Genomic DNA, 68,161 nt, shown 5'->3' with positions numbered 1-68,161 from the left:
ACTTCAATATGTCCAAATCTCAGCCACAAAATCCTCCATCATATAAGGAAATCAGTCCACATCACCCCTAGTCTACAGCAGTACACCAATGGCTCCCTGTCCCTGAACACATTCAGTTCAAAATCCTCCTCCTTACATACAAAGCTCTGCACGGTCTGTTACCTCCCTACCTAGCTCAACTCTTACACCATTACTGCCCCACCCATACACTTCAGTCCTCTAATGCAGGTCTCCTCTCCATCCCAAAGTTTAGACTGTTGCCTGCAGGAGGCAGATCCTTTAGTGTCATGGCCCCAAAACTATGGAACACTTTACCTCAATCTCTCCGTCTCTGCTCCACACTCTACTCCTTCAAATCCCAATTTAACACACACCTCTTTTCCCAACACTTTTCAAAACCTCTTTTCTTATCCGTAGTTTTTAATTAATGTGTTGTCAATTTGTGTCAATTTTATTTATTTACTTATTTATTTTATTTATTCATTTTTTTCCGCTCTCATTGTAAAGTGATCTTGTGTCTGTGAAAGGTGCCATATAAAGTGAACTTATTATTATTGTGATGTGCGGAGGCAAAGCAGGATGCAGGGATGAGCCGTGTCTAACACAACAAACGTTTTATTTAACACAAAGACGACAACGTGGTTAGCAAACTAACCTGGTTCAAACATCAACACACCTATACATAGACACAGGACTTATATACATACAAATTCATGACACACAATAAGGAGCAGGTGTGAAACACAGGGAGGGCGTGGCCATACAGACGAACACACACACACACACACACACACACACAGGGAGATGTTTGTAGGGAGGGGCCGTACCGTGACAATTATTATTATTATTATTATTATAATTTATGTCTAGAAGAATCTTACAAAAGGTAACCCACAACTGATGTTAAATAGCATTTAATATATTGATGCGCTAAGTGGACTACAGCTGATACTCTTAAGGTGCCACAAATAAAGTTGGTGTGTGTGTGTGTGTGTGTGTGTGTGTGTGTGTGTGTGTGTGTGTGTGTGTGTGTGTGTGTGTGTGTGTGTGTGTGTGTGTGCAGGCAAAGTGCACAGGTTCTTTTGGGTAGCAACTGTATAGAGATCTGTATATGTTCAATGCATAGTCAAAATTGCATTGATTAAAACTGTATCTGACAGAGGCCATCATGAAAAATATTTAAGTCTAGTATGTTAATGGGTTTGGAACACACATTCTCGGAGTGTAGGATCCAAATGCATATTTATTAACAGCCAGAATGCAAATAAGCAGACAAAATCCAAAAGGGCAAATCCAAAAACAAACATAGTGAAACATCAGAAACTAGGGTCAAAAATGACAGAGACAATAAAATACTCTGAAATGGGACGGCTCAGAAATTAAAGAGGACCAAGAAGACCTCATACAGATAGCACATGTGATGAGCTATTAGCTTCCTTGGAAGAGAGTTCCAGTCTGCTCCGTCACAGTAGTAACTGTTTGAAGTACCTGAACTGTTGTGGGGAGCTTAGAGACAACAGTGTAATGGACAGCTGTCATATTTTCCACCATCAACTGTAGCTGTTTCTGCTGGTCATGTTGTTACTGGCTCAGAGCAGAGACAGACTAAGTAAATCCCCTGAACATTAGTTGGTGTTGTTCCAGTAACCTGACTTGGTCAGCGATACCAGAGGAAAGGGCATCTTCATCTGCTGTCTGCATAGTGGCGAAGTCTTTCATGAACCAGGACAGAGACAGATGCTTGCAGGTGTGAGTAAATGAGTTAGAAATAAATGAGTATAAATACACAAGAAAGTAATGAGCAAAAGCTGAGAACAATCAGTAGTCAGTAGTGCAAATATGGTGCGAGTGTGATGATTGGAGGCACTGGGCTGACAGCAGAGCTGGCAACTGGCGAATGCTGGGAGATGAAGCTCAGGCTAGAATGCATGACACAGAAGGTAGTAGCTCTCCACTGATGAGGACTGACATCAACACACCCACTGAAGATATCATGATTATGTTTTGGTTTTAACACTTTAGTAAGTTGTCAATCACAGTTGAAAAGGTTAACTGGGACAAACACAGACATGTGGGCACCCTCGAACATCAGCAATCAGTCAATAAACTTGACTGACAAAAGAGAGGTGATGTGACAGCTTCATAGCATCCCTGTTTACCATAAATCTCAATGGCCATGGAGCCTCAGATCTACACCTTTACCTAAGATGGTAAGTAGTAAATAAAATGCCTGACTATACTGATTTCAACCTAGTCTTAATTATTGAGTGTCACGGAAAGCTCTCTTCCCACGAGTCACGTGGTTTGGTCCGCCGCGTAGGAGGGTCTTGTTTGTGTATCTTGTTTGTAACCACACCTGCACACACCTGCACCGGGTTAAGTCTCATTATGTCTATGTATTTAAACCCAGACTGGTGTGTGCAGTATTGCTGGTCATTGTCCATGTTTGCCTTTGTTCAAGTTTGTGTTGTTTAAGTGTTATTCACAAAGTTAATGTTATGTTCGTTTTCACCATGTTCGTGTTTATCGGTTATGTTATATGTGAGTACCGTTATCTTCCGTCTTTTCCAATAAATGTTTGTCTACATCCACGGAGCCTTTGCGTCCTACTCCTCGCTCTGTGGCACTCAGGCTGTTACACTGAAACTGTGTCTGAGTCTCGAACATTTTCAAGATGGTTATTCCATAGTGTCGGAGCTTTATAGGAAAAGGCTCTGCCCCCTGCAGTATATTTTCTTATTCTTGGTACTAGTAGAGCCTGCACCTTTTGATCTAAGCAGATGTGGTTGGTTGTAATGCACTAGGAGTTCATGAACTGTGGGGCAAGACAATTCAGTGCTTTTTAGGTCATTAGAAGTATATTATAATCAATGCAAATTTTAGCTGGGAGCCAGTGTAACAGATAAGATAGGAGTGATGTGATCAAATTTTCTAGTTCTTTGAATCACTCTTGCTGCTGTATTTTGAACTAGCTGGAACTTGTTTGGGCACTTAATGATACAAGCCAGCTAGTAATGCATTACAGTAGTCCAATCCTGAAGTGATAAATGCATGAACTAGCTTTTCTGTATCATGTGAGGAGAGTGTGTTTCTAATCTTTGCAATGCTCCTGAGAAAGGCGGTCCTAAAAATATTATTTATATGAGCTTTGAATGAGAGACTGGGATCAATAATCACTCCAAGATCTTTAACTGTAAAAGAAGATGCGATTTGGAGACCAGTGAGGTTAATTAAACTTACATCTACAGTTAAAGAGGTCACAGAAAAAGATGACAGTAACTTTAGGCCAAAAGATGATGATTAAAAATTTTTAATCTTGGGTTTAAGATGTGTGTTTACAGTGCCATCTCATGAACCTTCAAAATGTTCATTAGAATATCCATAATGCAATTGTGACCAATGTTAAATATCTCCATTTACCACAGTGGCATGATCTGCAATGTCCGACATCGATCCAATTCAACTAATCCACACTGAGGATGTACAAATATAGATAATATGCAGTTGTGTATGTATGTGTGCGGGTGTGAAGGGGCCCCTTCTCCATCCCTTTACAATGTGTGCTCAGCAGAGGGGCCCCTGAACAAAGGTGTTGAGCTGCTTGGCTGCAGCTGCTCAGTGCCCCTCTCTGCCAATTTCTAAGGGCCTGCTGGCTCAACAGAGCCCCCAGCATCTCTGTGCCAGTGGGAGGCTGGGAACTCCTAGGTGGCCCCACCCTGCTCCACCCACCATGTTCCCATCAGCATAGAGCAGAAGCAGGAGAAGCATGTTGGAGTTCCAGCAGCAGTGGGTGGGGTTTGTGTGTGTGTGTGTGTGTGTGTGGTACTGAGTGTATTGCCTGTAGTGTTAAAGATGATCTTTGGTTTCAAGTTTCAAGTTTCAAGTTTGGTTTATTTGTCACATACATAGTCATACACAATATAACTCGCAGTGAAATGGTTGAGAATGCTCTGTCCAAACTGAGGAAAAAGAAAACAGATGCATAGAGAAATATATATTCTATATATGTACAAAAATATATTAACAATGTATGTAAAATATATGTATATTATGATTATATACACAATGTACAATGTATATGGTTGTGTGTATATATATGTACACAATGTACAGAATGTACAGATCCATTTTGTAAAATGGCATATTTACAGTTTTTATGTTACATGGTGGTAATAGAATATCTATATATATACAGTTATGCTACATAGTGGTGGTAGTCCCCAAAGTTTATCAGTTTCCCTGATTCAGGGCCCGAATGGCCTGTGGGAAGAAGCTCCTCTTCAGTCTCTCTGTCTTGGTCTTCAGGGAGCAAAAGCGCCTCCCTGACCTCAACAGAGAGAAAAGCCTATTTTTGGGATGGGTGGGGTCCTTCACAATCCTCCTGGCCTTGGTCTGGCTCCGCCTGGATGCTCTTGATAGTGCAGGTGTAGAAGTTCCGCAGTACCTTGGAGGGCAGTCTGAAGTCTCTTAGGCGTCTGAGGTGGTAAAGATGCTGACGAGCCTTCTTTGCCAGGGAGTTGGTATGGTGGGACCAGGACAGGTCCTGCAAGATGTGAACACCAAGGTACCTGAAACTACTCTCTCCACCGTGGTTCCACTAATCCTCACAGGTTGGTAGTGCCGCTCCTGCTTCTTGCTGCAATCCACGATCAACTCCCTTGTCTTACTGATGTTTAGGAGGAGATTATGTTGCTGGCACCAGTTTTCCAGGTGTTTAATCTCCTCCAGGTAGGCCCTCTCGTCGTTGTCCGAGATCAGGCTCATGACAACGGTGTCGTCAGCAAACTTGACTGGAGCTGGAAGTGGCTATGCAGTCGTAGGTGTACAGTGAGTAGAGCAGGGGGCTTAGGACACAACCCTGAGGAGCTCCAGTGCTGAGGGTGAGGGTGGATGAGGCACAGTTGCCCACCCGTACCGATTGTGGTCTGTCTGTTAGGAAGTTGGAGATCCAGTCGCACAAGGATGTATGCAGTCCTAGATCCTCCAACTTAGTAGTGAGTAGGGAGGGGATGATAGTGTTAAATGCTGAACTGTAGTCGACAAACAGCATTTTAACATAATTTCCTGTCCCTTTGTCCAGGTGGGTCAGTGTGGTGTGGAGCAGATGTGCAATTGCATCATCAGTGGAGTGGTTGTGGCGGTATGCAAACTGCAGTGGGTCCTTGGAGGCTGGCAATGAAGATGTGATGAAGTCTCGGACTAGCTTTTCAAAGCACTTCATCACGACTGATGTGAGGGCAACAGGGCGGTAGTCATTGAGGTCGGAGGGTCGAGGTTTCTTCGGCACGGGGACGATGGTGGATCGCTTGAAGCTGGACGGGATGATACCAAGCGTCAGGGAGAGATTGAAGATGTCGGTGAATACCAGTGCTAGCTGATCTGCGCAGGCTTTGAGGACCCTCCCGCAGATACTGTCTGGTCCCACCGCCTTCCTGGTATTCACCCTTTTAAACACTCTCCTCACGTCATTCTCTGTGATGATGAGAGGGCGCTGTTCTATGGTGGGCTCTGCGCATGCACCGTTGGCTGCGCCGAAAGTACCATTAGCACTAGCGCTGTTAGCATTGGTGCTGCTAGCATTAGCGCTGTTAGCATTAGCGCGGCTAGCATTAGCGCTGCTAGATGTAGCCTCGAAGCGAGCGAAGAATGTATTCAGCTGGTTTGCCAGAGACTCATCCGCACTCATCACTCCGGAGGATGGGCTCCTGTAGTCCGTGATCATCCGTATTCCCTGCCACAGGGATCTAGAGCCACTCTGCTGGAACTGTATCTCTAGTTTCTTCCCGTAGCGCCGCTTCGCCTCCCCCACCGCCCTGCGCACTCCGTATGCTGCAGACTTGTACTCGTCCATGTTCCCGCTGATGATCCCCGCATTGTAGGCAGCAGTGGGAGAGTTCAGAGCCTTGCGGATGGTTCTGTCCAACCAGGGCTTCTGGTTGGGAAACTTCTTGATGGTGATTCTTGGAATCGTGTCATCCACCAGTTTCCCAATAAACCCTACTACTGCCTCCGTAAACTCGCTGACATCATCAGTGCTGCGCCGGAACATGTCCCAGTCTGCGTCATCCAGAGCGTCCTGCAGAGCAGCCACTGATTTGTCTGTCCATCGCGCGACCTCCCTCTGAACTGGAGCTTCCCGTTTCAGCCTTTGTTCATATTTTGGTAGGAGGAAGATGGTGGCGTGGTCCGACTTACCAAACGGTGGATGAGCTAGTGCCTTGTAGCTGTCCTTGTATGGGGTGTAGCAGTGGTCGAGTGTCCTATTTCCCCTGGTGGGGAAGCTTACATGCTGGTAAAGGTTGGGCACTGCACGCTTGAGGTTAGCGCTGTTGAAATCCCCAACCACGATAAGTGCAGCATCCCGGTGCTGTGCCTGAAACTGTGTGAGAGCCTCATGAAGTTCACACAGTGCAGTGTCCATGTTGGCCTGAGGTGGGATGTACACGGTGTTGATGATGACCGAAGTGAACTCCCCGGGAAGGTAGAAAGGACGAAGCTTGAGGGCGAGCAGCTCCAGGTTGGGTGAGCAGGAGCGGGCGAGAGTAACAACATTGGCATTGTTGCACCAGCTGTTGTTTACCATCGCACACACTCCACCGCCTCTCGACTTCCCCGAATCTGCCATCCTGTCCATACGGTGAACCGAGAAGAACTCGGCCAGCTGGATGGCGTGATTTGGTACCTCTGGGTTCAGCTACGACTCGGTGAAGCAGAGGAGATTGCAGTCCCGAATGTCCCTCTGGAACTTTATCCTGGCCTGGAGGTCATCGAGCTTGTTGTCCAGAGACTGGACATTGGCTAGCAGGATGCTGGGTAAGGGAGCTCGGTGTGCACGAGCCCTCAGCCTGTTCCTGACGCCGGCTCGCTTCCCTCGAGGCCTTTTCCTCGCGTCGCGTCCTTTGTTTTCCCTCAGGATCTCCGTCGGCCAGCTTGGTTCTGGGGTTAGAGACTGCTTGAGGTGAGTGCTATGTAGATTAAGAGAAATAAGGGCATCTCTGCTGTACAAGATATGCGTCGTGGTGTGGAGAGAAGGGCTGTGAAGAAATCAGGGGTAGCAGGAAGAGCGAAAAGAGCGAAAAAGATAGCAAAAAGAGCAAAAAAGGGGCCAGGTGTGGACGGAGCAGTCGTGACGTCAGCCGACCTCACCAGCGCCATCTTGCTATTCCAGAGATTTTTGTCTTCTGTGTTTTTGTCTTCTGTCTTCTGTGTGTGGAACACAGAAGGCAGACACACAGGCAGACATAACAACACTTTAAATGAATACAGCATTACTCATGACACAACTTTCATTGTCCATATAATTATCATTTCTCAGATGTAACAAACGTCAGCTAAATGCTAAATGCTCAGACGACTTGTTCATAGCACGAAGTCCGAGGGATCGACAGTGATGATCAGTTGTTTGGGTAGCAGGTTGTAAAATACCCCATTAAGGTTGTGTCGTCTGTCGGTTCTCTCAATGAGCAGTCAACACCACCTATGACCAGGAAGTGACCATCTCCCCACGCATACGGCAATGGCCAGTTCAACAAAGCCTATAAAAAGAACAAGAGAGATAGAAAGAAAAGTGGAACCAAGAGAAAAAGGAACACACACACACACACACACACACACACACATAAACATACACACAAACATACACACACAAACACACACACACAAAAACATACACACAAACATACACACACAAACACACACACACACACACAAAAACATACACACAAACATACACACACACACACACAAAAACACATACATACACACATACACACACACACACAAACACATACATACACACACACACACACACACACACACACAAACATACACACATACATACACACACACACACACACACACAAATACATACATATGCACACACACAAACACACACACACACACACACACACATACACACACACACACACTAATTCATAGCCTGTTCTAAAAGGAGCCTGTTCTATACATCTTTTACATGACTAACATGTATCCATTAAGGCATTTCATCTGTCACAGGACATGGTGGTCCACACAACGCCTCACCTGGTTTCCTAGGGAGCAAATGTTTTATTAGCACCTCATCTGCAGGTGTGTTGGTTGACCTGTGGGAGGTGGAAGAGAGGCAGCTACATTAGCTTGTCTGCTGTTGATTTGTTGATCTGAGTGGCTGTGTACTCTGTCACAATTGTGTCCATGTTGACATGAATCTTTGGGCCTGGTTTTCCTCTGACCCACGGTGTTGAGAACGGGCACACCATCAAATTTTCAAAAGGAGACAATTTTGTTGTTGCATTCAGTCATTTGCATATCATGCTGCACTACTACTTCTCTGTTGCATTGCTTTAGTTAATCTGTTAATAATATTATCAATCAATCATCAATAGTGTCTGCTGTAAATATTATCCAACCTCCCCTTTTGTGCAACATGAAAATGTTATACAAGAAATGATAAAAGATTTAGGTAATGCAATGCAGCTGTCAGGTCAGGTAAGAATGCCATCAGTACCTCAAGTGCACTTATTTGCAACATCAAGTCAACACCTGCTTGTTCACTACTTTCTTGTATTATGGCGACATCGGTCCAGCACGGGTCAGTGGCTACAGTATGTGATAGGAAGGTGTCAGTACAGTCCGATGGACCGCTCTATGGCCTCACTGTCCCCTCTTTTGGCTCAAGTTTGTCTACTTCATCAGCCAATAAATTCCTAGTGGCCTCCTGACTGGGCCCTGGGGACTCGTGTCTCTTAGTTTTTACTATAACCAATTTTGTTGCCAGATTACACACATACAAAAGATCAGAAATAAGTTTGTAATGGGAATTGTGCTCCTCATCAGCTGTGTGAAAGTCTCTTTGCGACCAAATTCAACCAATGTCATGTGCAACACCAAATGCGTAGCAACTATCTGTACAGATTCTTAGTGGGTGATCTGTGTACGGAGAACATGCTGTAATTAAACTGAGGAGTTTAGCTGCTATGTATGTGACAAATAAACCAAACATGAACTTGAACTTGCTTGTGCTGAATTTTAGGGAAGTGCCTGGGCTTCTAAAAATAATATCAAACAGCATAACCACAAAGAAAAACCATTGCCTGGTTTAGAACAGGAACCATCAACCATTAACACTTTGTCCCATAATTCTAAAGGTCAAGATCCAATCTGCTTGCAGATTGTTCCACAACTTCTCTTGAACAGTCATATGTTTCAGCTAAGAACTCAGGCAAGGATAGCATTTGATGTAAGTATTATGCTGTTGACTGAGGCTTTAATAGTTAAATTGCTTGAGCATGTCAAAATATTTTTGTAGCCTCTTCGTCTTTGTGCCGTCATGTGCTGTATTGATAATATATTGAGAATCACTAACACCTGGTGTGAAGTTTCAAGTTTCAAGTTTCAAGTTTGGTTTATTTGTCACATACATAGTCATACACAATATAACTCGCAGTGAAATGGTTGAGCGTGCTCTGTCCAAACTGAGGAAAAAGAAAACGGGTGCAAAGAGAAATATATATTCTATATATGTACAAAAATATATTAACAATGTATGTACAATATATGTATATTATGATTATATACACAATGTACAATGTATATGGTTGTGTGTATATATATATGTACACAATGTATAGAATGTACAGATCCATTTTGGAAAATGGCATATTTACAGTTTTGATGTTACATGGTTGTAATAGAATATCTATATATATATAGTTATGCTACATGGTGGTGGTAGTCCCCACAGTTTATCAGTTTCCTGATTCAGGGCCCGAATGGCCTGTGGGAAGAAGCTCCTCTTCAGTCTCTCTGTCTTGGTCTTCAGGGAGCGAAAGCGCTTCCCTGACCTCAACAGAGAGAAGAGCCTATTGTTGGGATGGATGGGGTCCTTCACAATCCTCCTGGCCTTGGTCTGGCACCACTTGTAATAGATGGTCTGCAGGTCAGGAAGTTCTGTACGAGTGATGTGCTCTGATGAACGCACCACCCTTTGGAGTGCTTGTCTGTCCTGCTTGGTGCTATTCCCAAACCAGACTGTGATATTCCCCGTGTGGATGCTCTCGATAGTGCAGGTGTAGAAGTTCCGCAGTACCTTGGAGGGCAGTCTGAAGTCTCTTAGGCGTCTGAGGTGGTAAAGATGCTGACGAGCCTTCTTTGCCAGGGAGTTGGTATGGCGGGACCAGGACAGGTCCTGCAAGATGTGAACACCAAGGTACCTGAAACTACTCTCTCCACCGTGGTTCCACTAATCCTCACAGGTTGGTAGTGCCGCTCCTGCTTCTTGCTGCAATCCACGATCAGCTCCCTTGTCTTACTGATGTTTAGGAGGAGATTATTTTCCTGGCACCAGTTTTCCAGGTGTTTAATCTCCTCCAGGTAGGCCCTCTCGTCGTTGTCCGAGATCAGGCTCATGACAACGGTGTTGTCAGCAAACTTGACTGGAGCTGGAAGTGGCTGTGCAGTCATAGGTGTACAGTGAGTAGAGCAGGGGGCTTAGGACACAACCCTGAGGAGCTCCAGTGCTGAGGGTAAGGGTGGATGAGGCACAGTTGCCCACCCGTACCGATTGTGGTCTGTCTGTTAGGAAGTTGGAGATCCAGTCGCACAGGGATGTATGCAGTCCTAGATCCTCCAACTTAGTAGTGAGTAGGGAGGGGATGATAGTGTTAAATGCTGAACTGTAGTCGACAAACAGCATTTTAACATAATTTCCTGTCCCTTTGTCCAGGTGGGTCAGTGTGGTGTGGAGCAGATGTGCAATTGCATCATCAGTGGAGTGGTTGTGGCGGTATACAAACTGCAGTGGGTCCTTGGAGGCTGGCAGTGAAGATGTGATGAAGTCTCGGACTAGCTTTTCAAAGCACTTTATCACAACTGATGTGAGGGCAACAGGGCAGTAGTCATTGAGGTCGGAGGGTCGAGGTTTCTTTGGCACAGGGACGATGGTGGATCGCTTGAAGCTGGATAGGACGGTACCGAGTGTCACGGAGAGATTGAAGATGTCGGTGAATACCGGGGCTAGCTGATCTGCGCAGGCTTTGAGGATACCTGCAGATACCATCTGGTCCCACCGCCTTCCTGGTATTCACCCTTTTAGACACTCTCCTCACGTCATTCTCTGTGATGAGGAGAGGGCGCTGTTCTATAGTGGGCTCTGCGCATGCACCGTTGGCTGCACCGATAGTACCATTACCATTAGCACTAGCACTAGCACTAGCATTAGCATTAGCACTAGCGCTGTTAGCATTGGTGCTGCTAGATGTATCCTCGAAGCGAGCGAAGAATGTATTCAGCTGGTTTGCCAGAGACTCATCTGCAATCATCAGTCCGGAGGGTGGGCTCCTGTAGTCCGTGATCATCTGTATTCCCTGCCACAGGGATCTAGAGCCACTCTGCTGGAACTGTGTCTCTAGTTTCTTCTCCTAGCGCCGCTTCGCCTCCCTCACCGCCCTGCGCACTCCGTATGCTGTAGACTTGTACTCGTCCATGTTCCCGCTGATGATCCCCGCATTGTAGGCAGCAGTGCAAGGGTTCAGAGCCTCGCGGATGGTTCTGTCCACTCAGGGCTTCTGGTTGGGAAACTTCTTGATGGTGATTCTTGGAATCATGTCGTCCACCAGTTTCCCAATAAACCCCACTACTGCCTCCGTAAACTCGCTGACATCATCAGTGCTGCGCCGGAACATGTCCCAGTCTGCGTCATCCAGAGCGTCCTGCAGAGCGGCCACCGATTGGTCTGTCCAGCGCGCAACCTCCCTCTGAACCAGAGCTTCCCGTTTCAGCATTTGTTTATATTTTGGTAGGAGGAAGATGGCAGCGTGGTCCGACTTACCAAACGGTGGATGAGCTAGTGCCTTGTAGCTGTCCTTCTAAGTATAGAAAGTTAAGGATGTGATAAAACAACTGTTTCTGCATCCGTGATCGTAATAGCTGCTGCTGCCACCGCTCATAGTCAGGCAATTAAGCCTCGCACTACTGCATCTAAGGTTTTGGAAAGGTATGCCACAGGCCTGAGCTGCCCATTGTGTTGCTTGGCACACATATTGATGGCAGTCCCTGAATGTTCATGAGTGTATAGATGACAAGGTTGTGTATAGTCAGGCAATATAGTCAGGCAGAAAAGGCAATATCTGGATCACTCAAACAGATTACAGGCATCTGATTGTTTTTGGAAACAAAACTGGCACTCACTTACTCCCACAGAATTAATAATTGCACCTGAAATGGGACCTTCTTTGATTGCTGCTAGTTGATGAAAAAGTTGCTGTAGCATCAACCAAAAACTAAATTAGGACCATGTATGCATAACTTTTGGAGTCAGTTTTCCTGTAACTAATGTCATCGTTTCTGAAAACATACTCAGTGAGTTTTGGGGTGCATTCTGCAGACAGCCCTAGTCACTGTTTAATTTCCAGACAGTGCGCTCCCCAGTATGTGTGTTAGGTTCCTTATTTTTTGCCCTATTTAGTTTGTGCGTTTGACTGTTGTTTAGAGTCGTCGGACATCTTTTTTTCTACAATCCCTAACCCATCTTCTACTTTACCTTTATATTGTTTGACTTCTAAGTTCTGCGTGTTCAACTGTGGTTAGGGTTAGGAGCTTGTCAAGTGCAGGATAGAGGAGTTCCTGGCATTGTACCTATGAGAGCACAACCTGGTGCTAATTAAAATGCATACTCCACAATAAATGTAGTATAACACTGTAGCGGTTTTAACACTTTTAATAAATTGTCAGTTACAGTTGATAAGGTTAATTGGGGCACCATCCTGAATAATAGGAAACACCATCCTAATTAACAGGAAACATTAATTTTATTTGATTTATAAATGATCAATAATTTAGTCTCCACTCATGGAAGTCGTGAGTTCAATGCATGATTATTTCTTGTCTACCAAACATTATAATGTCACTCTTGACTCATAGACATAATAACTAAGGGATATTAATTGAATAAGCAGAGATAAGAAAAACATTCACTACAATCACTAAGATTCTACCAATGACCAAGAGGAGTATTGAGTTTACTAGTAGCACTGTAATAACAATCATAACAATGCAACCAAGCCAGAATTAACACAAATGATTCATGGTGGATAAAAGTAGCAAACTTGGCTACTAAAGAAAAAAGAAACAAAAAGGAAAAGAAATTGAACATTTACACATTTTACTATGTGTAATAACCAAAGAGTCCTCAGTATTGCAACCTACAAAGCATTTACACATTTTGCTATGTGTAATAACCACACAGTCCTCAGTACTGCACTCTACAAAACATTTACACATTTTACTATGTGTAATAACCACACAGTCCTCAGTACTGCACCCTACAAAACATTTAGTGAGTGTATATTGACAGAATTACTTATATTCATCTAGGCAGCAAGTGCTTAATTGCATCTAGAAGAGGGTATAACACAAATCGCACTGATCATATAAAACATGTATGACAATTATAAGTATTAATGCACTTAACACTAGGCAGATATTTGCTGTGTTTTTGTGGAAATAGAGGCAGTTGTTGTATCTGCTGAGGTATTTGTGTGTTAAATGTGATATACTGAGTTGATCATGACTCATGATGCTGACACTGAAACACTGAAACACAAGATATACCAATGCCACGGTACTGACCAAACTTACACAGTAATCAGATCAGAACTGACCAAACTTGGACAATGTAATGCCACATGTAACATCACATACCGTGATTCAGCTCTCCGCTGCACTGTGGCCTTATGATCCATTACCTTAGAGATTAACAGCCAGTCATGATACAGCATGAGAATATAAACAACCATAGAAGCATCACTAATATTTATCAGTGCTATACATGCAAACATTACACATACTTTATGCTTTTAACTTAATTGTTTTTCTCTAGCTAAGTGTGTCCGAAGAAATAATCTCCTCACTGATCCAACGCTTGCTTCTGTCGCTCGCATTTCTGACTTAAAGAAATGGTTTGTAAACACCCCAGATTTGTTGCATGCTTATAAATGCCTGTATATTTCTAATAATGTTTTATCTTTCCTTTCTTGATGAATCTTTGTCATTTTACCTCCAAACAGATTCAAGCCGGGTCGGTGTGTATGAAGGACAGAGACAGATGATGGAGCAATGTGTTATAGGTTATGTTTGAGCAAACACAAGCGGCAGCAAAAATGTCTTTAGTGGATTTCTTTCCAAAAAGATTGTAAATTACAGTAAATGCAAAAATAGTTTATTGGGGAAAGTGTAGATATTGACTGAGCAGTAGTTCTAAACTTTGCTGATAGTTTCAAATATAATTTGATATTATGTAAGATGCTAAAGATTAAATGTAAATTTATTTAGAAATTTAAAACCAATCTCAACCTAAAGGTGGTAATAAAGGCAACTGTGATTAAGATGCAGATAGAACTAGCCTGTTTTAAATCTCTTGTGGCAGCTTGATTTGTGCTGTATCATGTGTATTAAAATGTGCTAAGGTAAATAAACCAAATCTTTGCAGGTCGAAGACATTCTCTTAACCACACAGAATTTAACTTTTAAAAATCACTCAACCCCCCTCCCAAAACAAAACCAAAAAACAAACCAAAAACAAAAATGATCACTCAGGACACCCCCCTCCCCCTTAGTGATACATTAGATCATTCTCCAACCACTTAACTTATGTCTTAAAAAACTCCTACCTCCAGTATAATGGTTACTCTAACCCTAACCCTAACCCTCAAAGTATAATGGTTAATCTAACCCTAAACCTAATCCTCCAAATGGTTCTAATAGTCTCAGGCAGGCTCATTACTTCCCTTGAATCAGACAGGGTGGGACTACCTCCATTGTCTTTCCTGTGTGCTTCCTGTAATCAGAGGGCAGTACTCAACTGTTCAACAGATACAGACATGTAAAACATGTCCAAGTGGATTCACATCCCTTCATTCATTCTTTATACATACCACTGTAACGGGGTTCTGCTCCTTAGCCTGGATGATTGTCTCCTTGTTGCTGCAGGGCTGCACTCTGTGTCCTCCTTACCATAGCCATCTACATCCTTTACAACATTTTATTTGTTTTCACTAAAAATGGAAACAATTCTTTTAAACATATTATTGCAGAACTTTACTGACTGAACATCATTACTGATCATCATCAAAAATCTTTTTTTTAATGACAAGAGTATTGTTTGCTGTATTGCATAGTTTTGAACCTAAGTCAAACCCTAACCCTAAGCTAACCCTAAGTCTGCTATAATTTCTTCTTGGCCCTGGCTTTGAATCTTTTGTTTTGAATCTTTTACCAGTACAATAAGGACGAAACCTCAAACACTTCACAAGGCTTTGGCAGCCAAAGACAGTCTATAAACAGATGATGTTAACCAATAACGTTTTGAAGCGTATAGAATATAGTCCCCATACAAGGTCAAATATGTTTTAAATCAATACAAGAGCAACATGTAAATGTTCAGTTCTGTAATTAAATCCTGAGAAATTGTTACTGAATTCATTGCCTTAAGCCATCAGCAGCTTTCCAGCAATTTCTTCTTCTTGGATATAAAGTAATGTCAGTTTATGGCAGGTGTATCACAGTTAAAGACTACAGAATGAACACAGAACACAGAATAAATGAGTAGCTTTGCTAGTCGTTAATATCAGATTTTGCAGAACCATCACTGGTGCCCATGACTCACAGATGTGTTTGAACTACTGAGTCTATATAATCACATGGATTGGCTTGGATTTGATATTATACATAATCACCTGCCATTAATGCCAGTCGGGAACAACAAAGTTCTTTCTATCTAAACTCAAGTTAACTACTTCGTAGCATCACCTGTTAATAATTTTTTAGTAATTAAATGAGCGACTAAACAAGCTGACACCTTTAATGATGGAACATCTACTGGAAGGGGCATAGCCTTTTACCATAAAGCTCCCACACTATGGAATAACCTTCCTGTGAATGTTCAATATTTAGACACAGTGTCAATATTTAAGGCTAGGCTGAAATTTTTTTTTACGGTCAGGCATTTTTTTAACTACTTCCCATCTTAGGTAAAGGTGTATATCTGGGGGTCCATGGGCATTGAGAGTTATAGTAAACTGGGAGGTTCTTGAAATTGTCTATTTATAGCATTTAGTTACCACTTTTAGCCAAAGTGACTTATGATGAGTGCAACATGAGCAATTGAGAGTTAAGGGCCTTGCTAAGGGACCCAACACTGGAACCTTGGCAGCAGTGGGGCTTAAACTGGCAAACTAGTCAAGTGACTCTATTACTAGTCAAATACTTTAACCACTAAGCTACCACTGCCCATGTTGAGGATGTTATGATGCTGTCACTTCACCTCTCTTTTGTCACTCAAGTTTGTTGACAGAGTGGTGGAGTGCTGATGTTCCAGGGTGCCCTTATGCCTGTGGTTCCTTCTGGCTCTTTCCTTTTAGCTGTGCTACCATAGCTAGATCTGCTGGAGTCCATTACTGCACACTATAGTTCCCTAATTTACACACCCTCATACCTGGACACGCCTAATAATGTATTCTCTCTTTCTGCTGAGGTACACCTAAACCTATATATACAGAGAACATATAGAAGTCCTAGATGTGGTCGAGGCACACAGATCAATGTTGTTCCCTCATTTTCATAAAATAATCAGAAGCTCATTCAGTGTCACATGATATGATCCTAACGAACCTTCCCACAGAAGCCTTGGAACCCACATCTAACAGCGATTATCATCATGGAGGAGGATAACAAATATGTAGACCCTGAGAGCATCTATACAAACATAGATGACTACAAGAACCAGCCAAGAGTGCATGAGAGATCCTGCCAGGACACTAAATTACAGAAACGAGGTAAATATTCAGATCAACCACCGAATCAAAGGCAGAACAAAGTGAGGAATATTTAGGATCTATATCCCTCTGTAACCAAAGAGACAATTAACTATATTTTTTAGTTGCCTAATTTCTAATTTAGTTCCCTAATAATGTGCATCTTCAAAAAATTGACAAGATTTAATAAAACATAAGAAATGAATGGTTGAAATGTTTGGTTGTGCTGCAGCAGAAAAAAAAGAATTGTTTTTAGATAAAAGTAAATAAAAGTATTAAAACATTTAAATCATCAAAGAACTATTACAACACTTAAATCATTAAAAGTGTGTTTTAGATTTTGTCTGATGTAGATTGAAATACATCTGCAATGCAGACAACTGGAACATGATGTTTTTAAAAACAAAGCAACATTTCAGGCTTCTAATAGACAGAAGTTGTGGGTTAAGAAGGAAAGAGGAAGTATTACCTGAAGTTTCTGCCACATAAAATAACCTATATATAAAATCATTTTTAAAAGAGATGCACCCTCAGCAAATAGTTTTCTTCAGAACTCTCTCACCACCATCAAAGTATAGGAAAGTTACTTCAAATGATGCAAACTCTACAATAGACAATATTTATCATAGCATAATCACATATGTGTTATTTCATTGGTGTGATACCGTCCCTGTTTTGTTTTAAAGGAGAAAATATGAAAAATAAACAAAGAGTAGGTGTGTCCAGACTTTTGAATAGTACTGTACCATTGCAGTAGAATCTGAAAAGCAGTAGAGGAGGTCTAACCATTTTGCTGTTGTAATTCTCCCAGGCTATGAGGCTGCATCTGAGGGGAGGCAGGCATGCTCTGGAAACCCAGCTGCAGTGTGTTTGGGGCTGCTGTGTGTTCTCCTACTGGCTGTTATCATCGGCCTGGGAATAAAACACGATTCAGGCAGAGACCAGTTACAGAGAGGCTATGACAACATGACTAAGGAGAGAGACCGACTACTGGACATTAACAATAATTTGACTTTAGAGAGAGACCAATTACAGAGCAGTTATGATAACCTCACTATGGAAAGAGATGCAATTCAGCAAAAACTGGGTGAGGATGAATAGAATTAGTAGTACCACAATGGAAAATATACACTTACTGATGAAAATGCATTATTTGCTAAAAGACAGTTGTAAATGAAACAGCACTGAAATAGATCACAGTCACACCACTCTTCACTGTCTTTCTTTTTGAAGAGAGGTGTTTTAAAGGTTGGAAGAAATTTGGAAGCAGCTATTACTACTTTTCTAATGGGAGAAAGAACTGGGCTGAGAGCAGGCAGTACTGTAGAGAGATGGGAGCAGATCTGGTGATCATAAATAGCAGAGAGGAGCAGGTAAGGGGAGTGGAGAGAAGACCCTCAGATCTGCTAGAAATCTCCTAATTCAACTACATTCTATAGACTGAGTAATCTAGATTATATGTATACACTATCAGCACAAATCTCCTTATTCTAATGATATTTTCCTTCCCTCCAGGAGTTCATTAAAGAGGCAAACATATATACCTGGATTGGTCTCAGTGATGCACAAACAGAGGGGAACTGGAAGTGGGTGGATGGGTCACGACTAACCACTGTGTGAGTAAAACAACCTTCCCTATTTTCATGACGGTTCACACATTTGTGAGTGTAGACTACACCCATACACTTTATTTTCTAACAACCTGTGGTCATTTTTCAATGGCATGCAAGGTGGATTAACTCACTGAAAACAATCTCAAGGATGCTGTTATGCACTGGTGCCATTTTGTGGTTAAAACAAATTAAAATGCTGTAATATGTGAGCTGTAATCTGTGTTGGAATCTGTGTGCTGTATTCTGTGTGTTGTGTGTTAATTCCAGATACTGGAGGAAAGGAGAACCCAATGATGCTCATAAAGATGAAGACTGTGCTGTTTATCTCAATGAAGTTGTCTCTCTAAATACGTGGAATGACATCCCCTGCTCATACGAGGCAGGCTGGATCTGTGAACTATAGTTCCTTCCATGTGGCTTTAGACATTTACACCATTTGATTTCTAAAACCAGTATAATTTTGGAAGGGTGTTAGTCTATATTTTAATTCATTTTCAAAACACACAATTTTAGATGCACCCTCACTAAATAGTTTTCTTTCAGAACTTTAGTTCCTCACCTTATAAGTGCTCTGCATTTGTGAAGATGTATAATGAAAAAGCATCATAAGTGACTGTCTCATGAAGATGGTTAAGAGAAAACCAAGAGCATTTAAAAGTGTCATCAAGGTATAGAAAAACAAACAGGAAGCATAGACCAGACTTTGGTATAGACCTTCAGTCTACCAGCCAAGTGCTCAACACTGAACCTCAAACACAGTGGAATGTTTCCTCTTACAAATACCATTCATGTTCTTTATTTTACTACATCCCTCAAAAATCTATCCAGTGTAGCTTTCTCTGTGTTTCTCTGTGTTTCTGTTGGTGTGAAACAAATTAAAGCATCTTTTCTTCAAGAGCAAACTTCCCTGTATAGAAGGAGACCCTCTTATGCATAAAACTACTGAGTAAAGACCACACACCTGTTCCAGGAAAAAGACCTGTGTGCACTGAACACAGCTCTTAATGGTGCATTGTAAAGGTGTATGTAGGAACAATGTTGCATTATAAAGTTGTTACCACAATGTTACTAAACGTGTTCAAGTATGTAAATATATATATATGTAGAGAAAGAGATACTTTTTCATATATAAACTGGCTCCACCTCCTACTAATTCAGAAACACGTTGTTTGAACAGATGATGAAGGACCTCTGTCAGAAATGTCCTGTTTCTCTGGAAACTGTGTGTACTTTACTACAATTTTGAATATATCTACATTTCTTACTGCAGTTACTCATTATATATATGTATATGAATCTCCTGTCACATCACATCCAAAAGGTGCTCTATTGGATTGAGATCTGGTGACTGTGGAGGACATTTGAGTTCAGTGAATACTTTGTCATTTTCAAGTTTGAGATGATTTGTGGTTCATGATAAGTGCTTTATCCTGCTGGAAGTATCCACCAGTAGATGTGTTCACTGTGGTCATAAAGGGATGGTGTAACGAATGCCCGAGTGCCGCAGGGCGTGGAGCAGGATGCACAGACTCTCTCGACTTTGTGAAACATTTAGGACAAAGAACATTTAGGACAATGGTGGCACTCACAAATAACTGTAACAGCGAATATATACACACTAAACGTTAACGATTAAGATTGTAATGTATACACACGCTATACAAACACTAACAAGGGCTACACAAACATGGACATTAACATTATACTCAGATGCTAACAAACAACGACCAACAGTGAGGTACGCACTGACGGAGGTTTAAATAAACTGACAAACACTAACGATTAACCCAGTACAGGTGGGTGTGGCTACAGGGGTGTGGCTACAAATAGGAATAAACCCCCCCACCCCCCTCACCCCCGCCCCCTGCACGCGGCAGGCCATACCATGTGACTTGGACAGCACAGAAGGAGTGAGAGGCGAGGTTTCAGGCTTTTATTGTCCATGACAATAAGCAGAGCAAAACAAAGGAAAAGAAAATACATGGAGAAGTCGGAGTTTCAGTGGCGCTTGGTAATCTCTCTGTAGTCTGATAATGCACAGCACTGACTTCAGGTACCTATGAGCTTAAATAAAAGAGGAAAATAAGGAACAGATGTGTGAGGTCAATAATCAGGTGATTGTGAGAGGAGCAGGTGTGTTGTGCAGTCCTGAGCAGGAGTGGGCGTGTCCCTTCTGCTGGACGACCAGCCTACCATGACAACAGGTGATAAACCGTGATAAACATGTTCAAAGTCACTTAAATCATCTTTCTTCCCCATTCTGATGCTCAGTTTCAACTTCAGCATGTCATGTCTACATGCCCAAAGGCATTGATTTGCTGTCATCTGATTGGCTAATTAGATATTTGCATTAATGAGCAGGGTTCCAACCCTTCAGATTCAAAATCTCACCACCGTCCTTCACAGTCCTGAGGGTTACAAATCTTCATTGTTTGGCTCCTTATTAGCCCAGTAGCTGAGATTTAGAGAACTCGATTCAAGCTCTGATTCGTGTTCTGTTACCCTTCAGTTCAGTAAGAAGTAAGAGGTTTATAAATACAAAACAACAACAACAAAACAGTGACTCTTATTGCCAGATGTCCTCTGTCTGCGTCAGTCAGACCAATCCAAGCTCGACTGTTGCCCACCATTGTAAGCATAAATTCCTGCAAATGTGTTTGCTAAGTATGAAAAGGCAGTGGAAGGATAACTGATCTCCCTCCCTCACCTGTTCCTCTCTGCTCTTTATGATCGCCAGGTCTGCTCCTCTCTCTCTGTAGTGCTGTCTGCTCTCTTTCCAGGACTTCTCTTCAGTAGAGACGTAGTAAACACTGGACCTAAAGTATCTCCAGCCTTGTTTAATGGCCTCTTAACGGTATTTCCGGAGAAATATAATCAATGAGTTGGTAAACTATTTCTCAGAACATTACTTTAAGAAAGAAACACATTGGTGCTGTTCACAAATGATATACAGCACTGAGCAAAAATCTTTAGAATCTTGTTTATTATCTTAAAATCATGTTTATTTTGCATATAAACACTGTAGTACACAGGCAAACATTACTATATCATTAATGCAAAAAATATCTTTGTAATAAAATTATTATTAGGATAAAATGTGGCAAGAAAGATTTTTCATTTGCTTTTAATACTTCAAGCCTGTTGCACCTCCAGCGGAGCCCAAGCGACATGTAAAATCTTTCAGCATGATAATGACAATCTCAATGACCCTCCTGCTGTCTATATATGTACACATACAGGAAGAGCAGCACAGAGCCTCACTCTCAATATAACTGCTGAATTACAGAACAAAGCAAAAAATCGCTCGGTGACATTGTAACATGTTTTAAGTAAATCAACACTTATTACCCATATAAGAAGCTTCAGATACCATTTTCATGGGTGTTTAAGACTTTTACACAGAACTGTAACAGCCTGGAAATGTTCACTTAACAGGTTGAAAAAACATTCTTTGGAGTCCCACTCTTTGTTTTTGTAGCTTGTCTCTCTCTTCAGTCAGACTGTTGACCCTGCTCTGTAGTTGGTCTCTCTCTGCAGTTAAGTTGTTGTAACCAGTCTGTAACTGGTCTCTCTCTGCAGTGAACTTGATCCACAGCACTGTGATTGCAGCCAGTAGGAGAACACACAGCAGCCCTAGACACAATGCAGTCAGTCTTGAGCATCTATTCCCTGCATTGTTGATTCCTGTATTCATACATATTTAAGAATTAATTTTTCAGAAAAAAAAAAAATCTCCACACCCCCAATCTCTTTCTAACTGTGAGTCTTTCAGTTACACACATGCACACATGCACACACCCACCTTCCCTTTCTTATATGACACTGGTAATAAACAACAAGAGCACTAATATAACTAATATATTCCCTATACCCTACCTCCAACACCAACATATTCCCTATACCTTACCTCCTACACTAATATATTCCCTATACCCTACCTCCAACACCAACATATTCCCTATACCCTACCTCCTACACTAACATATTCCCTATACCCTACCTCCTACACTAACATATTCCCAATATCCTACCTCCTACACTAACATATTCCCTATACCCTAGATCCTACACTAATATATTGTCTCTATATATTTTGCCTCACAGTCGTGTATATCATACAGGCCCTTACTATTCTTGGTCTCCCTAAAGGAGAAATAAATGGTGATTGAACAGGCGCTTATACTGCAGCAGCTCAGAGACAGACGTGAGGAAGCAGGAGGACAATGTAGTTACGCTGTCAGAATGACTTACACACACACACACACACACACACACTCAAGCACACACACACACACACACACACACACACACACACTCTGTAGGTAGTCGCCTGCTAGCTCTGTGACAAGGGGGGGAGGTGATGCCTTTAGCCATTCCGAGGCTGTCTGGAGAATGGATCTCAGATGGAAGATCTGACGCTGTTAATACTGGGGGAGACAAAATACAAAAAGTCACTCAAGGTGTTCCCCAGGTATCTGTCCTTGGCCCTCTCTTGTTCTTTATCTATATGCTGGCCCTTGGTCAGATTATCCACAGGCATGGTCTTCATTTCCACTGTTATGCAGATGACACTCAGATCTATATTAACACCGAGGCCAACACTACCCTACCACTTCCTGTTTTACTCTCCTGTATGCAAGATCTCAAGCAGTGGATGAGCATAAACTTCTAAAAACTCAATTCTGATAAAACAGAATTTTTTACTTATTGACCTGAAGTCCAAAATATCAAAATTCTCCAATCTTAAATTAAATCTGGATGGTATCTCGATCAGTTCCTCATCCACAGTTATGAAAACTGGAATACTCTTTGACTCCTCTATCTTTTAAACCCCACGTCACGTCTTGGCTCAAAAATGCCCCTTTTTCACCTCTGTAATATTGCTAGGCTTGACAGAGCCCCTCCCCAATGGCGCGGCTCCCGGTGCGCCGGCCTATCGAGCCACGGCCCCGAGACCAAGGACAAATGGCGAGGCCAAAGAACCATATGACCCAACACGGACCAGCACGAGCAAGACAGAGGGGGGAAGGACAGGCACTAAAAACAACAACAGACACACAGACACAGACACACAGTCACAGAGATGGACACACTAACAGACACACATACACAAAGACGGACACACTAACAGACACAGACACCAAAGGGACAAAACATCTGGTACAAACAATGTGACGGGGACAGACACAGTGACATTAGTAACAATAGTAACATTATTTAACAAGTTAACAAGTCCAGGTAAGATGGCGAGAGCCCCGGGTTGTTCCCCAGTTGTCGGCTGGGCTGCAGGCCAACCCGCCTGTGGGGAATTGCCCCTCGCTGATTTGGGGGGTGGAAACCTTTGCTGTCCTACCACAGGGGGCGACCCAGCCACCTTGCCCGTCTCTGGAGTGGACACTGGTATCGCCTCTTTCCTGCCTCCACGAGGCTTCAGTACGGGTTCAAGAGTTCCAGGGCTGTGTTCCCCAGGGAAGGATGTTCTCTCCTCGAACAGGGTTCCCTCTAGGTGTTTTACGCTGGCTGGCTTGCTTGCGACTAGGCAATACCGGAGCCTTGGGCCACCTCATAGGTGCCGGAGACAGACCAAGCATCAATGTCTGCGGGAGAATCCCCATAGAGGACCTGTTCATGAGTGTATAGAAATAAAGGTTGTGTATAGTCAGGCAATATAGTCAGGCAGAAAAGGCAATATCTGGATCACTCAAACAGATTACAGGCAGCTGATTGCCAAACTCTTCTCCAATGAGCCCTCAGCCCTTTGTCACACCGGAAAACCTGATGTGATTCAGGATGGGGGACAGAGAGGCAGAGGCAAAACCTGGAACACAGAAGGCAGACACACAGGAGCACATAACAACACTTTAAATGAATACAGCATTGCTCATGACACAACTTTCATTGTCCATATAATTATCATTTCTCAGATGTAACAAACGTCAGCTAAATAATAAATGCTCAGACGACTTGTTCATAGCACAAAGTCTGAGGGATCGACAGTGACGATCAGTTGTTTGGGTAGCAGGTTTTAAAATACCCCATTAAGGTTGTGTCGTCAGTCGGTTCTCTCAATGAGCAGTCAACACCACCTATGACCAGGAAGTGACCATCTCCCCATGCATACGGCAATGGCTGGTTCAACAAAGCCTATAAAAAGAACAAGAGAGATAGAAAGAAAAGCGGAACCAAGAGAAAAAGGAACACACATACAAACATACACACATACACACACACACACACACAAACATACACACATACACACACACACACACACACACACACACACACACACGCACACACAGATATACACACACACACTAATTCACAGCCTTAGGTAATGCAATGCAGCCATCAGGTCAGGTAAGAATGCCATCAGTACCTCAAGTGCACTTATTTGCAATATCAAGTCAACATCTGCTTGTTCACAACTTTCTTGTATTATGGCAACGTCGGTCCAGCACGGGTCAGTGGCTACAGTATGTGAGAGGAAGGTGTCAGTACAGTCCGATGGACCGCTCTATGGCCTCACTGTCCCCTCTTTTGGTTCAAGTTTGTCTACTTCATCAGCCAATAAATTCCTAGTGGCCTCCTGACTGGACCCTGGGGACTTGTGTCTCTTAGTTTTTACTATAACCAATTTTGTTGCCAGATTACACACATACAAAAGATCAGAAATAAGTTTGTAATGGGAGTTGTGCTCCTCATCAGCTGTGTGAAAGCCTCTTTGCGACCAAATTCAACCAATGTCATGTGCAACACCAAATGCGTAGCAACTATCTGTACAGATTGTTAGTGGGTGACCTGTGTATGGAGAACATGCTCTAATTAAACTGACAAGTTCAGCTGCTTGTGGTGAATTTTAGGGAAGTGCCTGGGCTTCTAAAAAATTGTTGGGTAGATGTCAAACAGCATATCCGCGAAGAAATAACATCACTGGTTTAGAACAGTAACCATCAACCATTAACACTTTGTCCCATAATTCTAAAGGTCAAGATCCAATCTGCGTGCAGATTCTTCCAAAACTTCTCTTGTACATTCCTATGTTTCAGCTAAGAACTCAGGCAAGGATAGCATTTGATGTAAGTATTATGCTGTTGACTGAGGCTTTAATAGTTAAATTGCTTGTGCATGTCAAAATATTTTTGTAGCCTCTTCGCCTTTGTGCCGTCATGTGATGTGTTGATAATATAATGAGAATCACTAACACCTGATGTGAAGTCTAGAAAGTTAAGGATGTGATAAAAGAACTGTTTCTGCATCCGTGATCGTAATAGCTGCTGCTGCCACAGCTCATAGTCAGGCAATTAAGCCTCGCACTACTGCATCTAAGGTTTTGGACAGGTATGCCACAGGCCTGAGCTGCCCATTGTGTGCCCATTTGGAAACAAAACTGGCACTCACTTACTCCCACAAAATTAATAATTGCACCTGAAACAGGACCTTCATTGATTGCTGCTAGTTGATGAAAAAATTGCTGTAGCATCAACCAAAAACTAAATTAGGACCATGTATGCATAACTCTTGGAGTCAGTTTTCCTGTAACTAATGTCATCGTTTCTGAAAACATACTCGGTGAGTTTTGGGGTGCATTCTGCAGACAGCCCTAGTCGCTGTTTAATTTCCAGACAGTGCGCTCCCCAGTATGTGTTTTAGGTTCCTCAGTTTGACTGTTGTTTAGAGTCATTGGACATCTTTTTTTCTACAATCCCTAACCCATCTTCTACTTTACCTTTATATTGTTTGACTTCTAAGTTCTGCGTGTTCAACTGTGTTTAGCGTTACATTCCCGGAGCTTGTCAAGAACAGGATAGAGGAGTTCCTGGCATTGTACCTATGAGAGCACAACCTGGTGCTAATTAAAATGCATACTCCACAATAAATTTAGTATAACACTGTAGCGGTTTTAACACTCTCCACTCATGGAAGTCCCGAGTTCAATACATGATTATTTCTCATCTACGAAACATTATAATATCACTCTTGACTCATAGACATAATAACTAAGGGATATTAATTGAATAAGCAAAGATAAAAAAAACATTTACTACAATCACTAAGATTCTACCAATGACCAGAAGGAGTATTGAGTTTACTAGTATCACTGTAATAACAATCATAAGAATGCAACTAAGCCAGAATTAACACAAATGATTCGTGGTGGATAAAAGTAGCAAACTTGGCTAATAAAGAAGAAAGAAACAAAAAGGAAAAGAAATTGAACATTTACATATTTTACTATGTGTAATAACCATGTCGCAATGTCAGTCAAGCATGCTGAGATATGTCTTGAGACCTGCGTGTCAGAGGGTGGAAAAAGAAATAATTGAATGTCATCGGCATAGCAGTGGTAGGAGACACCATGAGAAGATATTTCATCACCAAGAGAACGAGTATGCAAAGATAAGAGAAGGGGGCTTAATACTGAGCCTTTTGGAACACCAGTGGAAAGTCTACATGGTTTGGAAGTGGATCCTCTACATGTCACCTGATAGGACCGTCCCTCCAGATTGGACTGAAACCATCTCCATGCAGAGCCAGTCACACCAAGCCTGGAGAGAACAGAGAGAAGAATGCTGTTGTTCACTGTGTCAAAGGCTGCAGAAAGGTCTAGAAGAATCAAAACAGATGACAGTTTGGCAGCTTTAGCGGCATGAAGTTTCTCCGTCACTGCTATGAGAGCTGTTTCTGCAGAATGTGCCCGTGTGTAGCCAGACTGATTGGGATCATGCAGCTGGTTCTGGGTGAGGAAAAGAGACAATTGATTGTAAACTGCTTGTTTGAGGGCTTTTGAGAGAAAAGAGAGAAGTGAGACTGATTTGTAGTTGGTAACGTTGGAGCCGTCAAGTGTGCCTTCTTGAGGATTGGTACCGCCCTTACGGTTTTGAATGTAGTAGGCACATATCAAGAAGATAAGGAGTTGTTGATGATGACAGAGATGAAAGGAAGCTGATCTCTTGTGACTGTCTGGAACAGAGTGGAAGGAATTGGATCCAGCGGGAATGTAGTTGGATTGCTGGAATGTAGCTGAAGAATTTAATCTGAGGAGAGAGGAGAAAAAGAAATCAGAGAGTTGGATGTAATGTGCTGGCCCGAGTGCCGAAGGGTGTGGAACAGGACGCACAGACTCTTTCGAGATGGACGAACATTTAAGTAAATAAAACATAGCGGCACTCACAAATAACACAAACAGTAAACGTGAACACTTAATGGTTAACACTGAACAGAACAATGAACATGACTACCTTGACAACACTACATCAACAATGAGCAACACCCAGCACAAAAGGACACTGTTTTATATACAAACAAATATCCTCCCACTTCAGGTGGTGGGCCAAACTCTGTGACTCTCAGGAGGCAAACATTCCATGACAGCACTCCCTCCCAAGGGCTCCTGACACGTCCGTCCAATGAACGTGAACCTCCAGGCGCCGTATAAATGTAAACACAAACAGAGCATGACAATTCCCAGTGCCCACCCAGTACCAGGCAGGCCAGGTGCTGGTAGATGTGGTCATGGACATAGATATGATTGAGGACATATAGAGGTCCTAGATGTGGTCGAGGCACACAGACCAATGTTGTTCCCTCATTTTCATGAAAAATAAATAAAAAAGAAATTAATTCAGTGTCACATGATATGATCATAACGAATCTTCCCACAGAAGCCTTGGAACCCACATCTAACAGCTGCTAGTGCCATGGAGGAGGATAACAAATATGAAAACCTTGAGAGCATCTATACAAACATAGACAACTACAATAACCTGCCAAGAGTGCAAGAGAGATCCTGCCTGGACACTGAAGTACAGAAACGAGGTAAATGTTCAGATCAACCACAGAATCAAAGGCAGAACAAAGTGAGAATTATTTAGGATCTATATCCCTCTGTAACCAAAGAAAAAATTAACAAATTTTTTAGTTGCCTAATTTCTTTAATTCCCAGTAAAATAAAGTACATCTTTAAAAAATTGACTGGATTTAATTAAAATAGATAAGGAATGAATGGTTGAAATGTTTGGTTTTGCTGCAGCAGAAAAAAAAAAACATTTTAAAAATGTTTTTAAGAGTGGACATTGTTAAAAAATGTAGTCCACTCCTGTCTTAAGCACCCTCTTTGTGGAAACAGACTGTACATATGTTCCACTCAAACAAAAGAACAAAATCCTTTAGCCAAAAGTAAATAAAACTATTAAAACACTTAAATCATCAAATGACTATTACAACACTTAAATCATTATTAAAGGAATGTTTTAGATTTTGTCAGATGTAGACTGAAATACCTCTGCAAAGCAGACAGCTGGAACATGATGTTTTAAAAAAAATAAAGTAACATTTGAGGCTTCTAATAGACAGCTGTGGGTTAAGAAGAAAATAGATAGTATTACTTGAAGTTTCTAGCACATAAAGTAGCAGTCAAAAGTTTGGACACACTTGACAGATGTGTGCTTTTAATAGTAATAAAGGCATTTTAATCTAATGGATTATGCTTAAATTTGTTTTGAAGAAGAATAGAATTTGGGAAAGGTGTTAGCATATATACAAAATCATTTTTAAAACACAATTTTAGATGCAAATAGTTTTCTTTAAGAACTTTAGTTCCTCATCCTACAAGTGCTCTGCATATGTGAGAACATCTTCAAGAGTGATGTAAAAGCATCATAGGTTGCTGTCTCATAAAGCTGGTTAAGAGAACACCAAGTGCATGCAGAGCTGTCATCAAAGTATAGGAAAGTTACTTCAAATGATGCAAACTCTACAATCGACAATATTTATCATAGCATAATCACATATGTCTTATTTCATTGGTGTGATACTTTCCCTGTTTTGTTTTAAAGGAGAAAATATTAAAAATAAACAGAGTAGGTGTGTCCAGACTTTTGAATAGTACTGTACCATTGCAGTAGAATCTGAAAAGCAGTAAAGAAAGTCTAACCATATTGCTGTTGTAACTCTCCCAGGCTGTGAGGCTGCATCTGAGGGGAGGCAGGCATGCTCTGGAAAACCAGCTGCAGTGTGTTTGGGGCTGCTGTGTGTTCTCCTGCTGGCTGTTATCATCGGCCTGTGGATAAAACACGATGCAGGCAGAGACCAGTTACAGAGTAGCTATGACAACATGACTAAGGAGAGAGACCAGTTACAGAGTAGCTATGACAACATGACCAAGGAGAGAGACCAGTTACTGGACATTAACAATAATTTGACTTTAGAGAGAGACCAATTACAGAGCAGTTATGATGACCTCACTATGGAAAGAGATGCATTTCAGCAAAAACTGGGTGAGGATGAATAATATTAGTACTACCACAATGGAAGATATACACTTACTGATGAAAATGCATTATTTGCTAAAAGACAGTTGTAAATGAAACAGCACTGAAATAGGTGACAGTCACACCACTCTTCACTGTCTTTCTTTTTGAAGAGATGTGCTTTAAAGGTTGGACGAAATTTGGAAGCAGCTATTACTACTTTTCTAATGAGAGAAAGAAGTGGACTGAGAGCAGGCAGTACTGTAGAGAGATGGGAGCAGATCTGGTGATCATAAATAGCAGAGAGGAGCAGGTGAGGGGAGTGGAGAGAAGACCCTCAGATCTGATAGAAATCTCCTTATTCAACTACGTTCTATAGACTGAGTAATCTAAATTATATGTTTAGACTATCAGCACAAATCTCCTAATTCAACTACATTCTATAGACTGAGTAATCTAGATTATATGTATACACTATCAGCACAAATCTCCTTATTCAACTACATTCTATAGACTGAGTAATCTAGATTATATGCATACACTATCAGCACAAATCTCCTTATTTAGCTACATTCTATAGACTGAGTAATCTAGATTATATGTATACACTGTCAGCACAAATCTCCTTATTCAGATACATTCTATAGATTGAGTAATCTAGATTATATGTATACACTATCAGCACAAATCTCCTTATTCAACTACATTCTATAGATTGAGTAATATAGATTATATGTATACACTATCAGCACAAATCTCCTTATTCAGATACATTCTATAGACTGAGTAATCTAGATTATATGTATACACTATCAACACAAATCTCCTTATTCAACTACATTCTGTAGACTGAGTAATATAGATTATATATTTACACTATCAACACAAATCTCCTTATTCTAATTATATTTTCCTTCCCTCCAGGAGTTCATTAAGGAGGTAAACATATATGCCTGGATTGGTCTCAGTGATGCACAAACAGAGGGGAGTTGGAAGTGGGTGGATGGGTCACCACTAACCACTGTGTGAGCAAAACAAACTTCCCTATTTTCATGATGGTTCACACTTTTGTGAGTGTAGACTACACCCATACACTTTATTTTCCAACATCCTGTGGTCATTTTTCAATGGCATGCAGGGTGGATTAACTCACTGAAAACAACCTCAAGGTTGCTGTTATGCACCAGTGCCATTTTGTGATTAAAACAAATTAAATGCAGTAAATTGTAATCTGTGTGCTGTATTCTGTGTGTTGTGTGTTATTCCCAGATACTGGAGGACAGGGGAACCCAATGATACTGGCAAAGATGAAGACTGTGCTGTTTATTCCAATGAAGTTGTCTCTCTGAATTCGTGGAATGACATCCCCTGCTCATACGAGACAGGCTGGATCTGTGAAAGAACAGTTGCTCCCATGTGGCTTTAGACATTTACATCAGTTGCTTTCTAAAACCAGTATAATTTTGGAAGGCTGTTAGTCTATATTTTAATTCATTTTCAAAACACACAATTTTAGATGCACCCTCAGTAAATAGTTTTCTTTCAGAACTTTAGTTCTTCACCTTACCAGTGCTCTGCTTTTGTGAAAATGTATATGGAAAAGAGAACACCAAGAGCATTTAAAAGTGTCATCAAGGTTTAGGAAAACAAACAGGAAGCATAGACCAGACTATGGTATAGACCTTCAGTCTACCAGCCAAGTGCTCAACACTGAACCTCAAACACAGTGGAATGTTTCCTCTTACAAATACCACTCATGTTCTTTATCTTACTACATCCCTCAAAAATCTATCCAGTGTAGCTTTCTCTGTGTTTCTCTTTGTGTGAAGCAGATTAAAGACAATCTGCTCTAAAGCATCTTTTCTTCAAGAGCAAACTTCCCTGTATAGAAGGAGACCCTCTTATGCATAAAACTACTGAGTTAAGACCACACGCCTGTTCCAGGACAAAGACCTGTGTGCACTGAACACAGCTCTTAATGGTGCATTGTAAAGGTGTATGTAGGAACAATGTTGCATTATAAAGTTGTTACCACAATGTTACTAAACATGGTCAAGTATGTAAATATATATATGTAGAGAAAGAGATACTTTTTCATATATAAACTGGCTCCACCTCCTACTAATTCAGAAACACTTTGCACAGATGATGAAGGACCTCTGTCAGAAATGTCCTGTTTCTCTGGAAACTGTGTACTTTACTATAATTTTGAGTATATCTACATTTCTTACTGCAGTTACTCATTATATATATGTATATGAATCTCCTGTCACATCACATCCAAAAGGTGCTCTATTGGATTGAGATCTGGTGACTGTGGAGGACATTTGAGTTCAGTGAATACTTTGTCATTTTCAAGTTTGAGATGATTTGTGGTTCATGATAAGTGCTTTATCCTGCTGGAAGTATCCACCAGTTGATGGGTTCACTGTGGTCATAAAGGGATGGTGTAACGAATGCCCGAGTGCCGCAGGGCGTGGAGCAGGATGCACAGACTCTCTCGACTTTGTGAAACATTTAGGACAAAGAACATTTAGGACAATGGTGGCACTCACAAATAACTGTAACAGCGAATATATACACACTAAACGTTAACGATTAAGATTGTAATGTAAACACACGCTATACAAACACTAACAAGGGCTACACAAACATTGACATTAACATTATACTCAGATGCTAACAAACAACGACCAACAGTGAGGTACGCACTGACGGAGGTTTAAATAAACTGACAAACACTAACGATTAACCCAGTACAGGTGGGTGTGGCTACAGGGGTGTGGCTACAAACAGGAATAAACCCCACCCACCCCCTGCACGTGGCAGGCCATACCATGTGACTTGGACGGCACAGAAGGAATGAGAGGTGAGGTTTCAGGCTTTTATTGTCCATGACAATAAGCAGATCAAAACAAAGGAAAAGAAAATACATGGAGAAGTCGGAGTTTCAGTGGTGCTCGGTAATCTCTCTGTAGTCTGATAATGCACAGCACTGACTTCAGGTACCTGTGAGCTTAAATAAAAGAGGAAAATAAGGAACAGATGTGTGAGGTCAATAATCAGGTGATTGTGAGAGGAGCAGGTGTGTTGTGCAGTCCTGGGCAGGAGTGGGCGTGTCCCTCCTGCTGGACGACCGGCCTACCATGACAACAGGTCATCCTATCCAACACCAATAAACATGTTCAAAGCCACTTAAATCATCTTTCTTCCCCATTCTGATGCTCAGTTTCAACTTCAGCATGTCATGTCTACATGCCCAAAGGCATTGATTTGCTGTCATCTGATTGGCTAATTAGATATTTGCATTAATGAGCAGTTGATCAGGTGTGCCTAATATAGTGGCTGGTGAGTGTATATTGACAGAATCACTTATGTTCATCTAGGCAGCAAGTGCTTAATTGCATGTAGAAGAGTGTATAACACAAATTGCACTGATCATATAAAACATGTATGATAATCAGTATTACTACACTTAACAGTAGGCAGATATTTGGTGTGTTTTTGTGGAAAGTACAGGCAGCTGTTGTACCTGCTGAGGTATTTGTTTGTTAAATGTGACATACTGACTTGATCATGATTCATGATGATGACACAGAAACACTGAAACACAAGGCATACCAAACTTAATGCTACGGTACTGACCAAACTTAAACAGTAGTCAGATCAGAACTGACCCAACAGTCTTATTGGCAAGTGGAGGCAGATGCATGTGTGGAGAAAAGCGAGATTTATTAGGTGCAAATCCAAATTCATGGTCGTTAGGGTCAGTAGTCCAGGATCAGTTTACCAATATGAAGAGTACAAGGATACATGATAAATAAAGGTCTAGGATAAACAAAGGCTAGGAAACACAAACCAAAAGCACACGAAGGCAAACAGGGGAAGCAGCTATAACAAAGATGCTAGGAAGAACTTGGAGAAACATACATCCAGCCAGATACAGGTTTTCAGATAATCAGACATTCAATGAACAGCAGAGACACCTGGAACCAGACAGGGTTTAAATGTATGAACTAATTAACTCAAAACCAGACACAGGTGAAAGGAATAACAGGCATGGAAAACAATACCAAGGAATGGAACAACTAGGAAGTAAAGAAAAACAGACATGAGGGTAGCCATTCGTTACACAATGAATCACAATCAGATCAGAACTGATCACAGTGCCACATGGATACTGGCCTGGATAAAAAGCTTTAGACACAATATATTAATATATAAATGATATATCTGGTCCAGAAGGTTTTCACAGGGAATTAAAAGAACTGCTGATTTCACATCAGATATTAACAAGAAACAAGTCAAGACATAAGTCAAGACAAACTGTCCTGGCTCTCAAATGGTGTAACAAACTTCCACTGGCTGTCCAGACAGGAGAGCCCCTTGCAGTCTTCAAACGCAGACTGAAGACCCGTCTGTTTGTGGAATATTTAAATGATTATTCATCTGGCACCTGTTGGATAACCAAACCTTTAGCATGTAGTTTGACATTGTTTGTTATTGTACTTATCATGTCTGATATAGAGCTTGTATGTGTTTTGTACATCTAAGCATCAGTAGTGATCCCTGTGCTTCTACAGTATTCTAGTTCATTGGTATCTTGGACTCTAACCTTCTGTACTGGATAGGATGTGTTCTATGAGTAAATGACAAAGCACTTTTGTAAATCACTCTGCATAAGAGCATCTGCTAAATGCTGTAAATGTTCATGGCATAAGACAGTTAGTTTAAACTAAAATACTGCATAAACATCTTAGCAAATTCCCTTAACTATAGCATATACATATGTAACCTTTGTCTCTCAGCGGCTCCCTAGAAAGGTGCACCAGCTGGTGGCGCTGTTTTATTGGCAAGCTTCTCTCTCTCAGCCCATAACAGGCAGTGGATTCTCTCTTCAAGAAATAAAACAGTAGTGACACTATGGAAGCAACGCGACAGCAAAGAACATGAGAAAAGGTGTATGTGCCACCTAGTGGTTATAAATGTTAATAATACTACACATACATATATAAACAAGCAAAAACTAACAGTAACTAATTGATAAGTGAAATGACAGTCTTGTAACCAAATGTTTCTAAATGTAAAACTTCACATCTTGTCTAATCAGAAATAGGCAGATAGTGTGGGGGAAAAGCCACACAAGAACCACGCTAAATTAGTAGTCTGTCTGAAATGTGTATAAGATTTAAGACTATTTGTTTGAATGCTAATGCACAGGTCATAGCCCACATACTTCTCTTATGGTAGATATGATGACCACAGAGGTGTGTGCATTAGGTTTCAATTTAAATTGAACATCACATACCGTGATTCAGCTCTCCACTGCACTGTAGCCTTATGGGTCCATTACCATAGAGATTAACAGCCAGTCATGATACATCATGAAAATATAAATAACCATAGAAGCATCACTAATATTTATCAGTTCTATGCATGCGAGAGCACAAGGTAAGTGTGCTAAAGACCAGCTTGGAAACATTATAGAAGTGCAGAGAAAAACTTCACATAGACAGCTACAAACAGAGGGGGTTAAATACAGAGACATTACAGAGAACTACTCACAGGTGAAAGGAGTAGACAGGGTATTGGGAATACACAGGAGCATTATGGGGAATGTAGTCTTTGGGAGGCAGGTTGAAGGCTTCAGATGTTAAAAGTCTAATTAGCATCAGCAATATTGCATCAGTAAACACACCTGAAGCTACTATTACTGCAGCCAACTATGACTAACATTAGTAAACATGAATGACCTGGTGAAAGGATCAAATGATGTGTTTACACACACAAACACAGATCATATATAATATCACATATTATATATACACACACACAGTGAAAAATATTTATATGTAAATATATTTCTAAAAGGTGCTATTGACATGAAATTCTCACCAAATGTTGACAACAACCCATCCAATCCAAACATGCAAAAAAGTCAAACCACAGATGTCCATAAATTAAATTGTAATAATGAGAAATGACAGGGGAAAAAAAAAAGTTTTGAACACGCTTACTGAAATGTATTTAAATACTTCATACTATAACGTGGGAGGGGTGGATGGAACGTGAAACGGAACTGAGGGATGCCATAAAGAGAGTGACAAGTAGAGTAAAATAAATGATCGGTTTTCTTGTGTTTGTTTGTTTGTTATTAAACCTGTTACGGAAGATAAACAATATTTACGATGAAGATACAGGTAGCAGAACTAGACAAGTAAAGCAACAGAGAGCGTGGAGAAAAAAAACACATAACCATGGGGCGAGGAATGGGAAACAGGAGAAAACTAAACACAGGGGAATGAAAAGCTGGGAGCTAGAACAAACGGAATCTTACCAGAAACACAATGAGTGGGGACAAATGAGAGCTAACCAGAGCCAAAGAGAGACAATAAATAACAAACAAACAATGACCGACAAACAAAAAGAGACAAGGTTTAAGTAGACACACTAATCAAGGCTAAACAACAAACAGCGGGAGTGAAAGGGCAGGAGACAGGGAACCATGGAGACGGACGAAAACCCGGAAGTGACAAGGTTGCCCGGAAAACAGAGAAGGCTCCGTTCTGTGGATGTAACACATACAAAAGCCTTTGTTGGTGATGACAGCTTCAAGACGCCTCCTGTATGGAGAAACTAGTCGCATGCATTGCTCAGGTGTGATTTTGGACCATTCTTCCACACAAACACTCTTCAAATCCTGAAGGTTCCATTGGCTCCTTCTATGAACTCTGAGCTTTAGTTCCTTCCATAGATTTTCAATTGGATTCAGGTCAGGTGATTGGCTGGGCCATTCTAGCAGCTTTATTTTCTTTCTCTGAAACCAATTGAGTTTCCTTGGCTGTGTGTTTGGGATCATTGTCTTGCTAAAATGTCCATCCTCATTTCATCTTCATCATCCTGGTAGATGGCAGCAGATTTTTATTAAGAATGTCTTGGTACATTTGTCTATTCATCCTTCCTTCAAGTATATGAAGCGTGCCAGTGCCATATGCTGAAAAACAGCCTCACACCATGATGTTCCCACCTCTAAACTTCACTGTTGGTATGATGTTTTTGGGGTGATATGCAGTGCCTTTTGACCTCCAAACATGGTGTGTATTATGGCATCCAAAGAGTTCAATTTTGGTCTCATCTGATCAGACTATATTCTCCCAGTATTTCACAGGCTTGTCTACATGTTGTTGGGCAAACTTTAAACGCGCTTCAACATGCTTTTTCTTTAGCAATGGAGTCTTGCATGGTGAGCGCGCATACAGGCTATGGAGGCTGAGTGCATTACTTATTGTTTTCCTTGAAACAATTGTACCTGCTGATTCCAGGTCTTTCTGTTGCTCTGCACAGGTGGTCTTTGGTTCTTTTCACTCCTCTGTCTGAAATCTTGTGGGGAGCACCTGGTCATGGCTGGTTTATGGTGAAATTATATTCTTTCCACTTCTGGATTATGGCCCCAACAGTGCTCACTGGAACCTTCAGTAGTTTAGAAACAATATTTTGCAACAATAAGGTTGCGAACGTCTTGAAAGAGCTCTCTGGTTTTACCCATCATGAGATGTTTCTTGTGTGGCACCTTGGTAATGAGACACCTTTTATAGGCCATCAGTTAAACCAGCTGATATTAATTTGCACTAAGTAACAGGATTGCTTTCTAATTACTGATAATGTCATCTGGTGTCATGACTTTCAATGGCTTTTTGCACCTCTCTTTCTTCACGTGTTTGTAACGGTGAGCGATAAGGAGGTGGACGCACATGCAGAGAAGAGCGAGATTTTTTATCTCAAATCCAAAATCAGTCGTTAAGGCAGTCCAGGGTCAAAGAACCAACAGGGAGAGCACGAGATACATGATTAAACAAATACAAGAGTGCAAACCAACATTCAAATAAACATGCACATAAATGCAATGAACAGCGGGCTGAGGGGTGGAGAAAACTAAAAGAAACAAGACAGGGAAAACATGGAACACGGAAGATGGGAGGGACTGATCACGACACTGTGATCGTGACAGTACCCCCCCCCCCCCCCCCCCAAAGTGTCCAACACCGGGGCGTGCACAAGCAGGAACCACCAAAACAAACCAGGACTAGGACGAGATACCAACAGGAACAGAACAGGCATGACGCAAAGCACAGACAGGACCTAGATGAGACACAGGAGCAGAAACAGGAGCATGACGAGGAACAGGCACTGGAACAGAAGCAGATACAAAAAATGGGGCAACAGGAGCAGACAGAATAGGACAAGAAGCAGGAACAGAAGCAGGAACATAAAATGTCTTGCCATTGGAAAAGACAAATCCTTAATTCAGATGGTCCGAATCTGCTCAATAATCCGATCAGTAAGCCTTCTCTTGGTTTCTCCAGTATACAGCTGGTTACATCTCTTACAAGTAAAACAAGAGACAAACTCACAGTGATGCATGAGGAAGAATAGGGGATGACAGTTCATCTTTTTGTGCCAGTTATGTTAGTGGCTGTGTTAATACGTTTACATGTAGCACATCTAGAGCTGTTGCTGGCTACAGTACCACTGTAATTATCTGTATGGTAAATAATCTCACTCATGTCTTTGATATTTTTGTCTCATGTGTAGATTAGTGGAGGAACCTTAAAAAGGGATGTGGTCTTTAAAAAGGGATTCTTCCTCCAGGACGATGCAGAGACCGCATCCCTTTTAAAGGATTTTAAAAAGTGAAGCATCACTGATGTTTTCATAGCGTTTACCTAACACACTCCAGTAATATCAATAATACTACATTATCTACTGATGCTGTCTAAACACATCCAGTATAAAATACCATAGTTGGTGACCAAAGCTCAGACCACTTAATACAATTCATTTTTCATTTCTAACTTAGATTAATTTAGATTTCTATGAGACATCAGAGTATAAGTATATATGTGTTCTTCTTTAGCCGACATACCTGACACAGGCTGATAGATGCTGGTTATGTGCTGTCTGGTTACTGACAAGGTTGGCTGCTACACAGCTGTATGTGTTATTATCATGATATTCAACTTCCAGAGGCAGAAAACATGAGCTGGTGTTAGAATCACTAATAGTGGAGAGCACATGGTTGCCTTTGTACCAGGAGAGAGTCACCTTATTCACACTGTCCACAGAACACAACACTGGACATGTCAGGGATACGGAGCTCTTTGTTTCTGAATGTGATGCACGTGTGATGTTAGGCACAGGCAGCATGGCTGAAAAAGAAACAACAGTAGAGAGAAGAACATTACCAAAGAACGATTCAGCTAACATCATTCAAACCATACACATGCAAATAAAAACCTATAAATACATATGATGTACTTTTGAGTTTTGATATACTTTAATGAGCTTAAGTATACAGCAGAAATAGGTTATGTCCTCACTGTCCTAATATTTATGGATTTTTAATGACACAGAACAGGTGTGAAAAGTGTTACATTAATTTAATTAATCTGAGTATTCAAGTCAATAATATCACTAACATTACAATGACAGAAAATCATACTGTGTCTCCTGAACACTGTTCTCAGTGAGAATCTGTCTGACCCACCTGACCTAGATGAACCTGTCTGACCTACCCGACCTATCTGAACCTGTCTGACCTAGATGACCTAGGTGAACCTGTCTGACCTAGCTGACCTAGGTGAACCTGTCTGACCTAGCTGACCTACATGAACCTGTCTGACCTAGATGAATCTGTCTGACCCATCTGACCTAGATGAACCTGTCTGACCTAAATAACCTAGGTGGACCTGTCTGACCCAGCTGACCTAGGTGGACCTGTCTGACCTGTCTTGATTCCTCATTATGAAGCATGTGTACTTTATAATATGATGTAAATATCCTATGCCAAAAAGAATTACACATATTAGCAATTTAAAATAAAATTTCCATAAACACTAATGTTGAAATGCCTGCTTGTCTTCATACTGATGATTTGTAGTTTATATATGTGTGATGCTGATGTTGTGGATGGTCAGAGCTCCAGTCTGTGTGTCCAGCTGCAGTCTGTTTCTGAATATCTCATCATAATGAGTGGAAGGTTTCCTGTTAACTAGCTGTGCTATGATAGAGTCTCTATTAATAAATGTACACGATATTACATCATCACTCTTTACTCCAGTTATGTGAAAGTTTAGAGTGATCGTTTCTCCTTCTGTAACTTCTACTGTCTCCAGGTCTGCAGTGGCTCTCACATCTGGAAAACAGAATCATTCAGGAGGATGTGAAATAAGGAGTGTGTGTGTGTGTGTGCGTGTGTGTGTGTGTGTGTGTGTGTGTGTGTGTGTGTGTGTGTGTGTGCAGTCTCCACTGAAACAAAAAGGCAGGCAAATGTAAAGTATAAAGTATGTAAAGTAAACATGTACACTCATGTAAAACATTTACAACAATAGAACACTCGTTTGCTGTTTGGCATGTGTTGTAATGAATCACATCATAAACCTGCTGATAAATCTGTGATATTTGTACAGTAGGTAGCAGTATTGTAACATGTACATGTCTGCAAGATGAGGCCATGAGCATCAGAAGTACAGGCATAATATGCAGTGTAAAACACAGAACACAACTGGCAGATTAGATCTTCTAGCACCACTGCATGTACCTCATTTTATCTTTAGACAACAGTAACTCCTGGCAGTTCCTTGTTAGGGCCTTCATTTAGGATACAGCTGCATAACTCATACAAGTGTTTTAAAAAGGCTCCTTTTAGCTGCATAATAATAATAATAATAATAATAATAATAATAATAATATATGGTTACAAAACATTCACATAAAAAATCTGAAGTGAAGGTGCATAGCAAAGTACACATAGTATGGTTTAATTTGAAGTAGGCCACAGAATGAATATTCATGATTTACAGGTAAGTAAACTAAGATTAAAAAGCGGATTTAAAAGAATTCTACACCTGTGTTGTAAATAATTCCGTTTAGATGTGTTTAGGCTACTTAATCTTGGTCACAAGAAGGATTATTCTATTTACCTTACGCTATCACATGAGTTTTCTACATATTTAACGTGTCTTTTTGAAGACTACATATATATTAATTTCCATCCCTTTTGAATTCAAATGAGTGAATAAATGTTTGTGTTTATATTAACCCGTAACAGATGGGAATATGAAAGTACCTTACACACTTACCTCTCCTGTAGAAGTTAACTAAAATGTGAAGATTAATTTCATCTAAACTATTTAGCTCACATTATTTTACATTTGCGGGCCATACCGATGAACCAACACAAGTAGGTTTCACTCGTGTAAAGCGTATTCAGGAGGAAACAAACAGATATTTGTGAACTTACCGTTAACTAAGACGTGAATTAACAAAGGGGAAACCTGAAGAATAAACGAATAAACATTCAGCGAAGAAATAATCCACATTTGCTCGCATATAGGTAGAAAAAAAAGGAACAACATTCGCGCGAGACGTTACGAGAGCGCCTTAAAAAGACATAAACAATTTTACATAAACCCAGACAGATACAAAATTGTGTTCACGTAATTCTAACAAAGAAGTGAACGTGTCATTCACGTTTTTTTTACACAATGGCCCACTCTCTAACACTTCAATCATTACCTTAGATAGATAGATAGATAGATAGATAGATAGATAGATAGATAGATAGATAGATAGATAGATAGATAGATAGATAGATAGATAGATAGATAGATAGATAGATAGATAGATAGATAGATAGATAGATAATCTTTCGTTTAATGTAGATATTGAGAATCTATTTAGAAAGCTTAATGTGAAGATTGGTTTTCATTTTAGCAATAAATCTTTTTCACTTTAAATGCTAAGAAAAACCTTGTGGAAGCCACTTTCCTGCCTGTGATTAAGTATGGTGATATATATGCACGCTGCCTCCTCTGTTTTATGAAATCTGAATTCAGTACATCATCCCTCGATACATTTTATTACAAATGCAAAGTCTTTGCAATCTGTATGACTGGACTGGGCTGGACATCATTAACCATTTGCAGACAAAAGCACTGGTATATGTTTATTTATAAAGTGATTCCAGCCAAACTTCCAGTGTACCGTCGTACATTTCTTTGTTTTAGCTTGGGTAGTTATCAGCTATACTCTTCTAGGTGGCTGCTTTTGAATGTACACTGTGTTTTACAGATCTGGGGAAATCTGTATTTTTTATTATCCACCCTGGACATAAACTGCAGAAAGATTTAAAACTAGAAACATATCCACTGAAAATTTTAAGTGCACTATAAATAAAGTGGTAAATGAGACGTGGTTATTTTTCTTGAGAGGCCTTTTAGTGTAATCAATGGTTCTGTATATTATGTTGTATTTTGAAATGTTGTGTGTCTGAATGGCTGCTATTCTTGCCAGGTCTCTCTTATAAAATATATATATATATAAATTTTCTCTCAGTGGGACTTCCTGGTAAAGTAAAACAAATGAAATAAATGAATTGTACTACAACTATGAAGAACTGAACTCATAGTCTTCCAGAGTGACCACAGTTCTACATGTTGAAGATCAATTTGTATTGAATGATTTCTACTTTAACTTGCTCAGCATATATCCTTCTTTCAGGGTTAATTACAGTGGCCCAACCTATCAGCCACCCTGCTTTGATTCATAATATTCACTTTTTAAAAAGTTGACTCACTGGGCTATTGTCCATGTGGGATTAAATACAGAGCCCAGCAGATGAGCACAGTCAGTGCTGATTATCTTAAAGGATCGTGGGTACTGGAGTTCCCAGGGCTGGGAGTGCCTGCTCTCCTAACGCCATGCTGAGGCCCCCTGCTGGCTGTCAGCAGCACAGGCTGAGCTCAGATGGTGTACATTCTTTGAAAAAATAATTCTGTTAAAATCATGTTAAGAGCATCTTTGTTTACATTCTTTGACAATGTCAAGCCACTGCAAGCTCATATGACATACTAGTTGTTCATATTTGTACACAATATCATTACTTTGCCTAAGTTCTAATGGTTAAATGAATTTACTTTATTTACATTTATAGCATATAGCAGACACTCTTATCCAGCGCGACTTACAAAAGTGTTTTGTCATTTAGTCATACAATGTATCCTCGTACAGTACAGTAGGATAGAGTCCAATATACCAATGAACTAGAAGGCTGTTGAAATACAGGGATCAATGCTGATACCTAGAAGTACAAAACACATATAAGCTGATGACTAGAATTGCAAAACATATATAAGCTCTACAGACAACAATAAATGCAATAAACAATAAGGTCTAGAGTTTCAGTTAGTCAACATAGGACCAGTCAACATCAGTGCAGTAAACAATACCCTACAATAAGTACTAGAGTTTCAGTTAGTTAACATAGGAGCAGGGTCAGTGCTTTGAAGACTGCAAGGCGCTCTGATATCCAGACAGCCAGCAGAAGTTTGTTCCACCATCTGGGAGCCAGGGTAGAGAATAATCTTGATGCTTGTCATCCATGAGACTTGAAGCATGGTTTCAAGCAGAACTGTACTTGAGGTTCAAAGTACTCAATGTATGTATTACACACTTGAGGTACATTATCACAATCCACCCAAGGTTTGTTCTCTGATATGGTTTTGTTTCATTTTCTTCCTAAATGATTCTATTGCTGTTGTACTATGAATATTTTTGCAACACTTCTTACCAGATTGTTCAATTATTTTTAAGATTGAACATTTTGGGAGTTGCTTGCTGTTTAAGTGTAGACTGAAACTCCACCCCTTCTAGAAGTGCTTAAATGATCCATAGCCACTTCAAGGCAGTCAATAGGATCCTTACACTTAGGTCTACATACACACATAAGGACTTCTTTTAAGGGGACAATAAAACACTCTGAAAGTCATTCTGGACAAGCATGTCTCTGTTTCCCCTGTTTTTCTCTCTTTACACCAATGAGTGTCCCTCTGATAAACGTATAAACTCAATTAAACTTATGAAGTTGGTAGATGACACTACTCTGGTTGGGCTCATGCAAAATAATGATGAGTCCATGTGCTGGAAGGAAGAAACATGGCTGGTGTCATGATTTGGAGCTAATAATCTGAAGCTAAACACCCAAAAACTGGAGATGACCATAGACTTCATAAACCCACTCCACTGCCTCCTCTGGAAATACACAGTTCAACAGTCAGCAGAGCAGAGTCCCACACATTTATGGGCACCACCATTCAGCAAGATCTCTAATGGGACAGACACAGCACTACCGTGGTGAAAAAGGCCCAGCAGTGGCTGTATTCTTGCATCAACCCCCAAAATTTGGGATGCCTTAGGCACTACTGGTCCAGCTTTACGCTGCTATAATAGAGTCCATCATCACATCCTCCATCTCCGTCTGGTTTGGCTCTACATCTTCTCACACAAAGCACAAGCTGCAGTGAACAGTACAAGGGGCAGACAAAAGCATTGGCTATCAGATGCTCACCCTCAAAGACCTCTACACAGCTAGAAAAAGGAAGAGGGCAGGGTGGAGCCTTCACACCCCAGTCAGTCTTACTTCCAGCAGTTTACATCACAATGGAGACCAAGAGTGAGAGCCCTTAACACTTAAAACATTGTCATTACATGCTGGTGGTGGAGCTAAATGGCAGATCTGACAGACACATTTTTCTGTACATTTTTCTTTTTCTTTTTGACTTTTCTTTAATATAATTATCCTATTCAATTTTAATTTTAGTCCAACTTATTAAACACATCTATGTACTCATAATCCCAATTTGGGTCTCCCTGACCATCCCTTATACAGGTTGTGGCCTGCCTCATGTGAGCTTCCTCAAAAGAGCCCTTCTGTAGATAGGTTTGGCCAAAATAAGAGCTGGACCCCTTGGTCCAAGCAACTAGGTTATCTACCTATGAAGCATTACATTCTAATAGACCAATTCTATCCATCCAAACCCTTGGACTCTCCCCTGGATTAGGTTTCACAATGTTACCCCCATTTTGTTTGAAGAACAACTAGGATGAGTTTGGGACTGGTCTTCATTCATTGCCTGGCCGAACTAGCACAGATAACCCCCCCAAAAAACTAGTGTGTCTCCTCAAGACTGCAGATTCTGAATGCAGAATTATATGCAATATGCAATATGCAATTATATGCAAACTCTAGCACTTATTGTTTATAGCACTTATGTATTTTGCACTTCTAGCTATCAGCATTCATCCCTGTATTCTACAGTATTCTAGTTCATTGGTATGTTTAATTCTAACCTACTGTACTGCACTTGGATATACTCTATGAGTAAATGACAAAGCACTTTTGTAAGTCGCTCTGGATAAGAGCGTCTGCTAAATGCCGTAAATGTAAATGTTTAGTTTATCATGAATTCTCAAACTCGCCATGTTAGTAATTTCACCCTGGACAGTGACAGTGACTACTCTGGATTTGCCCCTAATAAATCTCGCTCTTTTCAGCAATTGCATCCGCCTCCTTACCGCTCCTCGTTACACTTCCTCAGCCTACTATATTTAAATTAAGACTCACTCAACAGCAGTTTAACGCTGCGCTTTTTTTCTCTGTATAAAATTACATAATTTCTGCTGTTTCAGCAATAAAGGATTTGGGTACTCATTCCACCGTTCTCTAAATTCCCATCATGCTAATGCACAGAGGTTTTGGTATGGAGAATTTATCCCCATCTATAGGAGTAGGTCTCATGGAATACACCACTTTTCTACAAAGTTGGCGAGAAAGAATCCATCAGTTTCACCACTGTTTATGTCCATAGATACTGCAATTATACAAATTCATATTCATTACAGCTCAGCCTTTTTTACAACTAAGGTGCTCATCAACATGACTCTCAAGAAAATACCAAAACCCATAACTGCCACTCTAACACAATGACACAAGTTGTTGTGTTAACAACTGAGCTCTATGAGCGGAGTAATTTCTCTCCTTGTGTTGAAATTAATAGGCATGTGTTAAACTCATTCATGAGCATGTTTTAACTACATTCAATATTACCCTAGCTGTAATATTTTGAATCTTGTAACCATGTGGCATCATGACAACTGCGAGTCAGAATAAACAGGAGACAAGCCGTAGTATAACCATTTAAAAAACAACACACTTACAAAAGTGGCATGCATTTTTGGCGGAACAGAGTCCATCCCCTTCAAGTTAGTTGTAGAAAGTTCTCACATTTTAGACCAACGTACATTGTAGGACAACTTCCTGTTGAGCTGGATATTAGAGTTTTAAGCAGGTTTCTGTTTTGTAGGAGCACAGTAACGCAGCTGGATGATTCCACCTGTCGTGGTAATCTCTAATAAAGAGTCAAAGTCGTCCTTACATGTTCAGAGAAGATTTACTTCACTAACAGTAACACTTTTGTTCTGTATCAAGGACAAAAACCTGCAGACAGTTTCAGGGTGCGATTTCAAGTTCTGAAAAGAAGTTTCTAATTACTGGCACATTTAAACACAACTCACAAACAAAGACATTACATGTTAAAATCAATCTCTACATTTTTGACTCAATATATATGAATTTCTCTACATATTTGACTCATTATATTTGAATTTCTCTACATATTTGACTCAATATATATGAATTTCTTCTACATTCCACATCCCCCCTTTTATCATTTTAAGATAAACATCTAACAGGAAAAAAGACACAGAAGAATTCAGTCCAGTTCAATTTATCATGTCATAAACTATACATTGAAGAAGACTAAGGCTGTTTATGTGAGGGACAGGGCCTCTGTGTAATGGCGAACCAAAAAGACTGAAATACACTACATTCCTGCTATTTGTAAATAGTGTTTGTCCATTTTACAGAGTAATTAGAAGTTTTTCATCAGGGATGTCAGCAAAAGGTGGATTGTAGTCTTCCGTAGGAAGGGGTGGCCAGTATGGAATGTCCTCTGGATTGATCTTGATTAGCTGGTAACCATCTCCCACTATACCTTTTATTGATCTGGTGATGCACTGCCTAATCAGCAAAAAGATGTAGGAGCAATGTAACAACCAATTACATTGTCGACAAGTGTGATGTCTTTCGTTCCAGCAGAAGCAGAGAGACAACATGATTAACCAAGAGAGTCAAATCATAATATCCTACATTATTTCTGTAGGCCACCACCACCTTTTCTGCTGCGGCTCCTAAGCACACCGGAAGACCAGCTGCTACCGGGTCCAACTTGCTTGAAAAGTATGCCACTGGTCTCAGCCTGTCCCTGTGTTTCTGCAAAAGAACGGAAGTCATACACCCTTTCTTTTCATCAACAGTTTGTACAAATGGTTTACTAGGATCAGGTAAACCTAAAGTAGGAGTTGACTGTAGAGTTTGTTTTAGCTCTTCCAAAGCTTTACTTGCTTCCTCAGACAAGGTGACTTGTGACGATGTGCTGAGTGAAGTGCCATGCACCATCTCTCTAATAGGAACTTCCAGGGTGGAGTAGTTAGGAATGAAGGTCCTGCAGTAAGAACACATGGCCAAGCATGATAGTACTTGTTTTACCATGACAGTTGTTGTTAAGCGCTGACATTTTTATTGCGGACACTGCATGTATATAAGCAGATATTTCTTCATCTGTTTCCATCTTCTTGTTGTCCCTGATTTTTCTTCAAAAGAGTGGACATCTTCCAGTTAGCTAGACTCTCTCTCCAGATACCATTTTGAACAGGTAAACGTCGGTTGGCCCTAAATGATGGCTTTGGCTCAACGTCCACGATAAAACGTCAAACTATTGGCTGTGGAAAAACAACCAGTTTAAGACAAGACATGGGGTGTATAAAGATACCACACAGCACCACGAAAGAGCTTAAAGGTACCGCTTGTCCAAACAGACTTTTTGGGGATATGAATAAGCATAAAATGGACAAATAAGACACATGAAAATGACCATTGCCAGATTGAAGGACAACTGATATTCAAGTAAATTATATTCAAAGGTATTTCAACATGGACATCACCCCCGTGTGGTGATCTGTGTTAACTCTGAGTGAACATGTTAATAGAGTTATGGTCACTGCACAATATTTTCTTTTTTAACCTATCTTCCCTCCTTTTTAAACAAAGTAAAAGCCAACATGAAAAAAATGTGTGTGTGTGTGTGTGTGTGTGTGTGTGTGTGTGTGTGTGTGCGTGTGTGTGTGTGTGTGTGTGTGTGTGTGTGTGTGTGTGTGTGTGTGTGTGTGTGCCATTGTGTATTTTATATATATGCACTTTGTTCCCTTTGTTGTGTTTCACTGATAACTAGGGAGTGACGACTTTTTGTTTGGGGTGTGGGTTTGCTCTGTGTTTTCCACCTAGTGTAGTTGTATGTGTATTTTTCTTTTGTCTGTTTAGGTTTAGTGAGTGTCTTTAGGTTTTATAGTGTGGATTTGTTTATTTTGGCCTGGGTCACTCCTGACGTTATAGTCCAGTGTCACACTGTCTCTTATATATATATAATCTCACACTGTCTGTTGTACAATACACTGTATATCATTGAACTGTTTTGCTTTGTCGCTTTCTGACCTCATTTCCATCACACACTTGATTTGCCGTTTTTCTCACACTTCCTGTTACGGCCTGGAGACTGGACAGTCATAACAATTTTCATTAATACATTTACAAATATTATAAATAAGCATTTAAATATTATCTTGGAGATGATTTAATCGGGGTGCTTGTTCATAAATCTTCACAATGCTTATCTAGGATTTGTTTATGCCAGTGTTGTAAATAAGACAAAAATATGATCTCATTCTTTGAGAAGCTTTAAGAATATGGGCCTAGATTTAGTCAAATCAAAATTTTGTTAAGCCTTTTTTAGTACCTCAACACCACCTATTTTTCACACACATACTATTAGCTTTACTCTTTGAGCAAGTTGTATGCCAGTAATTTTATGTTTCATTACATCAGTGGTTTTATACACTGAAATATCCTGCATAGAACATGACCTGTGAGAGGCTGGTTACGAGATCACTCAGTTATGCTGCACAAAACAGTACTTTTGACAATGGGACATGTATTAATTTATTAAACCTTCACCTGTGCCATGAGATGATCCACAGTCTTCATTTGTAGATATAGACAGTGCAGATTTGGCCCCTTCTAAAAGCTGTACATTACACCCACAAGAGCTGCAAAACTTTGGTGTTTGTTCCAATCTGAAGCAACAGAAAGGACAAAACATTGTGATTTGAAAACAGAAGAAAATGGAAATATAATGCTCTGTGTACGCTGACCAAACATGCTGCAATGAACAGGTGGTGCATTTCAGATGTGCAGATTGTAGGGACATTCTGTTTCATGAATTCTAATGTTTTCTTTAAATACCTAAATTATGTTATTACCTTTCTATTATTATTTTTGCACTGTTGGAGTAGATCTGTATATATCTATGGTAAACTGTAGACCTCAGTAACAGGCCTGCTGAATTGTGTTAAATGGGATTTATATAAGCATTTATAAGGATGCGATATGTACAGCCTAGCATAAATAAAAGCGTAAGAATGTATAGCATGAATAGCCAGCTATGATAAAACCATGGTAACCTAAAAACTTACTTTTCACTTGGTTGTTGCTGCTTCCCGCTGGTCTTATTGAAGTCCACCCCACACCTTGTCCTCTGGAAACAGCACTTCTGTTGTGTTGGATTTGAAGCATTTCTGAAGTTGCATGTGCATTCTGATTTTGCACCGGGTTGTGTTGTCGTTTTGAAGAATGTGCTTTTTGTATTTGCGGCATGTTTGTGAAATGTATTGCAAGTGTTGACATTTTGATGAATATGCTTTCTGTATTTGCAGCGCGACGGGTCTTCCCTGCAACTGTAGTGGGTGTGAAGTGTGAATCAAGTTCCACCTTTGCTAAAATGAAAATATAAATAAAACATTTTCTCTCTTGGGCTTTATGTATGTTCTTTAGAAAGGCTTTTCTTTTGCCACGTTTTCAGTTAAGTGCTCATACTTAAACACAAATGCATTTCCCTAGCGATGACTTCTTGGAATTGAAGTCCAACAGAAACGCATGCTTTATCCTACTTTATATAAAGCAGAACTAATTTGCGGATTGATGCCTACTGTGTTTTCCAGTGTCAACTCATGTTCTCCATATGGTTAAATATTTTCATGAATGGTTTGCATATACATGAATTCTTGATTTATGTCTGCCATAAGCTACATGACACAATTTTAAAGCTACGTTTACCAAAGTCTACTGTTTTCCCCCAGTTAATGCGTATATGTACTACTATATAACAAATATTTCATAGATATAAACAATAATAGCAAAACCTAGTGGAACCTACACCAAGGTGATTGGCACAAAAGAAGTGAAAGACCTCACATTATTATTTTTAAATCTCATTCTTTCTGGATTTACAGAGGAGTCACAGGTGAGCAGCCTCCAACAGAAAACATGACATCCATCCTGCTGGAAAGAACAAACACAAAGGTGTTTGACATGAGAAGAAGTGATCTGAAATTCTCACAAACTGCTTTTAAACTTGTTATATGTGCATCATGTTCAGATGGTAACACTACAAGTTTGCTGTATATGATCTTTGTCTTTTTTCTTTTTCTTTTTTAAATTCTCCTCCCTTAGATGTAGAGTTTTATTCATGGTACATTATGGGCTGATTAAGAAGGTGTGGTTCTTCACAGTCAAGCATTTCCTCATACTAAGCTTGGGTGCTGTGTGTGCTGAGTGTTGAGCAAAACTTGGCTGGCCACTGGAGGTGTGTACAGGGAAGGAGAGTGAGCTGAGTTTGATCCCAGTGACGAGTCCCTGTCGGGCCTGCGGGGCTGCCTGTAACTCTGGCCCTCATCTATCACTGTGCTCGGGAGCTCTGCTGCAGGTGTGGACAGTGCAAGGCAGATGAGCCAGCACTGTAGCAGTTGAGCTGCATACCCATGTGCACATATCTGTTATGTACATTCAAGTACTTTACACAGACAGTGTGCTGCAAATATGTTTTCATAAAAATCAGCACTCATTGCATCACACAGCATGCAGAAAATGGAGAGGGATGTTCAGGCACTGCATGCTGCAGTCATTTGTCATAGAGGCACTTGCACAAAATTGCTACATCAGTTAAACTTTACACTGTATGTGTGTGTATGTGTGTTTGACCTTGTGCATGGCACCTACTTCTCTGGATGGATTTTTATGTGGGCTGATACAACACATAATGATGGCAGATTTACAATGAAAGTGAAAGTTTGGATTGATGTGTTGAGACCTGGACTTGGCGAGATGCAGGTCTTTCCGCGCAATTAGTGCAGATGAGTTGTTTTTCTTTGAATTTATTTATTTCATTGCTGCCATAGCAACAACTGGCAATGCAAACAGATGTGTCATTAATTCAGTGACTCTACCTCAACCTGGATTGATTAACCATGCACGGCTCACCAGAGACTGTGATATATATAACATCCCAAAGTGTACTTAATTCTGAGCAAAATCTAACTAGCCTCATTACTGCTGAACTATGAGGGGCCATTTAGGGAGAAATCAGGGAAACACTACTTGTACATACATATAAAACATTTTCACATAAATAGCCTGCTACTTACATTTGCTTTTCGTTGTGTTTAATTTGATTTCGTTGTGTTTAATTTTTAACTCAGCTGCGTGCCATGAGACACAAGTTAATCTGAGCATTTTTTGTTCTAGCTGCAAGATAACGCCGACTTAACCTAGCCATGTTTTACAGTTAGCTTGAAACAATTGAGGTTCATCGCTAGATGGTGCTGTTCTCTCTTTTTTGTTGTAGTTGTTTTATTGATCAGGAAAAACCTATAAAATAGATGAGGTGGACGTCTTCTATGTATGATATGGCATTTGAGTGTATGAGTGAATGTTACTATGTAAATGTCTAAGAATTTGTAGATAAGATTATTATGAGATTATTTATAATCAAATGACTACACTATACAACCACATCTTCCGTTTATTTACATATTTTACAGATATTTACAGATATTTATATTTTATTTACAGAGCAGCTCCTCATTGGTTCGGATCAGAAGCTTCTTTTTGATGTCCTCTTTCTCCAGGTACTCCTACAGGTTAGTGATCTCCTCCGCCAACCGCCTGAGGGCAGAAGAGACTTGGTGTGAAGCGTAGCCTGCTGTTAAAGGCTACAGATATATTAGATCTGTGAGGCTAACAGCGCTTATTATATGAAGCCTTATAGAGGTCATTTGGAATTATCTCATTCAATGTAGCTGAAATAAGCACACTGCTTAAAACAGGACAGCCTGGACACTGAAGAAGAAACCACACACAAAAAAAACCCAACAACATTAATGTGAAATTTGTTATGAAATACTGGAAGAACACTTTGAAAGCCAATACTGTGCAGTAAGCGAAGCAGACCAAGTACAAGGAAGACCTGGTTAACTGTAGAGATATTCAAGCTTCAGTGTTAGACAGCAAACATTAAATTGACCGAGGTTGTCCTGTAAATTACAAATGTTGTAGCCTTACATTACCTCATATGCAATCATCTCATCACATGAAAATGGAAAACAGAAAGAAAAAATGATGCATTTGGATAGCAAGTCCACATGTGAAGTACAGACTGCATGGATGAGTAAGTCCAAACTGCTGACATGCGTTCTGCTTGAGGCAGCGCGTGCAGGAAAACTGCTATTGGCACGTCCCTCATTTCTGAGGTGATTATCATTGCTCTTCTAAGACAGACATCTGTTTTTCCATATTTGCAGCCAGCCTCCAGTGCAGATTAATTAACATGAACATTAACTTTAGGCTATTACTGTTGTCTCCTTTTGTATTGTTTACATCTGAATCAGTGTGCCACATGAAGCATTGTTCTTTTGCCCATGCAGGGTTAAAGTTACGTGTTTAAGGTCAGAGTCAGGATCAGAGTGAATGACAGTATTAGGTGGACAGCTTGTGTCAGGCAGACGTGTGGCACAAATGCAAATACATATGAAATCACTTCAAGAGGAGGTAGGTACTGAATTCATGTAAAACAAACACAGCAGCGGTGGAATGTGAATTATGCTATGTGCAGTGGATCCGGTGGCAGAAGGTGAGGCCTGAGAGCAAGATGGAGACACTGCAAAAGTACATCCAGTGCAGAGACACGAAGAAGAGCAGACAGCCGCACACGCACTCCGCAACCGTGGTGACCGCCTCTGCCTGCTCTGGCACCAGCGCTCCATCTTCCGGCTTTTATTGCTTGTGTGGGGAGAGACATGCAAGCGTGCAGGGTGTGTGGATGACTGAGTCATGGAGTGCCTTTGACTGACTCTTGTCTGGTGTCTGAAGTTGCTCCTTGTGGCTGTATGCAAGCGTCTCCAGCCATTTCCGTGGGGTGAACTTCTGCACAGCAGTGGGGAAGATCATGGAACAGTGGAAGGAGGAGATGAGGAGGAGATGCTGGACAGGGTCAGTGATCTGTTCTCTGTGTTGTGAATGAGCACTGTTTCATAATCATTTGTAGTTTTAAAAGTGAATGATTACTGTTTAATACTATATCATACTTCACAAAGTGAATGAGCACTGATTTATTCTGTTTGTACTTCTCACCATGTGATGCACATGGTGCACACTGATTTATTCTGCTTTGTACTTCACTTTGTGAATGAGCAGATTTAAAACACTTTGCATTTCACAAATTGAATGACCAGCAGTTTATTCTGCATTCTATTACACAAAGTGAATGGGCACTGATCTAAACCACTTTGTTCTTTAATAAAGTGAATGAGCGTGTTTGTGACTTGTTGTTAATTAGACAAAATATGCTTACAAAAGATGCACTTGTTATTTTGATTGATATTATTTATTTGATGAACAATAAACGAGTGCTATTCAAACAGGTCAGTTTCCCGTGTATAAATCGATTAAATTAACTTAATTCAATTAACATTCAATTAAGTCAAAATTATTATTATTAATCTTATTCTTAAATGATTATCCACATTTAACATTATATATAATAATGGGTTATATTTTTTAAAATGATGATAAACAACATGAAGGCAATAAAAATCAGACATTCATCTGCTGAATTTTTGCATGCAATCTTAATCATGATTAAAAATATAATTACACACACGGAGGTAGCGTATATACTGATTCTTGTTTAACAGCAAGAAACACATGCCTACTTGACATGCATGCTCAATTGCACATGGCTACTTAGCATATGAAACAACATCTGACTCTCTATCGCCATAGTCCTGCCTCCTTGCCAGAGAGGTCACAGAGGTGACCTGAGACAGGAATTTGGGCAGATTCTAGGTTCTGGGTGAACTGTGGGTCCAGGAACGCCAGGGACGGAGCAAATGAGATCGGGTGCCTCCGGACTGGCCACAGAGAAGATTGGCCCCCATCCGTTGTGCATAAAAAAGCTTGCTCTTCTCCGCACGTGTGCCCGCCTCCTAACCGCTCACCGTTACACTATGAACGTGGAGATACAACTAGATAAAAGCACATGATTACTTTTGATTCTCTAGGAGGAGACCTGCAGGGAGTCTATACTCCAGACTGGCTGCTGTGTGTTCTCCTGCTGGCTGCAATCACAGTTTGGTGGGTCACGTTCACTGCAGAGAGAGACCAGTTACAGAGCAGCTACTAACAACCTGACTATAAAGAGAGAAACCAGTTGCACATCAATTATAACTACATACTGTAGAGAGAGAAAGTGTATAAGGGGAGTGAGAAGGACTCAGAGGAGGCTTAAATTTGGTCCTGTTTTTTTCTGCTCTCTTTCCAGGACTTCTCTTCAGTAGAGATGTAGTAAACACTGGACCTAAAGTATCTCCAGCCTTGTTTAATGGCCTCTTAACGGTATTTCCGGAGAAATATAATCAATGAGTTGGTAAACTATTTCTCAGAACATTACTTTAAGAAAGAAACACATTGGTGATGTTCACAAATGATATACAGCACTGAGCAAAAATCTTTAAAATCTTGTTTATTATCTTAAAATCATGTTTATTTTGCATATAACCACTGTAGTACACAGGCAAACATTACTATATCATTAATGCAAAAAATATCTTTGTAATAAAATTATTATTAGGATAAAATGTGGCAAGAAAGATTTTTCATTTGCTTTTAATACTTCAAGCCTGTTGCACCTCCAGTGGAGCCCAAGCGACATGTAAAATCTTTCAGCATGATAATGACAATCACAATGACACTCCTGCTGTCTATATATGTACACATACAGGAAGAGCAGCACAGAGCCTCACTCTCAATATAACTGCTGAATTACAGAACAAAGCAAAAAATCGCTCGGTGACATTGTAACATGTTTTAAGTAAATCAACACTTATTACCCATATAAGAAGCTTCAGATACCATTTTCATGGATGCTCAAGACTTTTACACAGAACTGTAACAGCCTGGAAATGTTCACTTAACAGGTTGAGAAAACATTCTTTGGAGTCCCACTCTTTGTTTCTGTAGATTGTCTCTCTCTTCAGTCAGGCTGTTGACCCTGCTCTGTAGTTGGTCTCTCTCTGCAGTTAGGTTGTTGTAACCAGTCTGTAACTGGTCTCTCTCTGCAGTGAACTTGATCCACAGCACTGTGATTGCAGCCAGTAGGAGAACACACAGCAGCCCTAGACACAATGCAGTCAGTCTTGAGCATCTATTCCCTGCATTGTTGATTCCTTTATTCATACACATTTAAGAATTAATTTTTCAGGAAAAAAACAAAAAATCTCCACACCCCCAATCTCTGTCTAACTGTCAGTCTCTCAGTTACACACATGCACACATGCACACACCCACCTTCCCTTTCTTATATGACACTGGTAATAAACAACAAGAGCACTAATATAACTAATATATTCCCTATACCCTACCTCCAACACCAACATATTCCCTATACCCTACTTCCTAAACTAATATATTCCCTATACCCTACCTCCTACACTAATATATTCCCTATACCCTACCTCCTACACTAATATATTCCCTATACCCTACCTCCTACACCAACATATTCCCTATACCCTACCTCCAACACCAACATATTCCCTATACCCTACTTCCTAAACTAATATATTCCCTATACCCTACCTCCTACACCAACATATTCCCTATACCCTACCTCCAACACCAACATATTCCCTATACCCTACTTTCTAAACTAATATATTCCCTATACCCTACCTCCTACACCAACATATTCCCTATACCCTACCTCCTACACTAATATATTCCCTATACCCTACCTCCTACACTAACATATTGTCTCTATATATTTTTGCTCACAGTCGTGTATATCATACAGGCCCTTACTGTTCTTGGACTCCCTAAAGGAGAAATAAATGGTGATTGAACAGGCGCTTACACTGCAGCAGCTCAGAGACAAACGTGAGGAAGCAGGAGGACAATGTGGTTACACTGTCAGAATGACACACACACACACACACACACACACACACACACACACACACACACACACACACGCACACACTCTGTGGGTAGTCGCCTGCCAGCTCTGTGGCAAGGGGCGGAGGTGATGCCTTTAGCCATTCCGAGGCTGTCTGGAGAATGGATCTCAGACAGAAGATCTAACGCTGTTAATACTGGGGGAGACAAAATACAAAAAGTCACTCAAGGTGTTCCCCAGGTATCTGTCCTTGGCCCTCTCCTGTTCTTTATCTATATGCTGGCCCTTGGTCAGATTGTCCACAGGCATGGTCTTCATTTCCACTGTTATACAGATGACACTCAGATCTATATTAACACCGAGGCCAACACTACCCTACCATTTCCTGTTTTACTCTCCTGTATGCAAGATCTCAAGCAGTGGATGAGCATAAACTTCTAAAAACTCAATTCTGATAAAACAGAATTTCTACTTATTGACCTGAAGTCCAAAATATCAACATTTTCCAATCTTAAATTAAATATGGATGGTATCTTGATCAGTTCCTCATCCACAGTTATGAAAATTGGCATACTCTTTGACTCCTCTCTCTTTTAAACCCCACGTCACGTCTCAGGTCAAAAATGCCCCTTTTCACCTCTGTAATATTGCCTATCGAGCCACGGCCCCGAGACCAACGCCAAATGGAGAGGCCAAAGCACCAAATGACCCGACACGGGCCAGCACGAGCAAGACAGAGGGGGGAAGGACCGGCACCAAAAACATCAACAGACACACAGACACAGAGACGGACACACTAACAGACACACAAACACAGAGACGGACACACTAACAGACACACAAACACAGAGACGGACACACTAACAGACACACAAACACAGAGACGGACACACTAACAGACACACAAACACAGAGACGGACATGCTAACAGACACAGACACCAAAGGGACAAAACATCTGGTACAAACAATGTGACGGGAACAGACACAGTGACATTAGTAACAATAGTAACATTATTTAACAAGTTAACAAGTCCAGGTAAGATGGCGAGAGCCCCGGGCTGTTCCCCAGTTGTCAGCTGGGCTGCAGGCTAACCCGCCTGTGGGGAATTGCCCCTCGCCGATTTGGGGGGTGGAAACTTTGCTGTCCCACCACAGGGGGCGCACCAGCCACCTTGCCCATCTCTGGAGTGGACACTGGTATCGCCTCTTTCCTGCCTCTCAATGAGCAGTCAACACCACCTATGACCAGGAAGTGACCATCTCCCCACGCATACGGCAATGGCTGGTTCAACAAAGCCTATAAAAAGAACAAGAGAGATAGAAAGAAAAGTGGAACCAAGAGAAAATGGAACACACACACACAAAAACATACACACAAACACACACACACACATACACACACAAAAACATACATACACACACACACAAACACACACACACACAAACACAATCATACACACACACAAACACACACTAATTCACAGCCTGTTCTAAAAGGAGCCTGTTCTATACATCTTTTACATGACTAACATGTATCCATTAAGGCATTTCATCTGTCACAGGACATGGTGGTCCACACAACTCCTCACCTGGTTTCCTAGGGAGCAAATGTTTGATTAGCACCTCATCTGCAGGTGTGTTGGTTGACCTGTGGGAGGTGGAAGAGAGGCAGCTACATTAGCTTGTCTGCTTGTTGATTTGTTGATCTGAGTGACTGTGTACTCTGTCACAATCGTGTCCATGTTGACATCAATCTTTGGGCCTGGTTTTCCTCTGACCCACGGTGCTGAGAACGGGCACACCATCAAATGTTCAAAAGGAGACAATTTTTTTGTTGCATTCAATCATTTGCATATCATGCTGCACTGCTGCTTCTCTGTTGCATTGCTTTATTTAATCCGATATTAATATTAACAATTAATCATCAATAGTGTCTGCTGTTAATATTATCAAACCAGCACGGGTCAGTGGCTACAGTATGTGAGAGGAAGGTGTCAGTACAGTCCGATGGACCGCTCAATGGCCTCACTGTCCCCTCTTTTGGTTCAAGTTTGTCTACTTCATCAGCCAATAAATTCCTAGTGGCCTCCTGACTGGACCCTGGGGACTCGTGTCTCTTAATTTTTACTATAACCAATTTTGTTGGCAGATTACACGCACACAAAAGATCAGAAATAAGTTTGTAATGGGAATTGTGCTCATCATCAGCTGTGTGAAAGCCTCTTTGTGACCAAATTCAACCAACGTCATGTGCAACACCAAATGTGTAGCAACTATCTGTATAGATTGTTAGTGGGTGATCTGTGTACGGAGAACATGCTCTAATTAAACTGACAAGTTCAGCTGCTTGTGGTGAATTTTAGGGAAGTGCCTGGGCTTCTAAAAAATTGTTGGGTAGATGTCAAACAGCATAACCGTGAAGAAATAACATCACTGGTTTAGAACAGGAACCATCAACCATTAACACTTTGTCCCATAATTCTAAAGGTCAAGATCCAATCTGTTTGCAGATTGTTCCACAACTTCTCTTGAACAGTCATATGTTTCAGCTAAGAACTCAGGCAAGGATAGCATTTGATGTAAGTATTATGTTGTTGACTGAGGCTTTAATAGTTAAATTACTTGTGCATGTCAAAATATTTTTGTAGCCTCTTCGCCTTTGTGCCATCATGTGATGTGTTGATAATATATTGAGAATCACTAACACCTGATGTGAAGTCTAGAAAGTTAAGGATGTGATAAAACAACTGTTTCTGCATCCGTGATCGTAATAGCTGCTGCTGCCACAGCTCATAGTCAGGCAATTAAGCCTCGCACTACTGCATCTAAGGTTTTGGACAGGTATACCACAGGCCTGAGCTGCCCATTGTGTTGCTTGGTACACATATTGATGGCAGTCCCTGAATGTTCATGAGTGTATAGATGAAAAGGTTGTGTATAGTCAGGCAATATAGTCAGGCAGAAAAGGCAATATCTGGATCACTCAAACAGATTACAGGCAGCTGATTGTTTTTGGAAACAAAACTGGCACTCACTTACTCCCACAGAATTAATAATTGCACCTGAAACAGGACCTTCATTGATTGCTGCTAGTTGATGAAAAAGTTGCTGTAGCATCAACCAAAAACTAAATTAGGACCATGTATGCATAATTCTTGGAGTCAGTTTTCCTGTAACTAATGTCATAATTTCTGAAAACATACTTGGGGCACATTCTGCAGACAGGCCTAGTTGCTGTTTAATTTCCAGACAGCGCGCTCTCCAGTATGTGTTTTAGGTTCTTAATTTTTTGCCCTATTTAGTTTGTGCGTCTGACTGTTGTTTAGAGTCGTTGGACTTTTTTTCTACAATCCCTAACCCATCGTCTACTTTACCTTTATATTGTTTGACTTCTCAGTTCTGCGTGTTCAACGTTGTTTAGGGTTAGGGTTAGCGTTACATCCCCGGAGCTTGTCAAGCGCAGGATAGAGGAGTTCCTGGCATTGTACCTATGAGAGCACAACCTGGTGCTAATTAAAATGCATACTCCACAATAATTTTTCTATAACACTGTAGTGGTTTTAACACTTTTAATAAATTGTCAGTTACAGTTGATAAGGTTAATTGGGGTACCATCCTGATTAACAGGGAACACTTATTAATTTTAATTGATTTATAAATTATTAATAATTTAGTCTCCACTCATGGAAGTCGTGAGTTCAATACATGATTATTTCTTGTCTACCAAACATTATAATATCACTCTTGACTCATAGACATAATAACTAAGGGATGTTAATTGAATAAGCAGAGATAAGAAAAACATTCACTACAATCACTAAGATTCTACCAATGACCAGGAGGAGTATTGAGTTTACTAGTATCACTGTAATAACAATCATAACAATGCAACCAAGCCAGAATTAACACACATGATTCGTTGTGGATAAAAGTAGCAAACTTGGCTAATAAAGAAGAAAGAAACAAAAAGGAAAAGAAATTGAACATTTACACATTTTACTATGTGTAATAACCACACAGTCCTCAGGACTGCACCCTACAAAACATTTACACATTTTACTATGTGTAATAACCACTCAGTCCGTAGTACTGCACTCTAGAAAACATTTACAGATTTTACTATGTGTAATAACCAAAGAATCCTCAGTACTGCACTCTACAAAACATTTACATTTATGGCAATGAGCACTTTTATCCACTTTTAAGTAGCTTACAATTATGACTAATGCAATTCAAGCAACTGAGGATTAAATGGAGGCCTTGGTCATCTAAACCCTCCAATTCCAATGTATCAGCTGGACATCCATGATGTGAGTCTGCTGTTTCACTACATCCTAATGGTGTCTGTTGGACTGAGATCTGAGGAGGACATTTGAGTACAGGGAACTCACTCTAATGTTCAAGAAGCAGTCTGAGATGATTTGCACTTTATGACACGGTGCCTTATCCTACTGGAAGTATCCATGAGTGGACGGTACACTGTGGTCATAAAGGGATGGACATGGTCAGCAGCAATACTCAGGTAGGCTGTGGTGTTTAAAGGATGCTTAATTGGTATTAAGGGGCCCAAAGTGTGCCAAGAAAATATCCCCCACCCCATTACACCACCACTATCAGCCTGAACTGTTGATAGGGCAGGAAGGATCCATGCTTTTATGTTTCAACTGTTGCTCACTGGATAATTTCTCTTCTTCTGACCATTCTCTGTAAAGCCTGGAGATGGTTGAAAATCCCAGTAGATCAGCAGTTTCTGAAATACACAGACCAGCCTGTCTAACACAAATAAACATGCCATGTTCAAATACACTTAAATCACTTTTCTTCCCCATTCTGATGCTCAGTTTGAACTTCATGTCATGTGTACATGCCCAAATGTATTGATTTGCTGTCATCTGATTGGCTAATTAGATATTTGCATTAATGAGCAGTTGATCAGGTGTGCCTAATGTAGTGGCTGGTGAGTGTATATTGACAGAATTACATTTAAATTTACATTTACATTTATGGCATTTATCAGACACTCTTATCCAGAGCGACTTACAAAAGTGCTTTGTCTTTTCCTCAGAATATATCCTAGAACAGTACAGTAGGTTAGAGTCCAACATACCAATTAACTAGAATACTGTATAAGTACAGGAATCAATGCTGATGCCTAGAAGTACAAAATACAATAGGTCTATCTTAAATAATGATAAGTGCAATAAACAATAAGTGCTAGAGTTTGTTACACAACATAGTAAACAATACCCTACAATAAGTCCTAATTTACTCAGTCAATATAGGAACGGGGTCAGTTGTCCTTTAAATATTCTGCCAATAGATGGGTCTTCAGTCTGTGTTTGAAGACTGCAAGGGACTCTGCTGTCCTCACAGCAAGTGGGAGTTCATTCCACCATCTTGGAGCCAGGACAGAAAATAGTATCACTGCTTGTCGTCCATTAGTCCTGAAGCAAGGTATTTCAAGCTAAGCGGTACTTGAGGTTTGAAGTACTTGATGTATGGATCAGGCTTTGACCATTGTCCTCATTTATGAAGGGCCTGGTCCATTTTTGGCTTTGTAGGCAAGCATCAAGGTTTTAAATCTGATGCGTGCAGCTATTGCGAGCCAATGAAGGGAGCGCAGCAGTGGAGTAACGTGTGAATTTCAGAAGATTGAAGAGCAGTCATGCTGCTGCATTCTTGTCAAGTTGTAGAGGTCTGATGGCTCTTAGAGGAAAACAAGCAAGTAGCGAGTTGCAGTAGTCTAGCTTTGAGATAACAAGAGACTGCACAAGCACCTGGGTAGCTTCCTGTGAGAGAAAGGGCCAAATCCTTCATATGTTACAAAAGAGAAATTTGCAAGACCGGGTTAGATTTGACACGAGTGGAGAACTAGAACTAGTTGTCCAGTTATGCCCAGGCTATGGGCAGCTTCAGATGGTGATACCAGGGAGTTCTCGAAGGAAACTGTGAGGTCATGGTAAAGGTTGGGAGTACCAGGGCTGAATAGAAGCTCGGTTTTACTGGGGTTGAGCTTCAAGTGGTGGGCTGTCATCCATGTCGCAATGTCAGTCAAGCATGCTGAGATACGTCTCGAGACCTGCGTGTCAGAGGGTGGAAAAAGAAATAATTGAAGGTCATCGGCATAGCAGTGGTAGGAGAAACCATGAGAATTTATTACATCATTAAGAGAACGAGTATACAAAGAGAAGAGAAGGGGGCCTAATAATGAGCCTTGTGGAACACCAGTGGAAAGTCTACATGGTTTGGAAGTGAATCCTCTACATGTCACCTGATAGGACTGTCCCTCCAGATTGGACTGAAACCATCTCCATGCAGAGCCAGTCACACCGAGCCTGGAGAGAATAGAGAGAAGAATGCTGTGTCAAAGGCTGCAGAAAGGTCTAGAAGAATCAAAACAGATGACAGTTTGGCAGCTTTAGCGGCATGAAGTTTCTCCGTCACTGCTATGAGGGCTGTTTCTGCAGAATGTGCCCGTGTGTAGCCAGACTGATTGGGATCATGCAGCTGGTTCTGGGTGAGGAAAAGAGACAATTGATTGTAAACTGCTTGTTTGAGGGCTTTTGAGAGGAAAGAGAGAAGTGAGACCGATCTGTAGTTGGTAACGTTGGAGCCGTCAAGTGTGGCCTTCTTGAGGATTGGTACCGCCCTGGCGGTTTTGAGTGCAGTTGGCACATATCCAGAAGGTAAGGAGTTGTTGATGGTAACAGAGATGAAAGGAAGCTGATCTCTTGCGACTGTCTGGAACAGAGTGGAAGGAATCGGATCCAGCGGGAATGTAGTTGGATTGCTGGGATGTAGCTGAAGAATTTCGTCTGAGGAGAGAGGAGAAAAAGAAATCACAGAGTTGTATGTAATGTGCTGGCCTGACTGCCGAAGGGTGTGGAGCAGGACGCACAGACTCTTTTGACATATCCGAACATTTAAGTACATAAAACATAGCGGCACTCACATATAACACAAGCAGTAAACGTGAACACTTAATGGTTAACAGTGAACAGAGCAATGAACATGACTACCTTTAACAATGACAACGCTACATCAACAATGACCAGCACCCAGTAGACAAGGACACTGGTTTCTATACAAACAAATATCCTCCCACTTCAGGTGGCAGGCCAAACCCTGTGACTCGCAGGAGGCGAACGTTCCGTGACAGCACCCCCTCCCAAGGGATGCGGCTCCCGACGCGTCCGTCCAATGAACACGAACCTCCAGGCGCTGTATAAACGTAAACACAAACAGAGCATGACAATTCCCAGTGCCCACCCAGTACCAGGCGGGCCAGGTGCTGGTAGATGTGGTAATGGACATAGATATGGTCGTGGACATATAGAGGACATAGATATGGTTGAGGACATATAGAGGTCCTAGATGTGGTTGAGGCACACAGACCAATGTTGTTCCCTCATTTTCATAAAAAAATTACAAAAAATTAATTCAGTGTCACATGATATGATCATAACGAATCTTCCCACAGAAGTCTTGGAACCCACATCTAACAGCCACCAGTGCCATGGAGGAGGATAACGAATATGAAAACCTTGAGAGCAACTATACAAACATAGACAACTACAATAACCTGCCAAGAGTACATGAGAGATTCTGCCTGGACACTGAAGTACAGAAACGAGGTAAATGTTCAGATCAACCACAGAATCAAAGGCAGAACAAAGTGAGAATTATTTAGGATCTATATCCCTCTGTAACCAAAGAGAAAATTAACAAATTTTTTAGTTGCCTAATTTCTTTAATTCCCAGTAAAATAAAGTACATCTTTTAAAAAATGACTGGATTTAATTAAAATAAATAAGGAATTAATGGTTGAAATGTTTGGTTTTGCTGCAGCAGAAACAAAAATCATTTTTTAAAATGTTTTTAAGAGTGAACAGTGTTAAAAAATGTAGTCCACACCTGTCTTAAGAACTCTCTTTGTGGAAACAGACTGTACATATGTTCCACTCAAACAAAAGAACAAAATCCTTTAGCCAAAAGTAAATAAAACTATTAAAACACTTAAATCATCAAAGAACTACTACAACACTTAAATCATCATTAAAGGAATGTTTTAGATTTTGTCAGATGTAGACTGAAATACATCTGCAAAGCAGACAGCTGGAACATGATGTTTTAAAAAAATAAAGCAACATTTCAGGCTTCTAATAGACAGAAGTTATGGGTTAAGAAGAAAATAGATAGTATTACTTGAGGTTTCTCGCACATAAAGTAGCAGTCAAAAGTTTGGACACACTTGACAGATGTGTGTTTTTAATAGTAATAAAGGCATTTTAATCTAATGGATTATGCTTAAATTTGTTTTCAAGAACAATAGAATTTGGGAAAGGTGTTAGCATATATACAAAATCATTTTTAAAACACAATTTTAGATTCAAATGATTAGTTCAAATGATTAGATTAGTTCCTCACCGTACAAGTGCTCTGCATATGTGAGAACATCTTCAAGACTGATGTAAAAGCATCGTAGGTTGCTGTCTCATGAAGCTGGTTAAGAGAACACCAAGAGCATGCAGAGCTGTCATCAAAGTATAGGAAAGTTACTTCAAATGATGCAAACTGTACAATAGACAATATTTATCATAGCATAATCACATATGTGTTATTTCATTTGTTTGATACCTTCCCTGTTTTGTTTTAAAGGAGAAAATATTAAAAATAAACAAAGAGTAGGTGTGTCCAGACTTTTGAATAGTACTGTACCATTGCAGTAGAATCTGAAAAGCAGTAGAGGAAGTCTAACTGTGTTGCTGTTGTAGTTCTCCCAGGCTGTGAGGCTGCGTCTGAGGGGAGGCAGGCGTGCTCTGGAAAACCAGCTGCAGTGTGTTTGGGGCTGCTGTGTGTTCTCCTGCTGGCTGTTATCATCGGCCTGTGGAAAAAACACGATGCAGGCAGAGACCAGTTACAGAGAGACTATGACAACATGACTAAGGAGAGAGACCAGTTACAGAGTAGCTATGACAACATGACTAAGGAAAGAGACCAGTTACAGAGTAGCTATGACAACATGACTAAGGAGAGAGACCAGTTACTGGACATTAACAATAATTTGACTTTAGAGAGAGACCAATTACAGAGCAGTTATGATAACCTCACTATGGAAAGAGATGCAATTCAGCAAAAACTGGGTGAGGATGAACAATATTAGTACTACCACAATGGAAAATATACACTTACTGATGAAAATGCATTATTTGCTAAAAGACAGTTTACAGTCACACCACTCTTCACTGTCTTTCTTTTTGAAGAGATGTGTTTTAAAGGTTGGAGGAAATTTGGAAGCAGCTATTACTACTTTTCTAATGGGAGAAAGAACTGGGCTGAGAGCAGGCAGTACTGTAGAGAGATGGGAGCAGATCTGCTGATCATAAACAGCAGAGAGGAACAGGTGAGGGGAGTGGAGAGAAGACCCTCAGATCTGATAGAAATCTCCTAATTCAACTACATTCTATAGACTGAGTAATCTAGATTATATGTTTAGACTATCAGCACAAATCTCCTTATTCAGATACATTCTATAGACTGAGTAATCTAGATTATATGTATACATTATCAGCACAAATCTCCTTATTCAACTACATTCTATATATTGAGTAATCTAGATTATATGTGTACACTATCAGCACAAATATCCTTATTCAGATACATTCTATAGATTGAGTAATCTAGATTATATGTATACATTATCAGCCCAAATCTCCTTATTCAACTACATTCTATAGACTGAGTAATCTAGATTATATGTGTACACTATCAGCACAAATCTCCTAATTCAGATACATTCTATAGACTGAGTAATCTAGATTATATGTGTACACTATCAGCACAAATCTCCTTATTCAACTACATTCTATAGACTGAGTAATATAGATTATATGTGTACACTATCAGCACAAATCTCCTTATTCTAATTATATTTTCCTTCCCTCCAGGAGTTCATAAAGGAGGTAAACATAGATGCCTGGATTGGTCTCAGTGATGCACAAACAGAGGGGATCTGGAAGTGGGTGGATGGGTCACCACTAACCACTGTGTGAGTAATACAACGTGCCTTTTTCACACATTTGTGAGTGTAGACTACACCCATACACTTTATTTTCCAACATCCTGTGGTCATTTTTCAATGGCATGCAGGGTGGATTAACTCACTGAAAACAACCTCAAGGATGCTGTTATGCACTGGTGCCATTTTGTGGTTAAAACAAATTAAATGCAGTGTGTTGAAATCTGTGTGCTGTAATATGTGAGCTGTAATCTGTGTTGTAATCTGTGTGTTGTATTCTGTGTGTTGCATTCTGTGTGTTGTGTGTTATTCCCAGATACTGGAGCACAGGGGAACCCAATGGTGCTCACAAAGATGAAGACTGTGCTGTCAATGAAGTTGTCTCTCTGAGTACGTGGAATGACATCCCCTGCTCATCCGAGGCAGGCTGGATCTGTGAACTATAGTTCCTCCCATGTGGCTTTAGACATTTACAACAGTTGGTTTCTAAAACCAGTATAATTTTGGAAGGGTGTTAGTCTATATATGAATTCATTTTCAAAACACACAATTTTAGATGCACCCTCAGTAAATAGTTTTCTTTCAGAACTTTAGTTCCTCACCTTACAAGTGCTCTGCAATTGTGAAAATGTATAATGGAAAAGCATCATAGGTGACTGTCTCATGAAGAAGAGAACACCAAGAGCATTTAAAAGAGTCATCAAAGTATAGGAAAACAAACAGGAACCATAGACCAGACTTTGGTATAGACCTTCAGTCTACCAGCCAAGTGCTCAACACTGAACCTCAAACACAGTGGAATGTTTCCTCTTACAAATACCACTCATGTTCTTTATCTTACTACATCCCTCAAAAATCTATCCAGTGTAGCTTTCTCTGTGTTTCTCTTTGTGTGAAGCAGATTAAAGACAGTCTGCTCTAAAGCATCTTTTCTTCAAGAGCAAACTTCACTGCATAGAAGGAGACCCTCTTATGCATAAAACTACTGAGTTAAGACCACACGCCTGTTCCAGGACAAAGACCTGTGTGCACTGAACACAGCTCTTAATGGTGCATTGTAAAGGTGTATGTAGGAACAATGTTGCATTATAAAGTTGTTACCACAATGTTACTAAACATGTTCAAGTATGTAAATATATATATGTAGAGAAAGAGATACTTTTTCATATATAAACTGGCTACACCTCCTACTAATTCAGAAACACTTTGCACAGATGATGAAGGACCTCTGTCAGAAATGTCCTGTTTCTCTGGAAACTGTGTACTTTACTACAATTTTGAGTATATCTACATTTCTTACTACAATATACTGCAGTTACTCATTATATATATATATATATATATATATATATATATATATATATATATATATATATATATATATATATATATATATATATATATATATATATATATATGAATCACCTGTCACATCACATCCAAAAGGTGCTCTATTGGATTGAGATCTGGTGACTGTGGAGGACATTTGAGTTCAGTGAATACTTTGTCATTTTCAAGTTTGAGATGATTTGTGGTTCATGATAAGTGCTTTATCCTGCTGGAAGTATCCATCAGTAGATGGGTTCACTGTGGTCATAAAGGGATGGTGTAACGAATGCCCGAGTGCCACACTTTGTGAAACATTTAGGACATAGAACATTTAGGACAATAGTGGCACTCACAAATAACTGTAACAGTGAATATATACACACTAAATGTTAACGATTAAGATTGTAATGTAAACACATGCTATACAAACACTAACAAGGGCTACACAAACATGGACATTAACATTATACTCAGACGCTAACAAACAACGACCAACAGTGAGGTACGCACTGACGGAGGTTTAAATAAACTGACAAACACTAACGATTAACCCAGTACAGGTGGGTGTGGCTACAGGGGTGTGGCTACAAACAGGAATAAACCCCCCCCACCCCCTCACCCCCGCCCCCTGCATGCGGCAGGCCATACCATGTGACTTGGATGGCACAGAAGGAGTGAGAGGCAAGGTTTCAGGCTTTTATTGTCCATGACAATAAGCAGAGCAAATGAAAGGAAAAGAAAATACATGGAGAAGTCGGAGTTTCAGTGGCGCTCGGTAATCTCTCTGTAGTCTGATAATGCACAGCACTGACTTCACGTACCTGTGAGCTTAAATAAAAGAGGAAAAT

At 40.5% G+C, this 68,161-nt stretch overlaps 2 protein-coding genes and 1 long non-coding RNA gene across 3 annotated transcripts; all 3 read left to right on the top strand.

Annotated features, from left to right (window-relative positions):
- Positions 1 to 9,153: 9,153 nt before the first annotated feature.
- Positions 9,154 to 14,121, top strand: LOC118241491. The gene is made up of 3 exons (XR_004776127.1): positions 9,154 to 9,238; positions 13,877 to 13,955; positions 14,064 to 14,121. It is a non-coding gene; the product is annotated as an uncharacterized LOC118241491 (long non-coding RNA).
- Positions 14,122 to 16,711: 2,590 nt separating this feature from the next.
- On the top strand, positions 16,712 to 18,824 carry LOC113568909 (CD209 antigen-like protein C). Its single transcript, XM_035525976.1, has 5 exons — positions 16,712 to 16,829; positions 17,620 to 17,895; positions 18,042 to 18,181; positions 18,324 to 18,424; positions 18,689 to 18,824. The coding sequence occupies exons 1-5, from the start codon at positions 16,712 to 16,714 to the stop codon at positions 18,822 to 18,824; spliced, it is 771 nt and encodes a 256-aa protein (XP_035381869.1).
- A 9,295-nt stretch (positions 18,825 to 28,119) lies between these two features.
- On the top strand, positions 28,120 to 66,430 carry LOC118241325 (CD209 antigen-like). Its single transcript, XM_035525975.1, has 7 exons — positions 28,120 to 28,237; positions 29,380 to 29,697; positions 35,226 to 35,246; positions 64,879 to 65,109; positions 65,230 to 65,369; positions 65,914 to 66,014; positions 66,301 to 66,430. Exons 1-7 carry the CDS (start codon positions 28,120 to 28,122, stop codon positions 66,428 to 66,430), a joined length of 1,059 nt encoding a protein of 352 aa, XP_035381868.1.
- The last annotated feature ends 1,731 nt before the right edge of the window (positions 66,431 to 68,161 follow it).

Source organism: Electrophorus electricus, chromosome 5, assembly GCF_013358815.1.
Source record: "Electrophorus electricus isolate fEleEle1 chromosome 5, fEleEle1.pri, whole genome shotgun sequence".
Taxonomy (NCBI): domain Eukaryota; kingdom Metazoa; phylum Chordata; class Actinopteri; order Gymnotiformes; family Gymnotidae; genus Electrophorus; species Electrophorus electricus.
Note: the sequence above shows the minus strand (reverse complement) of the source record. Positions and strands in the feature narration are given on the sequence as shown.

What these genes read in the sequence shown, in the direction of transcription:
- LOC113568909 (XM_035525976.1), top strand. Translation starts at nt 16,712, where the DNA reads ATGGAGGAGGATAACAAATATGTAGACCCTGAGAGCATCTATACAAAC. An exon ending in TGCAATTCAGCAAAAACTGG is followed by an intron (nt 17,896 to 18,041) that starts GTGAGGATGAAT and finishes TTCTTTTTGAAG; the next exon opens with AGAGGTGTTTTAAAGGTTGG. An exon ending in GGGTCACGACTAACCACTGT is followed by an intron (nt 18,425 to 18,688) that starts GTGAGTAAAACA and finishes TGTTAATTCCAG; the next exon opens with ATACTGGAGGAAAGGAGAAC.
- LOC118241325 (XM_035525975.1), top strand. Translation starts at nt 28,120, where the DNA reads ATGGAGGAGGATAACAAATATGAAAACCTTGAGAGCATCTATACAAAC. An exon ending in TGCATTTCAGCAAAAACTGG is followed by an intron (nt 29,698 to 35,225) that starts GTGAGGATGAAT and finishes GACATTACAGAG; the next exon opens with AACTACTCACAGGTGAAAGG. An exon ending in GGGTCACCACTAACCACTGT is followed by an intron (nt 66,015 to 66,300) that starts GTGAGTAATACA and finishes TGTTATTCCCAG; the next exon opens with ATACTGGAGCACAGGGGAAC.